The following is a 72,089-nucleotide window of genomic DNA, read 5'->3' on the forward strand; positions in this document are numbered from 1 at the left end:
TGGACTTATGTTGTTATTGCAGGATGAACATTTTGGACTGACATTTTAATATCAACATTTGTTTATGTTATCAAAAATTGCTTTATTGTATAAATTTAATATACAATATTACTTGTACATTGTCTAATATTGTTTTACAGAGAAATTGAAAAATATTGTTAATGTATGCACACATTGTATAGAAAGACTAAAGATATGACGATGTGAATCGTGACATTAGGAATTAAATTTCTTATTTCACCTAACAGGACAATGAAGGATTAACACTACACTATACAGGTTATTTTACACCAAAAATTTATTATGAATCATCTTCAGGAGTGTCCACAGAAGGCCACTCAGTCAATTCCAGATAAAAGGCTTTGTGCTCATCAGGAATATATTCAATTTTTTGACATTGATTGCAACTTTGTTTTATATGCAATTTCTGCAGGTAACTTTGGTTCTGCCCGTAATGAATGTCGCAATGAAAAGCGGTGTTTTACGAGACCATCAATATGATAGTAACAGTCAACTTTACCTGGAAACATTTCACTGTGATGGAAGCTCATAAATGAGGACACTGTGAATTTCACTTTACTGCTTTTGTCCACATTCGTCCCATAACTGTCGTCAGACAAACAGGATCGCTTATAAACTTTGGGCCACCATTTTTTGTAACCCAAAATCTCTTCCGTGGTAAAAAGCTTTACATTAATGTTTTTTTTTTTTTTTGGATGATGTCACCATATATTGAACATATTCATACAAAGAATATATTCTGTCTTTTCTTCTTATCACCCGCTTTATGGTAGCAAATGTACGATCACATGGTAAAAATGAATGGCCACGCACATGGAAATGCTAGAATACATCTTTGAATCTGCCAGAACTTACAAGGCAGTTCATTACCCTAACCACTGTGTTGTTCGTATTTTGCGCAGGGCACACATCTGAAAACAGGTGTAATTCAGTAACACTATCAGGTATCTCTGTGTTGATGTAATCAACCAAAAACGAGCATACTTCGTTAGGTCCTTTGTGGGCAGTACCTTCGTGGTACAGATATACCTTGGATTTGTTGCTCTTTAGGTCTGTAATACAGAATGCATTAACGTTAATTTGCTTTAAATAAAAAGCTTCCTGTACTGGGAGCTTAGGCAACAGCAGATTTTGCATATAATCGAAACAAAATGCTACCACATGCTCATTTTCTGCACACTTCTCCTTAACAGCATCCATCTTTAAATAGAATTTTTTGCTTCTTCTGTTATATCATGAGTTCCAATACAGCCACACGCTTTGCAGTATAGTTCAATGATGGACTCTGAGTCTTCACTAAAAGTGACTCACAAGAGCAGCAAGTATCGATTTGCGGCCGCCCAAAGCTTAAGTTAAAACGCTCGTTGAAAACTCTTAAATAAATTCCATATGACACTCTGGTATGAGGATATAACTTCATGAACAGTTCGTACATACTTTTTACAGATTATTCAGAATTTGAGTAATACATTTCTTTGCTTGAATAATGTGAGATTTTCGTAGGGAATGTTTTAATATACTCCTCAATTATCGATAGGACTTTTTGTGGTGCTGCATTGGTTGAAGCAGTACATCCTCTACTGTCACATGGGCGAACATTATTTTTCACACAGTTACAAATTCATCGCACACGTTCATTTGTAATGCCAAAAAGGCTACAAAATGCCTTTTTGCACACTTCCACCCGCCCAGCATCTCCAGTTACCACGTGATATCGATAATTTAGTGCTCTTGGCTTAGGCTGGCCATCACTTTTCCGGGGTCTTCGGCGTATCACGTCTTCTTTTTCGATCAGCCCTGCAGGGTAACCATCTTGTGTGTTCTTGCTCTCAAAATCGTGAAATTTAGTGAATATATCTATCTTTTCATGTTCAGAGATCCTCTTGAAACATAGTTTCTTACATCTGAAACATCAATACACGAATACCAATGTCAGGAAATGTAAAAGAGTTGCAAAAAAATTATTTACGTAAAATCAATTATTTTTTATTGATAGAGTAAATTATCCATATGATATTTACGTACCATAAAACTTAGAACAGATGGGAACCTCTAAGAAGTAAAAAATACACAGACAAGAGATTAATTCACATAGCCTTTGAACTTACCCACAGTCAGGTCCTATTTTTACAGCATTAATTTGTCTTCCACGTAACAAATTCCCTTCGTTCTGGCAGCTTTTATGACATTTCTTTTATATAGATCCGGTTGCGCATCTCTCTTCTTCGACATTGTGCATAGATAATCCAAAGAAACGTGTTCTATAAACAAAACTAAACGACAATGTATACGCAGCTGCTACAACAACAGGTAACAAGATCACAGGCGTCAGATGTGCTGCCATCTGGTATGCATTCTATTCACTACATGAAACAAGAACCAAGTATGTTTGTTTGGTGCTGCCATCTGTCATTTCTCGCAATAATAACATAAGTCCTGGATTCATGTTGTTACTGCAAAGAACACGAAAAACTGTATGCCTGTAAAAGTATTAATATGTGTAGGACCAGTGTGATTTTTGCATAGATGCTGCATCTAAGTATCCTGAAGGCTTCTCTGTATATATCTAATTTTTGCCAAAAAGTGGACATGTCTTGTTTTTACAATTACTGATTCCTACAAGGAGGCATATGGTTACCAAAAGAAAGATTTTGTTGAAGAGCAAACAATGTATTTAGAAGATATTACCTTATTCATGTGACATCCAGTTCCAAAAATTATATAGTTGTCAATAACTCCACCACCCCCACAACATCCCTCATCATACATTTCCTTGCATATTTTCTTAAAAACACATCATTTCATCTCACTTTACATTGCGTGTCCTACCAACACAGTGTCTCCATTAAGAAAATCATGTCCGTACATTTCGCTATCTACTCGCTAACTGTTAGTCCGTCCAATCACAGAATCTCTTGCCGAGGACGCAGAGCGCTGTCAGCTATATTAACACGCTGCCAACACACAGAACGCTGCCAACATACAAACAGGCTACTTACAAAGTCTGCAACGCTGCTTGTAATATAACACAAGAAAGGCCCTTAATGGCTAAGTGCAAATAATCGTAAGTAACCTTCATAGAACATAGCAAATGCAATTACAACAACTGACTGTTCAATTCTAAGAGTTCATTATACGACGTCCCCTGTCTAAGTCAGCCCTGGACGATGATCTACAACTAAGTCCGCGAGAGCTGCTCTTCTGCCTTCCGAGTAGGCTTCTGTCCTTTGTCGTCCGGGCATTGGTGGATTGCACTCGCCGGCAATTGGCCGAGGCGGAGTCGATATCTTCATCTTCAACGCCGCCAGTGGTGCTGCTGGAACTCGGGTGGCGAGTCCCTACGGCACTGACACCAGCTCGCATTTTTGCGCCTGTCGTGCTCTTGCCCTGGCTGCGTCTTGTTCGGCCGACACAGCAACATGATCATAGGTGCCGCGAGTATGGCCCTAAAAAGGAGCTCAAATAACACCCCGGAAGAAAACTATACGGAATGAACCTGCGTTTGGATATTGTAAAGACTCACCGGTGATGAAAAACCAACAGATGACCGCAAAAGCAACATGGTGGAGACGTGATTACGCCTGAAGTAGGAAGTCCAGGTCACCAACCAGCCCAGCTGACGTTGTGTTCTTGAAACTGCCGGCGTTTGGTGTTCCCGAGAGAAGGAGCCAGCAAGAACTATGGAAATATGCCACTAGAGGGTGCAAAATGGAAATGGAAGAAAGAAAATCACGTACCAACCGAATGCTGGGAACCGTCACAAGATAAATTAAAGTGCATAAAGACAGTGAGTAATATAACAAATACGTAGATGTGAACTCCAGAGAGGACGGTAAGAGCCGCTAAGTACACTACAAAGCTCCCTGTGATAAAAGATGAGTAACATAAAAAGATCACAAATTTACCGGTAAAAACGGTTAAAATTGCAACAAAATCCATTGGGGGGCATATTAAATGGAGACAAATAACCGATCCATAGTCGTAAATTAATACTAGACATAGGCAGAAAATCCAAAGAGATTCTGGTTGTATGTAAAGCATGTTAGCAATGCACGATAGCAGTGCACGATAGCAATGGAGATACTATCGAAGACAGTGCTGCCAAAACAGAGTTACTAAACATAGACTTCCGAAATGCTTCACAAAAGACGACGAAGTAAATGTTCCAGAATTCGAATCGAGAACAGCTGCCAACATAAGTAGCGTAGAAGTAAATATCCTCGGAGTAGTGAAGCAACTTAAATCACTTAATAAAAGCAAGTCTTCTGGTCCAGACTGTATACCAATTATGTTCCTTTCGGAGTATGCATTAGCTCCGTACTTAACAATCATATACAACCGTTCGCTCGACGAAAGATCCGTCCCCAAAGACTGGAAAGTTGCACAGGTCACACCAATATTCAAAAAAGGTAGTAAGAGTCATCCACTAAATTACAGGCCCATATCGTTAACGTCGATATGCAGTAGGATTTTAGAACATTTATTGTGTTCGAACATTATGAGTTACCTCGAAGAAAACGGTCTATTGACACACAGTCAACATCGTACCTGTGAGACACAACTAGCTCTTTATTCACATGAAGTGTTGAGTGCTATTGACAAGAAATTTCAGATCGATTCCGTATTTCTGGATTTCCGGAAGGCTTTTGACATTGTACCACACAAGCGGCCCGTAGTGAAACTGTGTGCTTATGGAATATCGTCTCAGTTATGTGATTGGATTTGTGATTTCCTGTCAGAGAGGTCACAGTTCGTAGTAATTGACGGAAAGTCATCGAGTAAAACAGAAGTAATTCCTGGCGTTCCCCAAGGTAGTGTTATAGCCCTTTGCTGTTCCTTATCTACACTCCTGGAAATTGAAATAAGAACACCGTGAATTCATTGTCCCAGGAAGGGGAAACTATATTGACACATTCCTGGGGTCAGATACATCACATGATCACACTGACAGAACCACAGGCACATAGACACAGGCAACAGAGCATGCACAATGTCGGCACTGGTACAGTGTATATCCACCTTTCGCAGCAATGCAGGCTGCTATTCTCCCATGGAGACGATCGTAGAGATGCTGGATGTAGTCCTGTGGAACGGCCTGCCGTGCCATTTCCACCTGGCGCCTCAGTTGGACCAGCGTTCGTGCTGGACGTGAAGACCGCGTGAGACGACGCTTCATCCAGTCCCAAACATGCTCAATGGGGGACAGATCCGGAGATCTTGCTGGCCAGAGTAGTTGACTTACACCTTCTAGAGCACGTTGGGTGGCACGGGATACATGTGGACGTGCATTGTCCTGTTGGAACAGCAAGTTCCCTTGCCGGTCTAGGAATGGTAGAACGATGGGTTCGATGACGGTTTGGATGTATCGTGCACTATTCAGTGTCCCCTCGACGATCACCAGTGGTGTACGGCCAGTGTAGGAGATCGCTCCCCACACCATGATGCCGGGTGTTGGCCCTGTGTGCCTCGGTCGTATGCAGTCCTGATTGAGGCGCTCACCTGCACGGCGCCAAACACGCATACGACCATCATTGGCACCAAGGCAGAAGCGACTCTCATCGCTGAAGACGACACGTCTCCATTCGTCCCTCCATTCACGCCTGTCGCGACACCACTGGAGGCGGGCTGCACGATGTTGGGGCGTGAGCGGAAGACGGCCTAACGGTGTGCGGGACCGTAGCCCAGCTTCATGGAAACGGTTGCGAATGGTCCTCGCCGATACCCCAGGAGCAACAGTGTCCCTAATTTGCTGGGAAGTGGCGGTGCGGTCCCCTACGGCACTGCGTAGGATCCTACGGTCTTGGCGTGCATCCGTGCGTCGCTGCGGTCCGGTCCCAGGTCGACGGGCACGTGCACCTTCCGCCGACCACTGGCGACAACATCGATGTACTGTGGAGACCTCACGCCCCACGTGTTGAGCAATTCGGCGGTACGTCCACCCGGCCTCCCGCATGCCCACTATACGCCCTCGCTCAAAGTCCGTCAACTGCATATACGGTTCACGTCCACGCTGTCGCGGCATGCTACCAGTGTTAAAGACTGCGATGGAGCTCCGTATGCCACGGCAAACTGGCTGACACTGACGGCGGCGGTGCACAAATGCTGCGCAGCTAGCGCCATTCGACGGACAACACCGCGGTTCCTGGTGTGTCCGCTGTGCCGTGCGTGTGATCATTGCTTGTACAGCCCTCTCGCAGTGTCCGGAGCAAGTATGGTGGGTCTGACACACCGGTGTCAATGTGTTCTTTTTTCCATTTCCAGGAGTGTATATAAATGATTTTGGAGACAATCTGAGCAGTCTTCTTCGGTTGTTTGCAGATGACGCTGTCGTTTATCGACTAATAAAGTCATCCGAAGACCAAAACAAACTGCAAAACGATTTAGAAAAGATATCTCAGTGGTGCGAAAAGTGGCAGTTGACCCTAAATAACGAAAAGTGTGAGGTCATCCACATGAGTGCTAGAAGGAACTCGTTAAACTTCGGTTACACGATAAATCAGTCTAATCTAAAAGCCGTAAATTCAACTAAATACCTAGGTATTACAATAATGAACAACATAAATTGGAAGGAACACATAGAAAATGTTGTGGGGAACGCTAACCAAAGACTGCGTTTTATTGGCAGGACACTTAAGAAGATGTAACAGACCTGCTAAGGAGACTGCCTCCTCTATGCTTGTCCGTCCTCTTTTAGAATACAGCTGCGCGTTGTGGGATCCTTATCACTTGTCACTCACCCATAGCAAGACACTCAACTCGGTTCTAGTGCAATTTGCACTACTGACCATTAAAATTGCTACACCACGAAGATGACGTGCTACAGACACGAAATTTAACCGACAGGAAGAAGATGCTGTGATATGCAAATGATTAGCTTTTCAGAGCATTCACACAAATTTGGCGCCGCTGGCGACACCTACAACGTGCTGGTATGAGGAAAGTTTCCAACCGATTTCTCATACACAAACAGCAGTTGACCGGCGTTGCCTGGTTAAACGTTGTTGTGATGCCTCATATAAGGAGGAGAAATGCGTACCATCACGTTTCCGACTTTGATAAAGGTCGGATTGTAGACTATCGCGATTGCGGTTTATCGTATCGCGACATTGCTGCTCGCGTTGGTCGAGATCTAATGACTGTTAGCAGAATATGGAATCGGTGGGTTCAAGAGGATAATACGGAACGCCGTCCTGGATGCCAACGGCCTCGTATCACTTGCAGTTGAGATGACAGGCATCTTATCCGCATGGCTGTAACGGATCGTGCAGCCACGTCTCGATCCCTGGGTCAGCAGATGAGGACGTTTGCAAGACAAGAACCATCTGCACGAACAGTTCGACGACGTTTGCAGCAGCATGGACTATCAGCTCGGAGACCATGGCTGCGGTTACCCTTGACGCTGCATCACAGACAATAGCGCTGCGATGGTGTACTCAACGACGAACCTGGGTGCACGAATGGCAAAACGTCATTTTTTTTTTCAGGTGAATCCAGGTTCTGTTTGCAGCATCATGATGGTCGCATCTGTGTTTGGCGACATCGCGATGAACGCACATTGGAAGCGTGTATTCGTCATCGACATACTGGCGTATCAGCCGGCGTGATGGTATGAGCTACCATTGCTTACACGTCTCGGCCACCTCTTGTACGCATTGACGTCACTTTGAACAGTGGACGTTACATTTCAGATGTGTTACGAGCCGTGGCTCTACCCTTCATTCGATCCCTGCGAAACCCTACATTTCAGCAGGATAATGCACGACCGCATGTTGCAGGTCCTGTACGGGCCTTTCTGGATACAGTTAATGCTCGACTCCTGCCCTGGCCAGCACATTCTCCAAATCTCTCAACTATTGAAAACGTCTGGTCAATGGTGGCCGAGCGACTGGCTCGTCACAATACGCCAGTCACTACTCTTGATGAACTGTGGTATCGTGTTGAAGGTGCATGGGCAGCTGTACCTGTACACGCCATCCAAGCTCTGTTTGACTCAATGCCCAGGCGTATCAAGGCCGTTATTACGGCCAGAAGTGGTTGTTCTGGGTACTGATTTCTCAGGATCTATGCACCCAAATTGCGTCAGTTCTAGTATAATATATTTGTCCAGTGAATACCTATCTATCATCTGCATTTCTTCTTGGTGTAGCAATTTTAATGGCCAGTAGTGTATTTTTCATACATTTATATACCTTTGGATTAGATTAAATCATAGCGAAACCCGTCGTGTATGATCCTGTATCAAAGATATTAACAGCTAATGCGGCTACCAGAAGGTTTTTTGTTTGTTTTGTTGATATTTTTAATTTTTTTGCCACGTATCTCCGCTGTGGATGCCCCAATCGTAATATCATAAGGTTTCCGTTGCCACCGATTGAGGTACGGACCCTAAAAACACTTTGTCTCGACACTATCATGTAACGCAGTTTACGGCTGCAGTGGAAATATATCTTGTCACTCACGCATAGCAAGATACTCAACTCGATTCTAGTGCAACTTAGAACGATGTAACCAACAAATGTTTCTAACTGAAACGATACGAACAAAAGCTATACAGCGAATGCACCCCTCTCATTCTGTAGGAAAAATTTGCTTCACATAACTTCATAGCTAGTGGGCAGGCTCTCGAGCGGAGACTCCTGCCCTATTACATTTTAAGGCCGCGAAGTCAAAGCGGGCAACTACGGCGACACGGACGCAGCGGCGAGTGTATCGATGCTTGCAAACGGCGCGGAACGGCGGTGCGGGCGGCGGTGGGCGCCCTCTGCAGGTGAGGTAGCGTGGCTTTGATCTGGCAGCCATTACGAGAGGCTCTTTGAGCGGCGTGGCGAGAGAAGACTCCGGCAGTGGCCGCAGCGCGGCGCGCGAGTCCGGCCGGCAATTTTCACCCGACACGCAGTCGCAGCCAGAGGACGCTATTAACTTCCCACATTCCTGTAAAAAGGAGCCTCTCTGCCGCGGACAGCTGATTCGCTGAGCAGCTGGGCGGAGGCTCCTCTCGCTCCAGCGTCGTGCTTGCCTCGCTGCGCCCGAGAATGAAACACAAAATTAGATATAGCTTTGTGGGCCTTCCGCGGCGGTCTACAGAGCGCAATGGTATACTCTGACTTGTGTGATTGGTAGTGTGTACCATGAACTCTTTATGTGTGCAAGTTTGTGGAGTATTTTCTGTACTTTACCCGTCGTTATGCATACGTATTGCGTGAAGCTGTGTATACTCCCAGGTATAGTGTGACGGTTTCTCTTTTAATGTCATGGGCTAGCGATAAGTACATAGGCAGGTGGCGGAAGTATGGCGTACGCAACGTATAAAAGGACAGTGCATTGGCGGAGTTGTCGAACACCGCTTTCTTGATAACCCTAGTAAGGCCAACCACTTTGCTTCTTACATCCCGATGTCTTTACCATCCCTGACGATCCCCAGTTTCATTACTCCCTCTTCCCTGATGTCCGCGATCGAGCTGACGCCTCTGCCCCTCTACTCGCTCCTGGCTTCCAGTACTTGGACAACATTACACACACTGAATTCAATGCCCCAATCACTATTCAAGATCTCATCTGTACACTCCGCACAAAACGCAACACCGCTCCCAGTCCCGACAGAGTTACCTATCGCCATCTCCGTGAAGCTCCCGCCTCCTTCCTCTCCACCCTGGCCCGACTTTATAATGTGGTCTTGTCCACTGGCTTCTACCCCGACCTGTGGAAAACCTCCCGGATCCTGATGTTCCTCAAACCCGACAAACCGCTATCCGCTGTCTCCTCCTACCGTCCCAGCAGCCTTACCTCGGTCTTCAGCAAGGTCCTGGAATTCATCCTCACCCAACGCATCCACCAGCACAGCCTTCTTCCCACTACCCAATGTGGCTTTCGGCCGTCCTTCTTTGCCGATGACCTTCTCCTCCGTCTCACTCACCTCCTCTCCGAACAACTCAACTCCCGTCGCTCCACCATCTTCCTCTCCCTCGACCTTGAACGTGCCTATGACCGTGTATGGCATCCCGGTCTCCTCTTCAAACTCCAAACCTTCACCCTTTCTATTAACTATGTCTGTCTGATCACCTCCTTTCTTTCCCACCGTCCTTCCTATGTCACCATACATAACACGTATTCCTACACCTTCTACCCCTTCACCGGTGTGCCCCAAGGTTCTGTCCTCTCCCCTCTTCTCTACCTTCTGTATACGGTGGACATGCCACCTTCACCTTCCATTCAGCTTCTCCAGTATGCTGATGACACTGCCTTCCTTGCCCTCGCCCCCACCCTGAAACACTCCTAGCACCTTTTCCAATCCCATATTGACCGGTTCACCACTTGGTGTAACCAGTGGCTGCTCAAGGTCAATCCTTCCAAAACCCAGGCAATCACTGTAGGCCACCCCCCTCCCTTCCTTCAGCCTCCTTGATTTTTATATCACCATCTATGGCCGTCCCATTCACCTCACCCCAACCCTCAAGCACCTTGGTGTCACCCTTGACTGTCGCCTTTCCTGGAACCCCCATCTCCAGACGATCCAAGCCGAGGCACGTTACCAGCTCCGCCTCCTCAAACTCCATTCTGGATGCATGTGGGGTCTGGACCCCTCCACCATCCTCGACACTTATAAATCCCTCATCCACCCCATCCTTTGCTGTGGTCATCTCGCCTGGATCTCCGCCCCTCCCACCTACTATAAGTCCCTCCAAATCCTTGAACACCATGCGCTCCACCTCACCTGTCGCATTCGTCTCCCCTCCCCCACGTGGATGCTATACGACTTGATTGCCTTCCCGTACCTTCTCCTTTTCTTCAAACGTATATGGATCCTTTACACCTCCCACAAGCCTGATCCCCCACACCTGCTTTTGTCTCTCCCGGCCTCACCCATCCCTGCCCACTGCCACATCAATATTCTTGCATCCCAGCTACTCTCCATCTTCACACCCTCCATACCCTTTCCCAAGGTGGCTTCCTCCAACTCCCCTTCCCTGATGATGTCCTTGTCCCATCCATCTTCCCCTCCTACCAGCTCTGACTCTCCCCTCCCATTCCCCCCTTTTTCCCCCAGGGTTCCCTCTCTCCCTCCTCACCTTCCTTCCCCCCCCCTCATCTCTCCCACGTCTCCCGCATCCACCCCTCTCTCCTACCCCCCTCTCTCCCTTCTTTCTCCCACTGGCTTGAAGCCCCCCTTCCTGTCCTCCTACCTCTCCCTTTGACCTGGAGGCAGGCCCCCGCCTTCGTCAGTGTGAGTTCTTCACCGATGATCGTCTACAGTGTTTCCCGTGCGTCGGTGTCTCTCTGTTTGTGTACAGTGTCTTCATCAGTGTTTTCTCCTACGTTCGTGTCTCCACCTAGACGTCTTCATCTATTTTCAGCTGATGCCACCCTTCATTACAGTGTCTTCCGTCGAACGACTTCTGATCTCTTGTGCAGTGTTCATCTTGTGTTAACCATGTGTTTTATGTTTTCTATGCCTTCCGTGTATTTATTTTGTGCCTGGCCGAAGAGCGGTGTATGTAGGCCGCTGCCGGCCCGCCTCAGCTGAGGCAGGAAATTACAATAAAGGAAAAAAAAGGGGAGTTGTCAATGGCACTCAGGTGACTCATGTGAAAAGGTTTCCGAGGTGATTAAAACCGCACGATGGGAATCAACAGACTTTGAACACGTAATGCTAGTTGGAGCTAAACGCATGGGGCATTCCAGTACAGAAATCGTGTCGAGGATACCAAATTTCAGGCATTACCTCTCACCACTGACAACGCAGGGGCCGACGACCTTCACTTAATGACCAATAGCAGTGTTGTATGTGTATAACAGACAAACTACACTGTGTAAAATGACTGCAGCAATCAATGTGGCACGTACGACGAACGTATTCGTTAGGATAGTGCGGCGAAATTTGGCATTAAAGGGCTGTGGCAGCAAGCAACCGATGCCTTTGCTAACAGCAGTGCCTCTCAAGGGCTCGTGACCACATAGGTGGATCCTAGACGACTGGAAAACCGTGGCTGGTCAGTTGAGCCCCGATTTCAGTTGGTAAGAGCTCATGTTTGCGTTCGAGTGTGGCGCAGACACCACGAAGCCATGGACCCAAGTTGTCAACAAGCCACTGTGCAAGCTGGCAGTGGCTCCATAATGTTGGCTGTGTTTACATGGATCTGACTGGGTCCTCTGGTCCACCTGAACAGAGCACTGACTGGAAATAGTCATATGCGGCTACTTAGCAACCATTTGCAGCCATTTATGAACATCATGATCCCAAACAACTGTGGAATGTTTATGGATGACAATGCACCATGTCACCGGGCGACAATTGTTCGCGGTTGATTTGAACAACATTCTGCACAATTAGGGCGAATGATTTAGCCAGTTAGATCGCCCGACACGAATCACATCGTTAATTTATGGGACTTCATTGAGAGGTCAGTTTGTGCACAAAATCCTGCACAGGCAACACTTTAAGTATTATGAGCAGCTATAGAGGCAACATGGCTCAATATTTCGGTAGGGGACTTCCAACGACTCAACATGTCACGTCGACTCGCTGCATTACTCTGGGCAAAAGGAGACCCGACACGATATCGGGAGGTATCTCATAACTATTATCTCCTCATTGTGTGCTGTGTAATTTAATCACTGAATGTCGCTGTAATGTGCATTTCAGTAATATGTATGCTATCTTGTGTGCTGCGACTGTTAATTTGTTTTTATTGCACCGATGTCGTATGGTGGTCAGGATACCGCTGTTGTGACGACCGGTTGTGACGTAACTGTGGCCGAAACTTCGGTGATAGTTATTTACAATGCGACGCGGTACCGTACTTCGAAGACTTTCATGGTAATAAAACAGAATGTTACACTGGGCTCTAGAATTGGATGAAAGCTTGCCATTCCTTACTGTGGGAGATGACAGAATGCTGTTCTTAGATATCATATCATCATTCAATAAAGTCTGGCACTATGGTCTAATCTAGAAGTTGACGCTACAAGGCTTCCCATCCCCTTTCGTTGCTGCTCCTGCTGCTGATGATGACGGGTTTTAAGGAGACTAAACATTTAAGTTCACCAATCTCCTATTATCTACCCTCCCCTACCCCTCCCCAAAGACGGAATCGGTGTACGCCTTCTGTGACTAGAGTAAGCTCTGTATGCAGATGTGAGAAAGTTTTCTAAATCTTTGCGTAGCGTGGGTTCCAGTCCGGTATTCACCTACTGGGATGTGGGAAACCGCCGAAAATCGTGTCCAGACTCTCCAGTACACCGGCCCGCTTCGTTAATCCGCCGGGCGGATTCGAACTGAGGCCGGCGAGCTTCCCCATCCCAGAAGCGGGGCCATCATGGATTCCGCAAAGGAGATCTTTTTAAACTCAGCTCGGTATGTTCCTCCAAGAGATCCATAGCACTGTAGACGACGTCGCTCAGGCAGATGCTTTATTCCAAGACTTTAGAAAGGCATTTGATGCTTTCCCGCACTGCCGTTTAGTGCAACAATACGAGCTTACCGAGTATTGGGCCAGATTTGTGACTGGATTTATGACTTCCTTGCAGATCTCAAGTTAGTCGCTCTTAACGGAACAAGATCGAGAAACGTAAATATAATTTCCGGAGTAGTCCAAGAAAGTGTGATATGACCGTTACTCTTTAAGATTGTTCGCATATAACCTACAGGAAAGTAGTCCGCCCCGATAGCTGAGTGGTCAGCGTGACGGATTGCCGTGGTATGGGCCCCGGTTCGATGCCCGGCTGGCTCGGTGATTTTCTCCGGTCAGGGACAGGGTGTTGTGTTGTCTTCATCATCATTTTATCCCCATTCGGCGCGCAGGTCGCCCAATGTGGCGTCGAATGTAATAAGAACTGCACCAAGCCGGCGGGACCTGCCCCGTAAGGGGCCTCTGGGCCAATGACGCCAAGCGCTCATTTCCATTTCATTACAGGAAAGTAGCAACGCCAGAGACAGTATCGATTTGCAGAACGACCTGTAGAAGACAGATGAACGGTACAGGCTTGGCAGTTGACCCTGGACGTAAATAAGTGTAACATACTGCGCATTCAGAGGAAATGAAATTCACTACTGCACAACTACACTAATGATGACAAATCGGTGGAAAGAGTATCCACCGTGAAATATCTAGGACTAGATATCCTGAGCGACCTTAAGTGGATGACCACATTAAGCAAATAGTGGGAAAAGGAGATGTAAGACTGAGATTCATAGGAAGAATCTTAAGGAAACGTAACTCATCCGCGAAGGAAGTTGCGTACAAAGCGCTTTTTCGGCCGATTCTTGAGTATTGTTCATCAATATGGGATCCTTACCAGGCAGGGCTGAGAGAAGGGAGAGGGAGAGAGAGAGCGAAGTCAAACGAAGAGCGGCGCATTTCGTCCCGCGTTAGTCGGCGAAACAAACAGCAGTGGCAGACATTACAAGAGAGGCGTTGTGCATCACTAAGAGGTTCACTAGTCCGGAAGAGTCGGACAGCCAATTACTTCCCCCCATACACATCTCGCGAAATAACCACGACGAGAAAGTTCGAGACATTAGAGGTAATACAGAAGCCTACAGCCAGCTATTCTTCCCACGCACGATTTGCGAGTGGAACAGGGAAGCGGGCATAGGTTTGTGTTACTAGAAGTACCCTCCACCACACACCGTTAGGTGGCTTGCAGAGTTCGATGTAAATGATAGATGGCAGATGGTTAACGCACGCGACTATATGGTAGGGCTTTTCGTGGAATTAATAAGATGTATAATTACGAACAGGTTTGCAAAAATAGCAGTAGGACACAAGCTCACAGATACTCTCAGGTCAGAATCTGATGTTACACAAGGAGCAATCCTGTCCGTCATCCAGTACAGCCCATATACAGCGGACATACCAAAACTCACTAGATGGTAGTAAATGTCCCCTTACATGCTAACCAATGGCATAATGGTGCTCTGGGCCGTCAGTATAATAAGGGAAAAGAACTGTACCAGCGTGTATGCCACTATTAGGAGTGTGGATGGATAAATGGAGAATAAAAGAAAAAGAAAACATCGCCATCTCGCATAGAGTGCTTGACTGAAACCTGAAAAATTTAACGTGTCCCTGTCGTGACAAACTATGTAGGCAATACACTCTTGCAAATACTTAGGACTCCCTCTAGATGACACATTATCGTGTAAGCCGCACACTCACGCAATCGTAAGCAAAGCAAGAAAAATAATAAAGCAAAAGTTCCGCGATCTGGCCCCAGTCGGGCAAAACGGGACAGACCGGCCGCCGTGTCGTCCTCTGCCAATTGCCTCTTTGGATGCGCTATGGAGAGCCAAGTGGTGAGCACATCGCACCCCAGGCCGTTGTCCAGTGTCAGTCAACTAGCTCCTAAGTTGGCCTCACGAGGTTGAGTGCACTCAACAGTAGTTCTGCCACAAAGGAAAAGTCTCTCGCTGAACTGGGAATCGAACCGAGATCCTCCGCATGGCAGTCTCCCGTGCTGACCACTCAGCTACGGAGGCGGACAAGAAACAGAATAAACAGTATTAAACGGCTTCGATCGGGACTCGGTAGCACTTGCCCAGAAAGAGTAATTTCCACCTATAACGCTTTCGTTTGGCCAGTGCTAGAATTCGAAGCATTTCTTTCGACAGCCTCCGAATCCAACTACAACAGCATTTGACTGTCGGAACTGGAGATAGCCGTAAGACTGCATTAAACCATAGCTATAGAAACAGCGTACTTAACAACAAACAGCCGGCCGTTGTGGCCAAGCGGTTCAAGACGCTTCAGTCCGGAACCGCCCGACCTCTACGGTTGCAGATTCAAATCCTGCCTCGGGCATGGATGTTTGTGGTGTTCTTAGGTTAAGTCCTATAGTGCTCAGAGCCATTTGAACAATTTTTTTTAACAACAAACGCATGTCTACTAATGGACACAGTCATCGCAGAAACCAGTAAATACGGACTAAGCAAGGCTAGTAAACATGGATCAATAAAAGACTTACTAACTTCACACATGTATGAGTTCGACATCACTAAGTTCAAATGTATACAGGGCAGTCAGAAGTAGTTTGAAAATTTTGTAAGGATGTTCCACGGTAGGTTGTGCTGTGAAATAATAGTTAAGAAAAAAATTCGATACGTGGGTCGTTTTTGACTTAAGTACCATTAAAGTTAGGCAGTGAAGCCATTACGCACACAAATTCAAGCAGAACGCCAGAAACGGTGTCGCCAAACGTGTTCTTCCTTTGGTTTACTAAAACCGAAAAAGAGAGCGATATAAAAATTGGACATGGGTGGGTAGTAAAGATAGAACCCGAGCAATCACGTCCGCTATCGCCTGTGCTATGAGAGCAATTGATATTAATTGTATCTCGCGGGCCGCTTAAATTTGCGCCCATACGGCCTTATTGGCTAACTTCAGTGCTAACTAACTCGGAAACGGCGTAACGTATCCAGTCTTTTTCTTAACATTTATTTCTCAGCAAACCTGCGCTGCAACTCCCTTAAAACCTTTCACCACAAAAAAAGTCACCTAAAACGGAGAAATTGTCGACGAAGTGACTGAGGTCCGAGAATAGTGAGGTGATAATGCACAAAATTTTCTTTCCTACAAACTAAAATAGGTTAGGGCAGACGTAGATCTGGGATTGTGAAGTGCAGTTTCGACAATGATAATCAGTAATATTAGCTATACAGCACATCTTATTGGTGTTCTAGTCTACCAGAGAGGAATTGACTGGGGAGATGTGACATCTGTCGCATTTGGTATACTTGGAAACAGCTTGGACTGATACAAAGTCGTTCATTACAAATATATGTAACCGCTCAAAAATCACTTAAAAATTTGGTGCTAGCAATAACACTAGCTAGCTTTATGCTTATAAGGAGGACTGGTGTGTGCTGGCAGTTGATGGCTAGTACAAGTACGGCAGTTAACAGTCACCGCCTCTGAGCGGCGCAGTAATACCAGGAACAGACACTCTGACGACTTACTGGATTGCGAACCACTATTATTTCGGTTGCGCAAACCTTTGAACGTATAGGGCGCATTCCGAGTAATCGAAATTTAGTGGATTTCTTTTAGTCCCCGTGTGAATAATTTCACACTTTTTTTATTCAGGGTCAATTGCCACTTTTCATACCATACAGATATCTTATCTAAATCATTTTGCATTTCGTTTTGGGCATCTGGTGACTTTACAAGATGGTAAATGACTGCATCATCTGCAAACAATCTAAGACGGCTAATCAGATTGTCTCCTATGTCGTTAATATACATCGGGCACAATAGAGGGCCTGTAACACTTCCTTGGGAAACGCCGGATATTACATCTGTTTTACTCCTGTGACCTTTCTGACTGGAAATCACGAATCCAGTCACACAAATGAAACGATATTCCACAGGCACGCAGTTTGGTTACAAGACGCTTGTGAGGAACGGTGTCGAAAGCCTTCTGGAAATTTAAAAATATGGAATCAATTTGACATCCCCTGTCGATAGCACTCATTACTTCAGGAGTATAAAGAGCTACTTGTGTTTCGCAAGAACGCTACTTTTTGAATCCGTGTTGATTACGTGTCAATACATCGTTTTCTTCGAGATTCAAATGGTTCAAATGGCTCTGAGCACTATGGGACTTAACTTCTGAGGTCATCAGTCCCCTAGAACTTAGAACTACTTAAACCTAACTAACTTAAGGACATCACAAACATCCGAGCCCGAGGCAGGATTGTAACCTGCGACCGTAGCGGTCGCGCAGTTCCAAACTGTAACGCCTAGAATCGCTCGGCCACTCTTTCTTCGAGGTACTTCATAATGTTCCGATACAGCATATGTTTCAAAACCCTACTGCAAAGCGACGTTAGTGATATGGGCCTGTAATTCAACGGATAACTCCTACTTCCCTTTTTGGGTAGTGGTGTGACTTGAGCAATTTTCCAGTCTTTATGAATGGAAGTTTCTGTGAGCGAGTGGTTGTACATAATTGCTAAATATGGAGCTATTTTATCAGCGTATCTGAGAGGAACATGAGTGGTATACAATCTGGAGTAGAAGCCTTGTCTTTATTAAGTGATTTAAGCGGCTTTGCGACAACGAGGATATCTAATTCTATGTTTCTCATCTTGGCAGTTGTTCTTGATTGGAATTCAGGAATATTTACTTCGTCTTCTTCGGTGGAGGAGTTTCGGAAAACCGTGTATAGTAACTTTCTTTAGTGGCACTGTCATGAATGACTTCACCGTGCAATTGTGCAGTGAATGTATTGATTGCGTCTTGCCACTGGTGTGCTTTATGTATGACCAGAATCTCTTTGGGTTTTCTTCGAGATTTCGAGACAGAGTTTCGTTGTGGAAATTATTAAAAGCATCTCGCAATGAAGTACGCACTATATTTCCAACTTCTGCAAAACTTTGCCGGTCTTGGGGATTTTGCGTTCTTTTGAATTTGCCATGCTTTTTTCGTTGCTTCTGCAACAGCGATCTGACCTGTTTTGTGTACCATGGGGGATCAGTACCATCACTTATTAATTTATGTGGTATATATCTCTCAACTGCTGTCGATATTATCTCTCTGAAATCATTGCACAACTTTTCTACTCTTACATGATCAGATCAGAAGGAGTGAAGACAGTCTCTTAAAGCAGCGTTAAGACCATTTTATCAGATTTTATAAATAGATATACTTTTCGTTTTTTTTTTATCACTGTAGGTGTTACTTATGATCGCTAATCCCTGTATTCGTCACGTTCTGTTCAGGATTATTTGTTGCTATGAGGTCAAGTATGCTTTCGCAATCATTTTTGCTTCGAGCCTTAATAATTCTCTCTCAGTGAGGACCTTGTTTTGTGTTGGTTACTATTATCTTGTACGTGGCTATAGTGTTATTCAAAGGGTTACGTGCCGTCCGCCGCTAGTCTGGGGTTCTTTAGCGAAACGAACGCTTTTGCATGGGGTTTAGTGCGCTTCTTTGTGTGGCGGTTACTTTTTTACCCCTTGCACGCGTGGCGCGAGTTTCGCGCAATTTGTGTCTGGCAGTCAAACGTCCTGCTCGTAACCATATTTGGAACCTAGTTTAGATTTTGGTCGCCTTACAAGTTTCATTCATTTGGCCCAATGAAAAATTGATACTTGTTTTTCTTGTTGATGTAATTTTGACTGTCGTACGGTGACCTTCGGTCTATAGTACACGTCTGACCCAATTCCTGTGCTAAATTCTGTATTTCTCTGTTAATTACGTTACCATTTATGTTTCTTTTGGCTGGGACTTGGGTGAAAACTGTCTGGTTGACAGAACATGTGCGGCGTCATTAAGTGGAGCCAAGTCCGTGTTCGACTGAACGACAAGCCGGGTGTAGACAATCCTGCACCACTTAATCTTTCCGAGCCCACTACGCCTTGGCAAGACAGGGTCGTACAGCATGACGATGTACACTCCTGGAAATTGAAATAAGAACATCGTGAATTCATTGTTCCAGGAAGGGGAAACTTTATTGACACATTCCTGGGGTCAGATACATCACATGATCACACTGACAGAACCACAGGCACATAGACACAGGCAACAGAGCATGCACAATGTCGGCACTAGTACAGTGTATATCCACCTTTCGCAGCAATGCAGGCTGCTATTCTCCCATGGAGACGATCGTAGAGATGCTGGATGTAGTCCCGTGGAACGGCTTGCCATGCCATTTCCACCTGGCGCCTCAGTTGGACCAGCGTTCGTCCTGGACGTGCAGACCGCGTGAGACGACTCTTCATCCAGTCCCAAACATGCTCAATGGGGGACACATCCGGAGATCTTGCTGGCCAGGGTAGTTGACTTACACCTTCTAGAGCACGTTGGGTGGCACGGGATACATGCGGACGTGCATTGTCCTGTTGGAACAGCAAGTTCCCTTGCCGGTCTAGGAATGGTAGAACGATGGGTTCGATGACGGTTTGGATGTACCGTGCACTATTCAGTGTCCCCTCGACGATCACCAGTGGTGTACGGCCAGTGTAGGAGATCGCTCCCCACACCATGATGCCGGGTGTTGGCCCTGTGTGCCTCGGTCGTATGCAGTCCTGATTGTGGCGCTCACCTGCACGGCGCCAAACACGCATACGACCATCATTGGCACCAAGGCAGAAGCGACTCTCATCGCTGAAGACGACACGTCTCCATTCGTCCCTCCATTCACGCCTGTCGCGACACCACTGGAGGCGGGCTGCACGATGTTGGGGCGTGAGCGGAAGACGGCCTAACAGTGCGCGGGACAGTAGCCCAGCTTCATGGAGACGGTTGCGAATGGTCCTCGCCGATACCCCAGGAGCAACAGTGTCCCTAATTTGCTGGGAAGTGGCGGCGCGGTCCCCTACGGCACTGCGTAGGATCCTACGGTCTTGGCGTGCATCCGTGCGTCGCTGCGGTCCGGTCCCAGGTCGATGGGCACGTGCACCTTCCGCCGACCACTGGCGACAACATCGATGTACTGTGGAGACCTCACGCCCACGTGTTGAGCAATTCGGCGGTACGTCCACCCGGCCTCCCGCATGCCCACTATACGCCCTCGCTCAAAGTCCGTCAACTGCACATACGGTTCACGTTCACGCTGTCGCGGCATGCTACCAGTGTTAAAGACTGCGATGGAGCTCCGTATGCCACGGCAAACTGGCTGACACTGACGGCGGCGGTGCACAAATGCTGCGCAGCTAGCGCCATTCGACGGCCAACACCGCGGTTCCTGGTGTGTCCGCTGTGCCGTGCGTGTGATCATTGCTTGTACAGCCCTCTCGCAGTGTCCGGAGCAAGTATGGTGGGTCTGACACACCGGTGTCAATGTGTTCTTTTTTCCATTTCCAGGAGTGTATTTACACCGCTGGCCATTAAAATTGCTACACCACGAAGATAGCGTGCTACAGACGCGAAATTTAACCGACAGGAAGAAGATGCTGTGATATGCAAATGATTAGCTTTTCAGAGCATTCACACAAGGTTGGCGCCGGTGGCGACAGCTACAACGTGCTGATATGAGGAAAGTTTCCAACCGATTTCTCATACACAAACAGCAGTTTACCGGCGTTGCCTGGTGAAACGTTGTTGTGATGCCCCGTGCAAGGAGGAGAAATGCGTACCATCGCGTTTCCGACTTTGCTAAAGGTCGGATTGTAGCCTATCGCGATTGCGGTTTATCGTATCGCGACACTGCTGTTCGCGTTGGTCGAGATTCAATGACTGTTAGCAGAATATGGAATCGGTGGGTTCAGGGGGGTAATACGGAACGCCGTGCTAGATCCCAACGGCCTCGTGTCACTAGCAGTCGAGATGACAGGCATCTTATCCGCATGGCTGTAACGTATCGTGCAGCCACATCTCAATCCCTGAGTCAACAGATGGGGACGTTTGCAAGACAACAACCATCTGCACGAACAGTTCGACGACGTTTGCAGCAGCCTGGACTATCAGCTAGGAGACCGTGGCTGCGGTTACCCTTGATGCTGCATCACAGACAGGAGCGCCTGCGATGGTGTACTCAAAGACGAACCTGGCTGCACGAATGGCAAAACGTCATTTTTTCGGATGAATCCAGGTTCTGTTTACGGCATAATGATGGTTGCATCCGTGCTTGGCTACATCGCGTGTATTCGTCATTGCCATACTGGCGTATCAGCCGGCGTGATGGTATGGGTGCCAGGCATCTTATGGTGCTTGGAGAATGTTAGCGGAATATGGAATCGGTGGGTTCATGGGGGTAATAGGGAACGCCGTGCTGGATCCCAACGGCTGGTGCTTATTTGTGGGATATAGTTCTATTTTGAACTGTAAATCTTAAAGTTTCTTTCAGGAAAGAATTTATAGCTCTTTTTTGTACTGCTGTAGTTTCTATTATTGTATTTAATCTGTTTTCTAATAATCATGTCTCGGTCACCTCTTGTTCGCATTGACGGCATTTGAACAGTGGACGTTACATTTCAGATGTGATACGACCCGTGGCTCTACCCTTCATTCGATCCCTGTGAAAACCTACATTTCAGCAGGATAATGCACGACCCCATGTTGCAGGTCTTGTACGGGCCTTTCTGGATACAGAAAATGTTAGACTGCTGCCCTGACCAGCACATTCTCCAGATCTCTCACCAATTGAAAACGTCTGGTCAATGATGGCCGAGCAACTGGCTCGTCACAATACGCCAGTCACTACTCTTGATGAACTGTGGTGTCGTGTTGAAGCTGCATGGGCAGCTGTACCTGTACACGCCATCCAAGCTCTGTTTGACTCATTGCCCAGGCCTATCAAGGACGTTACTACGGCCAGAGGTGGTTGTTCTGGGTACTGATTCCTCAGTCTCTATGCATCCAAATTGCGTGAAAGTGTAATCACATGTCAGTTCCAGTATAATATATTTGTTCAATGAATACCCGTTCATCATCTGCATTTCTTCTTGGTGTAGCAATTTTAATAGCCAGTAGTGTATTTGTGTCTTAATCATTGCGAATCTACTGCAGCTCTCCATTTAATCATTTTTATTTCTAGCTCATTTAAGTTGTTGAAGAGTTCACTGATTAAAGTTCCAATTGAGTAATTAATAAATTTATTTACTTAAATTCGTTTATGCAAGTGTGGCTTGGCCAATTGAATGTTTACTAATCTTACTTATTGTATATACTGTTGGTTTTTGAACTGACCAAACACTAGGAGATGTAAGATCTGTTAATTTCATGAAGATACTCACTGAGTATTTGTACCATCTAGGACGCAATTTTTAATATCAGTTTTGTCTGTTTATTGCTCTTGCGTGTCTTGTGCACGTCCTACCGGCTGCTTAGTAATTTCCTTATATGGTGCTTATTTGTGGGATATACTTCTATTTTGAACTGTAAATCTTAAAGTTTCTTTCAGGAAAGAATTTATAGCTCTTTTTTGTACTGCTGTAGTTTCTATTATTGTATTTAATCTGTTTTCTAATAATCAATCTGGTACAGTTTTATGGTTGTAAATTATTCAGTTCCTTAGTAATCAGTAGCACTGGAGGTGATTTTTCCAGTAGGTGTTTAATACATTTAACCTAGTGTGTTCTGCTAAAATGAAGAGAAAGTTCACAACATGAATGATGTTTAATCTCCCTTTGGCCCTGCCCTTCCTACCACAGGCAGCCTGACACGGATACTACTTGCTATCTACATCGAGATCATTAGGGGACATAGCAGTGGCTCGTACTGACGATGGTGTAAATAGATAGTGACCTTGTTGAAGTAACCACACCAGCATTCGTCAGAAATTATTTAGAAATTCTGTGCAAATGTCCGATGACTATATCTGACAGCTCGCTGCATATCTTCTCTAAAGCCGTCGGCACACGGACCGTGCATCCGAACGTTGAGCGTTGAGCGTGCCCAGTTTCTGACGTCATAGCGTGGAATAGCACGTTCGGGAGTCTTTCCGAACGTGCAGAGCAATATCTGGCATGTCAGATATTCTGAGCGTGCGTCTGAGCGTTGACCAATGAGGTGGCACATCGCCACCTACGTCACACGCACGCCGTCTCTCTTCAGTACAGAGTTGTGAGGTGCCATATTGGCATTCATTTCAAGCCTATATGTATATATGCCGTTTCTGAGCACCAGAAAATTGAGAATCACTGGAAAACCCGTTGTCAACTGTGCGATCCGTTCCAATAAAATAATGAGAAACATCATATTCATGGCGAACGAATTATTGTAACTTGTGTATTATGAGAGTAGGCTATTTGAGGGCAGCGACACGCTGAAGATCCACCCAAAACGCATTGTTCTTGGTACAATTTGTTAAAATTAAATTTCTATTAGTAATTATCTACGATTAAGGTTTCAGCATGCAATAAGATACTACCAGTAGAACGAAAGATTTGTCGTTCGTTTAGCGTAATGAGTACAAACACTGACTTCTAGTGAGTTAAGTGTTGGGGCGGTAGTTTGCGTCTAGACACTTCCAGATTTTTTTTTCCTAACATTCACGTTTTTATTAGGTTCTGATACTTTATTATTAGTTTAATATAAGTATAGACTATAATATTTGATGTTATGTAAATATAAGTTCACCTTTTTTTTGAGGGGTGACTGTTCGATTGACTTGATCTACTAGACAGCTTGCGCTACTTGTATAGAGATATTTTGCTCCTTTTTCTTTTACGCTTCGTAATTCACATGTTGCAAGGATTCTGCAAGTGAGTAGGAACAGTGATCAAGTAAGACTGACCTTGGCGTTTTACTAAAATGTGGGAATCATGAAATAACAAGCATTATTTATTATTCTTATGCGGAGAAGTATTCCAAATTTGTACCGCACTGTTTGTAATGGAAGTTTTATAAGCCTGTGTCCTTATTGATTGGACATAGTACCTTCCTTTTCGTGCCGGCCGAAGTGGCCGTGCGGTTAAAGGCGCTGCAGTCTGGAACCGCAAGACCGCTACGGTCGCAGGTTCGAATCCTGCCTCGGGCATGGATGTTTGTGATGTCCTTAGGTTAGTTAGGTTTAACTAGTTCTACGTTCTAGGGGACTAATGACCTCAGCAGTTGAGTCCCATAGTGCTCAGAGCCATTTGAACCATTTCTTCCTTTTCGTGGACAATGGAGGAAATGTGCGTCTTAATAGAGCTAACGTGGGAATTGAGTACACAGTGTGATTTACGAGCTAGAAACATCCCTCAAGTGCCGCTGGAGTGCATTGCGATCGCGTATACCACGTTAGCGCCCGCGTACCGTATGCACAAGTCGCATCGTTCCTGAGCGTTCAGCAGCACGTTGAACTTGGCACGCTCAGCGTTAACGTTCGACAGCACGGTCCGTGTGCCGAACGGCTTAACGATTTGGAAACAGTTCGTGAAAACATGCTGTAGTACGAGGGGCGTTTCAAAAGTCCTTGCAAAGTCCGAGAGATGGCACCACCGGCGCGTATCGAGGTCATGTTTAGTTAGTAGCATCTTTAGAAAGAACGCACACCATGTTTCAGCGATATTGGTCTATTTCTTTGCGTTTGCCATTCGTGAGAAACAAGAAAGTCGAGTGATTGTCAAAAAATGGACGAAAAAGAATTTCGTGTGGTGATTAAACGTTACTTTATGAAAGGCAAAACACCTCAGGAGACTAAAGAGAAGCTTGATAAACATTACGATGACTCTGCACCTTCGATTAGAACAGTTTATAAATGGTTTCCAAATTTTCGGAGAGGCCATATGGGCACAAATGATGCTGAACGTTCTAGACGCCCTGTGAAGGTTATGACTCCAGAAATCATTGATAAAATCCATGATACGGTGGACAGAAGAGTTAAGGTATGTGGAATTGCTAGTGCTGTGGGCATTTTGAATGAACGGGTACATAATACTTTGCATAAGCATTTGGACATGATAAAGCTATCCACAAGATGGGTTTCGCGATTGCTCACGTTTGACCAAAAACGGAATCGTGTGAAGTGTTCCAAGGATGGTTTGCAGCTGTTTAGGAAGAATCTGCAGGACTTTAAGCGTCGTTTCCTCACTGTGGATGAAACATTGATACATTACTGTACTCCTGAGACCAAATAGCAATCTAAACATTGGTTTACCATGGGAGAATCTGCATCAAAAAAGGCGAAGACCATTCCTTCGGCCAGAAAGGTTATGACAACTGTCTTTTGGGCTTCGCAAGGTATAATCCTCATCGACTATCTGGAAAAGGGTAAAACTATTACAGGTGCAAATTATTCATCGTTATTGGACCTTTCGAAAACGGAGCTGCAAGAAAAACGCCGGCGATTGGTCCGCAAAAAAAAAAGTCCTTTGCCATCACGACAGTGCACCAGCACACACCTCAGCAGTTGTGGTCGCAAAACTATTGGAAAGAGAATTCTCGTTTCACATGCCCCCTATTTTCCAGACTTGTCTCCCTCAGACTACTATTTGTTCCTCAAACTGAAGAAATGGCTGGCGGGACAGAGATTTTATTCAAACGGGGAGGTGATTGCAGCAACTAATAGCTATTTTGCAGACTTGGACAATTCCGATTATTCCGAAGAGATCAACAAATTAGAACAGCATTGGACGAAATGTATAAGTCTAAAAGGAGACTATGTCGAAAAATGAAAAAGGTTTACCCCAAACACGTAAGTAGTTTTTATTTGTGCACGGACTTTTCAAACGACCCTCGTACTTTGTGCACTTTGGGATGGACAGCCCTCATGTTGGTACCATAGGTTCCTCCTAGTCTGCATTGGAACGTCTTCTAACATCCGTGGAAGATGGTCTTCTAGGAGCCTGCGATATTTATATGCGTTCAGTGTCCCGTATATGAAACACGGGCCTATGAGCTGATGATTCATTATCCCACACCATACTCTTACACTCCATGGACGCTGACGAAGAAAACTGGGATTTCAGCAGACCAATTAGTGCATGTTTCGGTTGTTTACCTGTTCATAATTGGTAAATGTGGCTTGCTCACTAGACAAGATACATGATACATCTGGGGTCACCTGTCTTAATGCCCATGTACAGAAGTCAACAAGATTCTCATAATCGTTTCCATGCAGCTCTTGATGGGGAGATATGTGATAGGAATGGAACCTATGCCGATGGAGAATACATGAGACAATTGTCTGACTCATGCCGTCGCTCGTGCGATTGCGTGGGAGCTAACGAGCGGATCAACTGCAACAGCATTAATTTCCTACTCTTATGTCGTCAGTTGTTTCCTTGTGTTACGTTGTCCAGGTGTTACACTACCACTTTCACGCAACTGGTTGAAAAAGTTGGTAAATAATTGCTGAGATAGTTGACGTCTGTTGAGATACCTTGCCACACACACCGTACAAGAACGAACTGCATTCTTCCTACACTCTCCACACGTCATTAACACGCCGACTTTTTCTGCATTGGTAAACCTCATCGTCCACTCACGACCTACTGCTCGGATTGTCAAACACTAACTGACTGGCAAGTCGCAGTGCGCTCAAGCATCACACAAGCACATTGTAAACAAACATAACGTCGTACCTAGCAACTACGCAGGTTGAATGGGACAAACAGTTGTCGGAGCGGAAACTTTTCAAAGTACGATATCTCGTAAACGAGTCGCACTAAAATCTTGCAACAAACAGCACTGACATTCTAATTTATCCTACTTTTAGTTTGTTAATATCAATAGGCATTGTTCCATTTAAAAATGTGTATTTTTGCACAGAAACACACTTTCTAAGGATTATTAAAATCTGTTTATTGGCTAACGAAAAATTCTGTGGAAACCGCAAATCAGTAACACTTTCCATTTCCGCAATATTTGCGGTGTTAAGCTTTAGGTAATTCGTCCTGTATGTATACATATGCCTCTAACGAACACACACGCACACACACACACACACACACAGATACAGGGAATGGAGCAGGTGATTAGCTGTGCTTAAGACCTAGCAGCTAGTTCAACTAGAGGGAGCTGAAGAGCCGGATCCTTGGCGGTGTAGTTTACCTGTAGCGCCGGAGGCTTTGGGAGGGAGTATCCAAATACATATCGACTCTCCTGCGTGCTTCACTGTCCTAGGTGGGCTTAATACTTTAGAGTAGCGGAACGTGAGGGGCTTACCGCTAGTACAGAGCTTAGTTGCAAGCCGGGGATTCGCAGCTGTTTGTTTTCCGTAAAACGTGTTCTCTCCCAACATCACGGGGCTCATGTTCTCATCGCTTTACAACGGTCCACTTATTCTTTCAGGCGTATACAGTCTTCTCCTACGTAGTGAGCAGTCTGCCTCCTTTGCCAAGCTGCTCGAAGTTGCCTGATGGAGTTCTACATCTACGTGATTACTCTGCTATCCACAATAAAGTGCCTGGCAGAGGGTTCAATGAACCACCTTCAACCTGTCTCTCTACCGTTCCACGCTCTAACGGCGCAAGAGAAAACGAGCACTTAAACTTTTCTGTGCGAGCCCTCATTTCTCTTATTTTATCGTGATGATCATTTCTCCCTATGTAGGTGGGTGTCAATAGAATGTTTTCGCAATCAGAAGAGAAAAATGGTGATTGAAATTTCATGAGAAGATCCTGTCGCAACGAAAAACGCCTTTGTTTTAATGATTGCCACTTCAGTTCACGTATCATGTCTGTGACACTATCTCCCCTATTTCACGATAATACAAAACGAGCTGCCCTTCTTCGTACTTTTTCGATGTCATCCGTCAGTTCCACCTGATGCGGATCCCACACCGCACAGCAGTACTCCGGAATAGGGAGGACAAGCGTGGTGTAAGCAGTCTCTTTAGTAGACCTGTTGCACCTTCTAAGTGTTCTGCCAGTGAATCGCAGCCTTTGGTTTGCTCTACCCACAATATTATCTATATGATCGTTCCAATTTAGGTTATTTGTAATTGTAATCCCTAAGTATTTAGCTGAATTTACAGCCTTCAGATTTGTGTGACTGATCGCGTAATCGAAATTTAGCTGATTTCTTTTAGTACTCATGTGAATAACTTTATACTTTTCTTTATTCAGGGTCAACTGCCACTTTTCGCAACATACAGACATCTCATCTAAATCATTTTGTAAGTCGTTTTGATCATCTGATGACTTAACAACACAGTAAATGCAAACAATCTACTGCTACTCAGGTTGTCTCCTATGTCGTTAATATAGATCAGGAACAATAGAGGGCCTATAACACTTCCTTGGGGAACGCCGGATATTACTTCTGTTTTACTCGATTACTTTCCGTCTGTTACTACGAACTGTGGCCTTTCTGACAGGAAATCACGAATCCAGTCACACAACTGAGGCGATACTCCGTAGGAAAGCAGTTTGGTTAGAAGACGCTTGTGAGGAACGGTGTCGAAAGCCTTCTGGAAATCTAAAATTATGGAATCAATTTGACATCCCATGTCGATAGCACTTATTACTTCATGAGTATAGAGAGCTAGTTGTGTTTCACAAGAACGACATTTTCTGAAACCATGCTGACTATATGTCAATAAATCGTTTTCTTCGAGGTACTTCATAATGTTCGAATACAGTATATGTTCCAAAACCCTACTGCAAATCGACGTTAGTGATATGGGCCTGTAATTCAACAAATTACTCCTACTTCCCTTTTTAGGTATTGGTGTGACTCGAGCAATTTTCCAGCCTTTAGGTACGGATCTTTCTGTGAGCGCGTGGTTGTATATGATTGCTAAATATGGAGCTATTTTATCAGCATACTCTGAGAGAAACCTGACTAGTATAAAATCTGGACCGGAGGCCTTACCTTTATTAAGTGATTTAAGCTGCTTCGTTACACCGAGGATATCTACTTCTATGCTTCTCATCTTGGCAGTTGTTCTTGATTGGAATTCAGGAGTATTTACTTAGTCTTCTTTGATGAAGTAGTTTAGGAAAACTCTGCTTTAGTGGCACTGTCATCTGTGACTTCACCGTTGTTATCTCGCAGTGAAGGTATTGATTGCGTCTTGCCACTGGTGCGCTTTATGTATGACCACAGAATCTCTTTGGGTTTTCTGCCAGGTTTCGAGACAGAGTTTCGTTGTGGAAATTATTAAAAGCTTCTCGCATTGAAGTAGGCTACGCGCTATATTTCGAACTTCTGTAAAACTTTGCCAATCTTGAGGATTTTGCGTTCTTTTAAATTTGGCATGCTTTTTTCATTGCTTCTGCAACAACGATCTGACCCGTTTTGTGTACCATCGGGGATCACTTATTAACTTATGTGGTATATACCTCTCAATTGCTGTCGATACTATCTCTTTGAAAACATTCCGCAACTTTTCTACACTTACATGATCAGATTGGAAGAAGTAAAGACTGTCTCTTAAGAAGGCGTTAAGAGCATTTTTATCAGCTTTTTTAAATAGATATACTTTGCGTTTCTTTTTGATGGTTGTAGGTGTTGCGGTATTCAACCTAGCAGCAAGTGCCTTGTGGTCGCTAATCCCTGTATTCGTCACAATACTCACTATTTGTCCAGGATTATTTGTTGCTAAAAGGTCAGGTATGCTTTCGCAACCATTTACGCTTCGAGTGGGCTCATGAACTAATTGTTCAAAATAATTTTCTGAGAAAGGATTCAGTACAATTTCGGATGACGTTTTATGCCTACCGCCGGCTTTAAATGTATAATTTTTTAATTTTTCCAGCATATCGAGGGCAGATTGAAGTCACCACCGACTATAATTGTAAGAGTAGGGTACTTATTTGAAATGAGACTTAAGTTTTCTTTGAAATGTTCAGCAACTGTATCTTCTGAGTAGAGGGGGGGGGGGGGGGGGGTCGGTAAAACGATCTAATTAATAGTTTAGTCCGATTGTCAGGTATAACCTCTACCCATTCTATTTCACACGAACTATCTACTTCAATTTCGCTACAAGGCAAACTACCTCTGACAGCAATAAATACTCCATCACCAACTGTATTTAATCTATGCATTCTGAACAGTACTCAAACCGAGTACTGTTATCGTGACTACCTTCCGCAAAAAACAAGTTTCAAAAATCTTTTAAAAAATCCACCAGATTGTAGAAGACAGTAAACAAGCGCAGAATATGTCAGACCACTGCTGAATAAGAACTTCCGTAGAACTAACCCCGAAACTTCTCATTACCGTGGTGTCTCCAATAGCACTTGGCATTGTTGTTCCAAGGAAACATCAAGGAAGTTACAAAACAATTCCGATGCGCATTCCAGATTTTTTAAGCTGATATGTTCTGAATTGCTGAAAGTACTCGGCCACCTAAGAGGAACTGCAGCCGAAGTTTACGTCTCGTTTGATATCATGTACTGGCTTTTAATATACAACTTCGTCTGTAAACAGGCAGCTTTATTTCCTATTCCATTCGCGTATGGAACGAGGTAAAATAACTATTTTCCTCTGTACACGTCCTAATCTCCTTTATATTAGTCAAGTGCTTCCAACGCGAGCAAGATAATTATCAGGATCCCTACTCGACAAGGTACTATCATTGTGGCTTAGTTCTACTGCAATACTGGTTCTCTAAATTTAATTAATAACACAGATAGTATTCTAAATGTCAGAGTCTGTTTCATGAAACACTATACATGGTTGATACTGCTTTTCGGAAATGAAAATTGGGCGTTAAAAGCGTTCACGATGAAAAATATAAAGGTAATTGAAATGGGGACCTACTACCGTCTCCCAAAATTCTATAGAGAGCACGAGTGACAAATCAAGAAATTACATGATTGTTAAAATAAAATCTTGACTTAAATCACGGTCAAAAGAACAAAAATGCCTATTTGGGCCATCTAACGAGGAATTCAAAGTGCCAATCACTGTAGCTGAGCACCGAAGGGAAAACAGTAAGCAAATGGAGAAAGGTCGCAAGAAGATGATGTGACTGTAAAACATACATCAGTTGAAAGGTCAACATCTGATACACACGGCAATGAACAGAGTAAAGATGGGTTACGTGGTCGCAAATGTCCAGCAATGGATACACATTCGAAGAAGAAGAAGAAGAATAATTTACCCTCCATGTTTTTATGAATAGAACGTTGCCTTTCTTCCAAAGATTCCTATTAAAAACGCGTGAGTAATTCCGTTACATATTCGTATGGGCGTAACACAGAGTGAACTTCAACGATAACAAATTCTCCATTATACATAAAATATTGTTGTCACGTGAATCAGATGATGCTGGATAATGAAGGTCCCACAATTAAGACAAAAATATCTTATGCTCATTCATTGACGTACTACAGTAAGCTATAACAACAATAATTATGACATGTTTTAATGCAAATCTTAGTTACATCTAAAGTGTGGTGAGATAAATAGAAGTATTCGCACTACGTGTATCCTAAATACAAAATACGAAAGCAGCTACCATTTGGACCAGATTATTACTAATACATTTATTTTCCACATTCAGAGCATCCACTCATGAAATTTTGTTCTATGTAATGGGTACCTTGTGAAAAAGACAAAAGCCCGAATCTTGTCAGGTAATAAATATATTGCAGCTTTTGTGCAAACAATGAAAAAATCTTTTCTTTAATATCTGAGAGCTGCAAAACGCGACGTACTGGAAACCTTTGTATAAAGAGCTCTTACGATCCCGCCAGCTGTATGCCGAGAAGAAAGCTTTTTGTGACGATATTCTTGGATTGACACTTCACAGATGCATTACCGCGTCACATTTGTATGTAATCTCAACCTTTCAACGATATCCCCTGTCGTCATCTTGAGGAGTTACCCCTATTTGAGCAAATTACATTGATGAACCGAAACATGATGACCACTGCCCATCGCAGAATAAAAACGAAGCAAAGGCGAATGGGGGGAATCATTCTAACGACGATAACATAATCAACTTTGACGATGACAAATTGTTACGGACCGAAGTCTGGGAACGAGCATCTCGGGAACGGTGGAAATGGTCGGGTGTTAGCGTGCTGCAGTCGTGAACATCCATGGAAAGTGGTTGAAGGTCGATACAGCTTGAAATAGGCGACAAGGGTTGGTCGTCCGCGCCTCGTCACAGATTGTGGAATTCGAACTCTTTCCCGCTCTGTAAAGCAGGATAGACGGCGAACGGTAGCACGAGGCCCGCGAGAAAGACAGGCGGTGGCGCGTACGTCACAACACGTGACACTGCAAGTCTAGCGAGAGCCAGCAGGCCCCTTCGACGAGGAGCAAGCACCTATTACAGACGAGTTTAATAATTCTTGATTGCTTGTTTAAATGCATGAAGTTCTCGATAGCACACGAAAAATTTAAGACTTTTACTGGGTACCTCTTCAGTTACATATTGATTTCCCGTGGGTTCTCCACATAGCTGAGCGTTCGCTAAGTGTGGCGGACAAGCCAACTCGGGGCCAACAAGTTGTACGGGCCCTGCAACGAAATTGTGACGTAAATCTAGTCGGCCTGTCCACCATACTTCGCAAACGCTCGGCTCCGTGCGGGTCCCACAGGAAATCAATATTTAATTGAAAGTCTTAACTCTGTCGTGTGCTATTGAGAACTCGCCTGCATTTAAACGCGCAGTCAAGAATTATTGAACCTGTCTGAAATAGTTACTGTCTCCCCGTCCGAGACGGCTGCTGGCACTAGTAAAACCTGCAGTGTCCCGTCCTGTGACGTACGCGCCACTACCTGTCTTTCTCGTGGATCCCGAGCCACCTAGCGTGAAGTCACAAGTTCGTTGCAGGGCTCGTATATCTCGTTGGCTCCGCTGTGGCAGATACACCATGTGATCAAAAGTATCCGGACACCTGGCTGAAAATTACTTACAAGTTCGTGGTGCCCTGCATTGGTAATGCTGGAATACCATATGGTGTTGGCCCACTCTCGCAGGCATACGTTCAGTCAGATGCTGGAAGGTTTCTTGGGGAATGACAGCCTTTCCCTTACGCAGTGCTGCACTGAGTAGAGGTATCGATGTCGGTCAGTGAGGCCCGGCACGAAGTCGACGCTCCAAAACATCCCAAAGGTGTTCTATAGGATTCAGGTGAGGATTCTGTGCAGGCCAGCCCATTACAGGGATGTTATTGTCGTGTAACCACTCCGCCACAGGCCGTGCATTATGAACAAGTGCTCAATCGTATTGAAAGATGCAATCGCCATCCTTGAATTGCTCGTCAACAGTGGGAATCAAGAAGGTGCTTAAAACGTCATTGTAGGCCTGAGCTGTGATACTGCCACGCAAAAAAACAAGGTGTGCAAGCCCCCTCCATGAAAAACACAACCACGCCATAATACCACCGCCTCCGAATTTTACTTTTGGCACTACACACGCTGGCAGATGGCGTTCACCGGGCATTCGTCATATCCACACCCTGCCATCGGATCGCCACATTGTGTACGCCGATTCGTCACTCCACACAACGTTTGTCCACTGTTCAATCATCCAATGTTTATGCTCCTTACACCAAGCGAGTCGTCATTTGGCATTTACCGGCATGATGTGTGGCTTATGAGCAGCCGTTCGACCATGAAATCCAAGTTTTTTCACCTCCCGCCTGACTGTTTGGATGTTGTTGCGGAAGTGATGGACAGTGATAGTTCGAGGCAGAAGTAATAAGTGAGCTGGATGGAGAGCTTTTTGAGATGTTATGCATGTTGGTCTAGTTCGTGGAGGGCAAGAGTTTCAGTGTGTGTTATGGGTTCCAGGAAGCTGGGACTGAATAGCAGGAGAATTTTACGAATGGAGAGAAAGTATCACCAGGGGGTTTGGACCTGATTGATATGCTTTTGCAGAATTATGTTGGTGAGAGCTAAGGATTGGCGGAATCTGAACAGAGAGAGGTCATTATGGAAGGAAGGATGGCAGCCAAAGGTGAATAATTTGGTGGTAAGGCCATTTGGGGCTCAGAAACAGTATGTGGGACTGGATTCTGGCTATGGATCATGAAACTTTTCTGTATTAACGCAGATGGAAGGAGAAAGAATGCATGGTGTTGGAAAAAATGCAAAAAAATACATAAATAATGTAGAAGTAGCATACATGTTTGTGTGGCACAGGAATGGTGCACCAAATAACACACAAAAAAACATGAGGGTGATGTAGGGAGAGTGACTAATATGAAGGTATTGGATTAATGATATTGGTGAGTGTAATGTGGGACATGATGCTGCACCAATAATCAGCATGGTCTTGTAGCCATCTGTTGTTCACGGCTGAGACGATTGATGCAGTGTGGCTCACATGCAGCGCAGTTCGTAAGCTGACAAGAGAAACACAGGAAAGAAGAGAAAGAATGATGGGCACAGAATAGTAACACATTAGAAAATAGCAACAAAGGAAAACAGCACTTATTTGGGATGGAAGAAAAGCCGTCAGGCAAAATCAAACAATGGAAAATCCAGGATGGACTGTAACAATCTAATGAAAAGGATTTCCTTTCGGCCAACTAGGCCTTTTTGTCAAAATTATAAAATACCACACACACACACACACACACACACACACACACAAGCGCGCGCGCGCTCAAATGTTACACACACACACATGACAACACTCTCTGGCAGCTGGTGCCAGACTGCGAGCAGCAGAGCATTATGGGACAGGCAGCCAGGTGGGGGTGAGGAGGAGGCTGGGGTGAGGAGGAGGAGGAGGAGGGGGGGATAGCAGGATAGTGGTGGGGAATGATGAAGTGCTGCTGGGAGTGTGCAGGGAGCAGTTGGAAAGTGCAGCAGCTAGGTGCAGTCAGGAGGTTAGATGGAGGGCAGGGAAAAGTGGGGGGGGGGGGGGGGGGGGGGGGGGGAGTGCAGAAAAGGAGGGAAGTTAAAAGACTGGGTGCATTGATGGAATAGAGGGCTGTGTAGTGCTGAAATGGGAACAGGACAGGGCCCAGGTGGCGAAGGACAATGACTAATGAATGTTGAGACATGAAGGGTTACGGAAATGTAGGACATATTGTAGGCAGAGTTCCCACTTGCAGAATTCAAAAAATCTGATGTTGTTGGGAAGGATACAGATGGCACAGGCTATGAAACAGTCATTGAAATGTTGGACAGCCGGCTCAGCAAAGGCTCCACAACTGTTTTGAACTGAAAGGATTACCTGGCAGAAGGACTCTGCCAGCTATCAGATTAATCCACCTACAAACCCTGCCTCAGTGACTCCATTCCAGAAATCCAGCAGGATCTCCAGTCTCTACTCAAATCTTTAGGCCCAGCCTAGAACCTCTCAACAGAGTCCATCTCTCTTCTCAGCCCTACCATTCCTCACACTCCTACCTTCTATGTGCTTCCAGAAGTCCATTAATCCAATCATTCAGGATGCTCCATTGTGGCCAGTTACTGTGCCCTCACAGAGAGAATCTCTGCTCTCATAGACCAACACCTTCAGCCTATCACCTGCAACCTACCTAACACATAAAAGATACCAACCATTTCCTAAACTGACTCTCCACAGCTCCTGACCCTTTACCATATGGTGCCCTGCCCATGATTATTGATGCCACCTCCCTTTACACTAACATCCCTAACGCCCACGGCTTTACTAATATTGAACACTACGTCTTCCAATTCCTGATGGACTCCAAACCATGACAGACTATATAAATGGCTCTGAGCACTATGAGACTTAACATCTGAGGTCATCAGTCCCCTAGAACTTAGAACTACTTAAACCTAACTAACCTAAGGACATCACACACAACCATGCCCAAGGCAGAATTCAAACCTGCGACCACAGCAGTCACGTGGTTCTGGACTGAAGCACCTAGAACCACTCGGCCACAGTGGCTGGCTACCAACTGTATATTCACCCACAATTATTCTCCTTTAAAGGCATTATCCACAAACAAATCTGGGAGTACAGCTATGGGCAACCTCATGGCACCATCCTATGCCAACCTATTTGTGGGCCATATAGAGGGATCCTCCCAAAGCCCCGCCATCTGGCCACAGAGGAGAATTCCTCTTTTGATTCAGTAACACCCTGGACTGGAGCAACTGAATTGCATTCTCCATCATGGTTTTCATTACTTTTGTCATGGCCTAAAATGAGAAATGTTCTGCCCACTATCCTACCTACTCCTCTGACAGTAGTATTCTGCCACCCACTGAACCTACACAATATCCTCATCCATCCCTACACAACCCCTGCTCCCAACCCACTTGCCTCATGGCTCATATACCTGTAATAAACATAGATGCAAGACCTGTCCCATACATCCCCCCACACCCACCTACTCCAGTCAAGTCACAAACATCACCTATCCCTTCAAAGGCAGGGCTACCTGTGAAGCCAGTCATGTGATCTATGAGCTAAGCTGCAACCACAGTGCTGCATTCTATGTGTGCTTGACAACCAACAAGCTGTCTGTCTGCAGCTTTTCTGAATTAAGTGGGTGGGAACTCTCCCTGCAGTATACCCTACATTTATGTAACCATCCTGAACTCAACCTTCATTAGTCATTGTGTCTTACATAAACAGTTTATTTTGCAACTTATAAATATATTTTCAGCAAATTGGCTAGCTATTTTTTAAAACACATTATTTAGAATTCATACAGATGTTAAGAATACTTTTTGTTCTTTCTTTCAACTGTTATTAACTAAAACATAGTAAGTATTGTTATGGCCATTGCATCTGTAGTGATTAGCAGTCCCTCTCAAAATATATTGAGGGTCTCACTGAGGCCTTTACAAATTGTAATTACCCTCGCCCACCCTATGGTGGAGAAACATGGACAATGACAGAAAGGGACTGGAGCAGACTGCAAGCAGGGGAAATGAAATTTCTCAGAGCAGTTAAGGGAAAAACAAGAATGGACAGAGTAAGGAATGTAGAGATTAGAAAGGACCTCAAACAAAAAAGGATGAGAGAAGAAATTGAAAGAAAGAGATTAAGATGGTATGGGCATGTTAAGAGGATGCATGGGCAGAGACTCCCTAAAATTATGGAAGAACTAAAGATGGATGGGAAAAGACCTAGAGGGCACCCAAGAACACGGTGGGAAATGGGAGTGAGAATATCTGTTGAAAGGAGAGGTGTGACCTGGCAGCAAGTGGAGGAAGAAAAGTGGTGGGAAGACCGAGCCAAATGGAGAGGACTCGTCAGCACCCAGACCCGGCAGTAGCTGGAGCAGGATTCGGATATAGATAGAATTACCCTCGCAAACTTGTACAAAAACAGATCTCCCATGCCTTATCCTTGCTGTCACCCAACAGAGGAGCATTCCTCTCATGATTTAGTACCACCCAGGACTGGAGCAACTGAATTATATTCTCCGCCAGAGTTTCGACTACCTCTTGAGAAATGTCCTGCCCACTATCCTTCCTACTCCTCCCACTGTGGTATTTCCCTGCCCTTCGAAGATTCTACCGCCCATTGAACCTACCCAATATCCTTGTCCATCCCTACACAGCACTTGCTCCCAACCTCTTGCCTCATGCCTCACATCCCTGTAGTAGACCTAGATGCAAGACCTGTTCCATACATCCTTCCACCACCACCTGCTCCAGTCCTGTCACAAACATTACGTATCCCATTAATGGCAGGGCTACCTATGAAACCAGTCATGTGATCTACAAGCTAAGCTGCAACCACTGTGCTGAATTCTATGTGGGCTTGACAACCAACAAGCTGCCTGTCAACAGCTTTTCTGAATTATGTGGGTGGGAATTCTCCCTGCAGTATAACCTACATTTCCATAACCCTCCTGGTCTCAACCTTCATTAATCATTGTCCTTATCCATCTAGCCTCTTTGCTGTTCCCATTCCAACACTACACAACCCTCTATTTCACCAGTGCACCTAGTCTTTTTACTTCCCTCCTTTTGCTGTAAACCCCTCCCCCACTCTGTCTAACCTCTAGGCTGCATCTAGCTGCCCCACACACCACATTGTCCCTGCACACTCCTAGCAGCACTTTATCATCCCCCATCCCTACCCTGCTATCCCTTCCACTCCTTGCGCCAGCCTCCTCCTTACCCCACCTGGTTGCCTCTTCCATAATGCCCTGCTGCTCATAGTCTGGCTCCAGCTGACAGAGAGTGTGGTTGTGTGTGAGTTGCATTTGCATGAGTGTGTGTGTTTGTGTATGTTGTCTAGTTTTGACAAAGGCCTTGTTGGCTGAAAGCTAATTGTGTGACAGTTATGTCTTTCTGCAATTCAGCATCTCCACTATATGATGAGTAGCAATTATACTTTTCGTTAAATGTGGGTGTAACAGTTTGTAGGGATATGACATGAAACGATCACATAGATTCAGTAGTGGGTAAAGCAGGTGGCAAACTTCAGTATATTGGTAGAATACTGTGGAATTAAGGTTAATCTACAAAAGAGATTGCTTTTAAAATCACTTATGTGACCAGTTTTAGAATACTGCTGAAGTATGTGGGACCCATACCAGATAGGACTACCAGGAGATGTTGGAGGTATAGAGAGAAGAGCATCATGAATGGTCACTGGTTTGTTTGATCCATGCGAGAGTGTCACAGAGATACTGAATAAACTGAACCAGCAGACTTTTGAAGATAGATGAAAATTATCCCCAAAAAATCTACTAACAAAGTTTCAAGAACCACTTTTAAATGAAGACTCTAGGAATATACTACAATCCTCTATGTATTGCTCATGTAGGGATCATGAGGATAAGATTACAATAATTATAGCATGCACAGAGGTATTCAGTCATTCTTCCACACTCCATACATTTATAGAATGGGAAGAAACCCTAAAATATGGTACAATAGCAGGTACTCTCTGCCATGCTCTTCATGAATATAGATATAGATTTAGGGGTATATGGTACTTTTGGTTAATAACAAGAGTGAATTTAAGATGAACTCAATAATTTATGACCCATACAGGCTATGGATCCCTCCCATGGGAACAGAAAGGAGTTTCATATTCTGGTACAAAAGTCTGTAACAGGTTGCTGGTGGACATCAGACTGAAAATTTAAATCCCCATGTATATAATGATGTAACTTAACCAAACGAAAGCATTGGTATGTTGATAGACACACAAACAAACACAAACATACAAACAAAATTCAAGCTTTTGCAACCAAAGGTTGCTTCGTCAGGAAAGAGGGAAGGAGAGGGAAAGACGAAAGGATGTGGGTTTTAAGGGAGAGGGTAAGGAGTTATTCCAATCCCGGGAGCGGAAAGACTTACCTTAGGGGGGGGGGGGGGGGGGGGGGGGGGGGGGAAGGGACAGGTATACACTTGCACACACACATATCCATCCGCACATATACAGACACAAGCAGGCATATGTAAAGGCAAAGAGTTTGGGCAGAGATGTTAGTCGAGGTGGAAGTACAGAGGCAAAGATGTTGTTGAATGACAGGTGAGGTATGAGAGGCGGCAACTTGAAATTAGCGGAGGTTGAGGCCTGGTGGGTAACGGGAAGAGAGGATATATTGAAGGGCAAGTTCCCATCTCCGGAGTTCTGATAGGTTGGTGTTAGTGGGAAGTATCCAGATAACCCGGACGGTGTAACACTGTGCCAAGATGTGCTGGCCGTGCACCAAGGCATGTATAGTTACAGGGTGCTCCTCATTACCAACAAACACTGTCTGCCTGTATCCATTCATGCGAATGGACAGTTTGTTGCTGGTCATTCCCACATAAAAAGCTTCACAGTGTAGGCAGGTCAGTTGGTAAATCACGTGCATGCTTTCACATGTGGCTCTGCCTTTGATCATGTACACCTTCCAGGTTACAGGACTAGAGTAGGTGGTGGTGGGAGGGTGCATGGGACAGATTTTACACCGGGGGCGGTTACAAGGGTAGGAGCCAGCGGGTAGGGAAGGTGGTTTGGGGATTTCATAGCGATGAACCAAGAGGTTACGAAGGTTAGGTGGACGGCGGAAAGACACTCTTGGTGGAGTGGGGAGGATTTCATGAAGGATGGATCTCATTTCAGGGCAGGATTTGAGGAAGTCGTATCCCTGATGGAGAGCCACATTCAGGGTCTGATCCAGTCCCGGAAAGTATCCTGTCACAAGTGGGGCACTTTTGGGGTTCTTCTGTGGGAGGTTCTGGGTTTGAGGGGATGAGGAAGTGGCTCTGGTTATTTTCTTCTGTACCAGGTCGGGAGAGTACTTGTGGGATGCGAAAGCTGTTTTCAGGTTGTTGGTGTGATGGTTCAGGGATTCAGGACTGGAGCAGATTCGTTTGCCACGAAGACCTAGACTGTAGGGAAGGGACCGTTTGATATGGAATGGGTGGCAGCTGTCATTATGGAGGTACTGTTGCTTGTTGGTGGGTTTGATGTGGACAGATGTGTGAAGCTGACCATTGGACAGATGGAGGTAAATGTCAAGGAAAGTGGCATGGGATTTGGAGTAGGACCAGGTGAATCTGATGGAACCAAAGGAGTTGAGGTTGGAGAGGAAATTCTGGAATTCTTCACTGTGAGTCAAGATGATGAAGATGTCATCAATAAATCTGTACCAAACTTTGGTTTGGCAGGCCTGGGTAACCAAGAAGGCTTCCTCTAAGGGACCCATAAATAGGTTGGCATACGAGGGGGCCATCCTGGTACCCATGGCTGTTCCCTTTAATTATTGGTATGTCTGGCCTTCGAAAGTGAAGAAGTTGTGAGTCAGGATGAAGCTGGCTAAGGTAATGAGGAAAGAGGTTTTAGGTAGGGTGGCAGGTGATCGGCGTGAAAGGAAGTGCTCCATTGCAGCGAGGCCCTGGACGTGTGGAATATTTGTGTATAAGGAAGTGGCATCAATGGTTACAAGGATGGTTTCCGGGGGTAACAGATTGGGTAAGGATTCCAGGCATTTCAGAAAGTGTTTGGTGTCTTTGATGAAGGGTGGGAGACTGCATGTAATGGGTTGAAGGTGTTGATCTACATAGGCAGAGATACGTTCTGTGGGGGCTTGGTAACCAGCTACAATGGGGCGGCCGGGATGATTGGGTTTGGGAATTTTAGGAAATGGGTAGAAGGTAGGGGTGCGGGGTGTCGGTGGGGTCAGGAGGTTGATGGAGTCAGGTGAAAGGTTTCGTAGGGGGCCTAAGGTTCTGAGGATTCCTTGAAGCTCCGCCTGGACATCAGGAATAGGATTACCTTGGCAAACTTTGTATGTAGTGTTGTCTGAAAGCTGACGCAGTCCCTCAGCCACATACTCCCGACGATCAAGTACTATGGTAGTGGAATCCTTGTCTGCCGGAAGAATGACGATGGATCGGTCAGCCTTCAGATCATGGATAGCCTGGGCTTCAGCTGTACTTTCGCTTTATTTCCATTTCCATTTTCCCACATCACTGATTATTTTTAGCCACTTCCCACGTGTTTTAACATGGGTGGATTGCACATGTCTTGCATGTGGGTCTTCCACAGTGAGATGATCCTTGTGGGAAGGGGTTGAGACTAGGAGTACCATGGGGATGACTAAGATGTTGTGCAAGTTGGTTGGGCATCAGAACACCACATTAGGAGGGCTGGGAAATGTTGGGTGGGATGTCCATCCTTTCAGGGCATAGTGACAGATAATCAATACCCTAAGAAGGATGTGCTTCAGTTATTCTAATCTGGGGCAGTACTGGGTGATGAAGGGGGGGGGGGGGGGGGGGGGAAGGGAAGAGCTCCATTGTAACTGGTTGTCAGGGGTGGTGGGAGGATAGGGGATGTGCGGAATTATGGCATGTAAATCTGCTTGTGGCTTAGGACTGAGGGATAGTGCCTCTCTGAGAAGACCTTTGTGAGACCTTCAGCATACCGGGCAAGAGATTTCTTGCCACTGAAAATATGCTATCACCTAGTGACCAGGCTGTAGGGGAAGGATTTGTGTGTGTGTGTGTGTGTGTGTGTGTGTGTGTGTGTGTGTGTGTGTGTGTGTATGTGTGTGTGTGTGTGTATGTGTGTTGAATGGATGGCAGCCCTCAAAATGCAGGTATTGTTATTGGTTGATGGGTTTAAAGTGGATGGAGGTGTGGATGGACCCATCACAGTAGAGGTCAATGACCAGTAATAAAGCAAGATTGCAACTGATTCACAACCAACACCCAAGGGACAAGTAATATATACGTTGCACATTAATCCAAAGATAATACTTCTCATAATCTAATACTTATGACAAAGCATTTATATAATTTTAGGCAGTCCATATCAGCTGTCTAAGTACTGAGAGCATCAGGATCTAAGTAACAGTACCGTCACAGGCTTATCCTATCTCATTATAGGCTGGGCCACCTATGAAGGCAGACGAGTCATATAACATTTATGCTGCAATCATTGCGCAGCTTTTATTTTGGTATGACTACCAACCAGCTGTACATCAGGATCAATTGCTACCACCATACTATGGTGAAAAGCAAAGTAGACCACCCTCTGGCACAACATGCAGCTGAACATAATATGCTCGATTTCAGTAGCTACATCAGAACGTGGGCCATTTGGATACTCCTCTCCATCACCTGCTTTTCTGAACTGCGCAGATGGAAGTTGTCTTTACAACATATTCTCCACTCCCAAAGTCTTTCCAGTCCCAACTCATGGTAACCTACCGTCCCCACTCCCTTCACCCAACAGTTTCCACACCCTCTGCTGTATAACCTCCTTCCAATTCATGTCCCCTCACCCACATTGTGGACCACTTTCTGCCAATGCACTTATTGACCTTTTCCTCTTCATTGCTTCTCTTCTTTTCGGATCCCAGTTTCCCCCATCTTCCCTCTCCCACAGTCTCCTGACACTGCACTTAGCAGTCTGGTCCTGCCATTATCTAGTCCTTGCACATTTCTCAAGGGAGCACTCACTTTTCTTCCTGCACCAGTGCCCTGCTATTGCACCACTTTCCCTGCACCACTCAGAATTACTGCTTCTGTTCAACACAGCTGCATTCTTAGTAGAGCTACTGCAGATAGTGGTCATGCATATGTGACGTGTGCTTTTTTGTGTGAATGAGTATGTGTTTCCTTTGTATTTCCTTTCTGAAGAAGGCTTCGGCCAAAAGCTCAATGTGTAACAATATTTTTGTTGTGTCTGTCTGCGGCTCAACACATTATCTTTATGGTGACCAGCAGTCTATGCTCGTCATAATATTGTGTCCCTTTTTATTTATATTTATGTTGGACAAATGCTTGTTTATGTGAATTCTTGTTAAGGCTCATTACCTAACTGTGTAAAATAAAACAGTCAAATCAAATATTGCTGACTCAGTAGATTGATATTATTGAATAATGGAATGTGAGTACAAACCAGTGACCCCTGGAATGCAGAAGAGTGCAACACCTCAGAAACATGGAAATCAAAACTGTGATGTCACATCAGCATGGGTTCAGATGAGGATGCAGTTATTACAGATGCAAGATAATGTGCAAAAGCAAAGCCCAAGTCAGAAAATTGTGAAAGAACATAGAGGTATACACATGAGTGGTGAGATGGGTTGAAAGTGTAACAAACAGTTTACTTGATTACGCTAACACAGTTTCTGACGCACGGATGAAAGTTTAGAGTCCTCAGACTTTTCCAGAAAAATCTTGGTTGTGGTTCATGATATTGGACTTGGCATTTAAACAAAACATCATCAGTAACAGCATGAAGTCTGATGTCCCCAGTCAACAGTCTAGAAGCCCAGGCAGTAGCAATGATCTCAAATATATTAAAGCCACCTCCAAAGCAACAGCATCCCCATTTCAGGGAAACACCAGTAAGCTAAATGTGCAATCATCAGACCAAGGTGTGCCATAGATATTACAGAGTGAGTGTATCACTGACAGAATGTCACTGGTGTTTTGTCACCACCTGACGAGCATCATTACAGAAGAGGCACATTTGGTTGAGGGAGCTACCATTACTACATCTACATCTACATGGATACTCCACAAATTACACTTAAGTGCCTGGCAGAAGGTTCATTGAACCACCTTCATAATACTTTTCTGTTATTCCAATCTTGAACAGTGCACGAAAAAAACAAACACCAGAATCTTTCTGTACAAGCTCTGATTTCCCTTATTTTATTATGATGATTGTTTATCCCTAAGTAGGTTAGCATCAACAAAATATTTTTGCCTTCAGAAGAGAAAATTTGTGATTGAAATTTAATGAGAAGATTGTGCTGCAATGAAAAATGCCTTTATTTTAATGATGTACACCCTGAATCCTGTACTACGTCAGTGACACTCTCTCTCCTATTTCTAGATAGTACAAAAAGTGCTACTCTTCTTTGTTTCTTCCATTATCCTATCTGGTAAGGATTCCAGACCATGCAGCAGTACTCCAAAAGAGGACAGACAAGCTTAGTGTAGGCTCTCTTTAGTAAATCTGTTATATTTTCTAAGTTTTTGCCAAAAAAATACAGTCTTTGGTTTGGCTTGCCTTCAACATGTTCTATGTGTTCTTTCCAGTATAAGTTGTTCATGATTGTAATTTCAAGATATTTAGTTGAATTTACAGCCTTTAGATTTCACTGATTTATCATGTAACTGAAGTTTAGCAGATTCCTTTTAACATTCAAATGGATGACCTCACACTTCTCATTATTTAGGGCCAATTGCTACTTTTTGCACCATACAGATATCATTTCTAAATCATTCTGCAATTTGTTTTGATCTTCTTATGACTTTACTAGAGAATAAATGACAGCATTGTCTGCAAACAACCTCAGACGGCTGGTCATATTGTCTCCTAAATCATTTATATAGATAAGGAACAGCAGAGAGCATATAAAACTACCTTAAGGAATGTCAGATACCACTTCTGTTTTACTCAGTGAGTTTCCGCCAGTTACTATCAACTGTGACATCTCTGATAGGAAATCATGAATCTAGTCATATAACTGAGATGATATTTCATAAGCACGCAATTTGGCTACAAGCTTGTTATGTCATACAGTGTCAAAAGTCTTCTGGAAATCTAAAAATACTGAATCAATTTGAAATCCCTTGTCAAGAGCACTCAACACTTTGTGAGTGTAAAGAGCTAGTTGTGTTTCACAAGAATGATGTTTTCTAAGTCTGTGGTGACTGTGTGTTAATAGACTATTCTCTTCAAGGTAATTCAAATATTTAAACACAATATATGCTTCAAAATCCCGCTGCATATTGACATCAATGATATGGGCCTCTAACTAGTAAAAACAGCCATAGTGGCATGAGAGAGAAGTGATATCAACTCTGTACTTGGAGTAGCGGGCAATGTGCATGTGATGCAGAAGCTAACAGATGGACAGATAGTGCAAGGGGCCAACACAACCCAGTGTGCTTGTATCACCGGCGTTTTAGTGATGTGACTGTGCCACCAGATGTACATCCCCATGTACATAAACAAATGGCTTCAGTGGCCTGTAGTAGCTGTGGCAGGTTGCATAATTCTGCAAGAGCACCAAGTTACAGGTAAATCCACAGTGTCTATTACTGGCCCAGTAATTAACGACAGCTCAATCATACATGCAGAGAACAACCATGTTTACTCACATTATCACACTAGTTCCATGTAAGTTAAAATTATCAAATAAGCAACAACCAGTCGCAAGATCATGTTTTCTTTATTTGCAACTGGTTGCTGCTTATTTGGTAATTTTATGGATTACAGTTGCCGCACAACTTGGGAACCATATGGAGCCTCCCATTCATATGTAAGTTACACAAAGCAAGTCATTGCTGCCTGATTGACTTAGGTTTGGTTGGCCAGGATGAGAATGCATCAGCAGCCACATCTCTACACCTCACGGCAGCTAGCATCAACAATGTAAGGTAGTTGCAAAGTGGAAGTGGACCTGGATTTCAGCAGGAAATTCAAGTGAGCAAATTTTGTTGGTTAGCAAAGGCCAGAGATTAGTTTCAGTATGGCACAGATTACAATGGATGGTGAAGGCATTACAGGTACTACAGGCTGTGTTTTACAAATACCATCTCCTCATCATGTAACTTGAGTGTACAAGAGGTAGACAAGAAGCTGATGGCCAAATAGGTAAAGTGTGGCATACCACAGTGCACCATATTGAAACAACACCTGGTGAGCCAGTCACTTAATAACTGAAAAGATTAGCACCAAATGTTTAGCTACAGCAAAAGCAGAGTTTGTAGAGATGTTGCAAGCTAGCATTATAAGCAGATCAGCCAACCTATAGGCATCACCATTGCATTTGGTTGGTGCAAAACTGAAGAAATGTGTAGCACTAATTTAATTATTATATAATTGTCAGTGTGTACTGTAGGAAAAAACATAAAGGTGTTGGTGTTGGTATTTATGTCAAAAATAATGTCCAGTGTGGAAAAATTGACTGGACAGATAAATATGCACGTGATATGGTTTCTGAAATAGCCACAATAAGAATAAAGCTCATAAATAGTAGTTTAATAGTAGCTAGTCTGTACAGATCTCCTAAAAGTAACATGGAAGAATTTTTTGTCATTTGAAAGAACTTGTTGATAAACTCTCATCTCAGACAAAACAGACTGTAATAGTAGGTGATGTGAACATTGACTCATTAACTAATGGTATAAATTATCTTGTATATATTGACACGTTACAATCCCATAATTACACCCATGTGAATTCAACACCAACAATAATAACATGTGACTCTTGGACATGTATTGACCACATTATTACAAACTTAAGCAAGAAAGACCTTGTAGTTAGAACCATTGAGAACCACAATTCCAATCTTAGTTCCTTAGTCCTGTATCTCATTTGGACCCATTTACCTATAAAAGAAAGCCACACTATCACACATTAAAGGAAACCCTGACACATGTAAACTGGAATCAGGTAGGACTATATGAAAAGCTGGTAGTTCCAAGAATCTTAAATTGCCCCTAACATGATAAAATTAAAGGAAGACATGAAGGAGTTATACATTATTTTGCAATCAAAATACAAAGCCTGTAGAAAAACCTACAGGGAATATCTTAAGACATTAAAAGCACAGATGCATACAGAACAGATGAGGCAATCCAGCAATTTTAGCAAAATAGTGTGGAGTGTAGTAAACAAGGAAAGCAGGGGAAGTGACAATGCAGTGTTCAATAACTCAGTAATAAGAGGCAATGAAAAATTGCCGTGTGATACAAAGGAAGTATGGGAGGGATTCAGACAAATTCAGTAAGATGAGTAGGGAGGACTTGATTGACCCACCACAGGTGCTAAATACCAGTAATGTCAATAATTCAGTCTTCCTGAAGCATGTTACGGATTTGGAAATCCTGAAAACTGTTTCCAACTTAAAATCAAATACATCCAGTGAGTGGGATGACATCCCAGCCAAATTTCTGAGAGAATGCAGTAATGAATTAATAAAGTCACTGCATCATTTAATAAAAATCTCTTTTTCTCAGGGGTCATACCTTGACTTGTTAAAAGTACTGAAATAAGACCAGTGCATAAAAAGGGAATAATCACTGATGTGCAAAATTATAGCCCTATTTAATTGAAATCAATACTTAGTAAGTTGTTGGAAAGTCTACTTCCTGATCAACTTGAAACATTTTTCTGCAAGTACAATTTACAGAAATGATTTCGGGAAGGGCAGGTCTACAATAACAGCTGTAGCTACAGTTTTACAAGTGGTGCTGAATAAACTTGATGATGGTAACAAAGTTATTGACACCTTTTTAGACTTATCCAAGGCCTTTGACTCTGTAAATCATTCCATTCTTCTATATAATGTAGGAATTTATAGAGTCAGAGGAGTGGCATTAAATTTGTTAAGATCCTACCTTGCTGACAGGAGGCAATGTGTTAAGCTGCATCATAAAACTGTGGGACATTCACAAACAGTAAAATTACCTTATAAAATTCTTAACTGTGGAGTCTCTCAGGGAAGGATTATTGGACCATTTTTGTTTATCGTGTACATCAATGATTCCTCAAAATTCACACCTAGTAAATTATGCTGATGATAACTCCTTCATAAGCTAGGGCTCTACAAAACAGTTAGCAGTGCAAAATAATACAGAGAAAATTAGCCTCATCACAGAATATCTCACTAAAAATAAATTGGCACTAAATAAGGGCAACACAATTCTGATGGAGTTTTTTCTAAAATATAAATCAAGACAAGTGGATACTGAGCCAAAATTATCAATTGAAATAATTGATAAACATAAATTCCTGGGTATTATAGTAGATACTTATCTTACATGGAGGGAGTACATCAGCTACATGTGTAAAAAAATCTCCTGTATCATACACTCCCACCTACAATACGGTAATAGAGGAACCACTTCTGCTGCCCTGAAAATTTCAAGGAATTGGTCTGACAGTAAGGAGCAGTTTATTATCTGACAAAGAATAAGATACATTAGGGCAGGTTTATTTCAGGAGGTATGCCATCAAAACCAAATAAAAATAAATGATTTATCAGAGAGAATCACTAGCACTGCCAAATTATTCATTGCTGTTGTCTATAGGAAAGAATTACCATAGAACAGTTGTAAGGAGATGTAGACAGACTCGACCAAATCTAGACATTTTGTTATGAATGACACCTATTTCTTAAATGTAGACCAGATAAATGCAAGATAATGGCTGTAACAAAGAGAAGGAAGCCAATAGCATCCAATTATAAGAATATTTTGAGTATATGGAGCATTAAACATGGCTTAAATGCTGAGAAGCAATATGAAATAGGAAGAAAATATAAAATTCATGTTAAGGAAGAGAATAGAAGAGAGATTTGTTACTAGGGTTTCGAGTAAGAGGAGTGGATATGTGAAGGAAATCACATACAAGACGTTGTTCCCATTGCTGTGGTCTTTAGACTGAAGACTGATTTTATGCAACTCTCCACACTACTCTATCCTGTGCAAGATTCTCCATCTCTACATCCAAACAATGGAAAATCCAGGATGGAATGTGACAATACCAGAGAAGGAAAGTTGCTACTCACCATATAGCAGAGATGCTGAGTCGCAATAGGCACAACAAAAAGATTCACAGTTATAGCTTTCAGCCATTAAGGCCTTTGTCAGCAGTAGACACACATACACAAACGCGCACACACGCACACTCATGCAAATGCAACTTGCATACACATCTGCAGTCAGCAGTGGCAGTGTGGTTTCAGTTCTCTGAAACTGTAGATGTGTGTGCAAGTTGTGTTTGAGTGAGTGTGTGCGCTTGCAGTCTGCAGTCCTATAGTGGTATTCCATCACCCACCCAACCTCCACTCCATTCCCAATCTGCCCTTCGCCACAAGTATCATAGCTGTGTGGAAGACCCAGATGCAAGACCTGCCATATCCACCCACCCCTGCACTTCCTGTTTTGATCCTGTCACAGTTTCATCCTGTATCAGAGCCCATGCCACCTGTGAAAGCAGCCATGTCATATACCACATCTGCTGCAATCATTGCACAGCTTTTTATGTTAATATGACTTCCAACCAGCTGTCAACCAGAATGAATAGCCACTGCTAAACTGTGGCCAGGAAAGTAGACTACCATGTGGCACTATATACAGCTGAACTAACTTGCTTGATTTCAATGACTGCTTAACTACACGGGCCATCTGCATTGTTTCCTCTACACCAACTTTTCTGAACTGCACAGATACAAGCTATCCTTGCAACACATTCTATGTACCTACAGTTATTCAGGGCTTAACCTATGATAACCACTTGTCCCTACACCCCTTCACCCAACAGTTTCCACCCCCTCTGTTCTGTCACCTCTTCCCTGTTCTTGGCTCCCACTTTCTTTGTGTCTTTGTGTGCCAATGCACCCACCCATCTTTCCCCGCTCCTCTCCTTTTTTGCTCCATTCGTCTCCCCTCTCCTTCCCTCCCCTCCCCCATTCTCCCCAACCCTACACATCCCTCTCCACCCTTCCCCTCCCCTCCCTTCCCCGCCACTCCCCACCCCCCTCCACTTCCCTGTCTCACAGCCTCCGGACACTGCATCTGTCGGCAGTTTAGTCCCTGCACACTCTGCAAACAGTGCTGCTCTTCTCTCCTCCTACCCATACACTGCTATCCCTTTCCCCTCCGTGCTCCCTCTAGGTCACTGCTTCCATTCCGTGTGACTCTTGCATACCAGTACAAGCTGCCTGATATGGCAGTCATGTGTGCATAAGGTGTGCTTGCTTGTTGAATGAATGTGCATGTGTGTGTTTTTATCTTTCTTTTCCTGATGAATGCTGTGGCCAAAAGATAATTTGTAACTACTTTTTAACTGTGCCTGTATGTAAATTCACATGTCATCTTTATGATAAGTAGCAACGTGCTTTTTCTTTACATTGTTTATATTCCAGCCTAGAGTTTCCCTTTCCTACAAATACAAGTGTGTTGCATCCTACACAATCTCATATTTAAAATTGCCCACACAATTTTGATTAATTACATAAAGTTGCGAGGGGTAGCCACGCGGTCTGAGGCATCTTGCTACAGTGTGCACAGCTCTCCCTGTCGTAGGTTCGAGTCCTCCCTCGGACATGGGTATATGTGTTGTCCTTAGTGTAAGTTAGGTTAAGTAAGATTAATTAGTGTGTAAGCCTAAGGACCACTGACCTCAGTAGTTTGGTCCCATAGTCCATACCACAAATTTCCAAATTTTTCCACATTACATAAATGTGGATTGAGTTACCACTGCCAGCCAACCCTCCCCACCCCCCACCCCCCCCACCACCCTGCCTCCCCACCACCACCACCCACATGGGGTGAGGGGGAATCAAATCACAATAAAGAAAAAAATTATGTAAATGAATGACTTGCTACACAAACCAACATATATATCATTGATCTCATTATGACTTCACACCAATTTTGATGAGTTTTCACCTTTTTCTATTTTCAACTCCCTCAGATTTCACCTTCATTCCCACTTTTGCATCCATTTCATCCTTCTCATGATCTTTCACACTTACTTGAGTGGATTTTTGCAAATTTTTTTGGACGTAATTCTACGTTATTTATGTAATTTTTCGCATTTTTCCACGACTGTGGATTCTTGCTCCTTCCATCTGCATCAATACAGAAACATTTTCTTATGCCTAGCCAGAGCCCAGTCCTACATACCGTCCCTGCATTGTTGCTTGGCTCATGGAATTTCCCCAACTGGCCTTACCATCTAATTACCCATCTCTGGTTGCCACCTCTCCTTCCACAATGACCACCATCTGTTCAGATTCCAATAATCCTTAGTTCTCACCAACACAGTCCTGCATAATGATATCAACCAATACCAAACCGCCTTGCTGTATCTTCACTCCATCTACAAAATTCTCCTGTTATGCATTTCCAAATTCTGGAACCCATAACACACACTGAAACTCTTGCCCTCCAGCAACTGGAGCAAAATGCACAACACTACCTCAAAAAGCTTTCCACCCTGCTCACTTCCTACTCCTGCCTTGGAGTACCACTGTCCACCACCTCTACAAAAATCTCCAAACCTCCCCCATGTCCACTCATAGCTGAAAACCCTGTTCGCAGACCTACTACACTTCCCTCCCACCACGATACAGAATCCAGAAACGACAAACACCTAAAACAAAGTCATGAACCTTTTCTCCAAAACCTTTTTGTTGTTGTAGTGGTCCTCAGTCCACGGACTGGTTTGATGCAGCTCTCCATGTTACTCTATCCTTTGCTGTCTCTGGCAGAATTACAATGTCATCAGCAAACCTCAAAGTTTTTATTTCTTCACCACAGACTTAAATTTCTACTCCAAATTTTTCTTTTGTTTCCTTTCCTGCTTGATCAATATACAGATTGAATAGAAGCCTTAGCCCCACAGAAATATCATTCCTTTCCAAAGGTCTCATTTTTGCCCCACTCCCAAATTCACTCATGTAGGACTTGTTAAGGACCTCTCCTCCTCACAGTCCCTACAGTAGAAACACTTTTTCGCCAGCAACCCTACCAATCAGACTCAACCAAAGATCAATATTGAATCCTGTCTAACTCAGTTCAATCCTCCATCCAACTGTGATCCAATACCACTGCCTTCAAATCACTCCCTGTTAACATTCCAGAATTTCTTAACCTTGGGACTTGCCTCACCATAATTTCCCAAATCCTGCAAAATGCCATTTAACCTTACATCCACAGAAAGACACACAGTCCACCATCTAAAAACTGATCCTGACCTCATCATCCTACCTGCAGATAAAGGCTCCACCACTGTCATTTTGAACCACTGGGCTTATCTGGCAGAAGTACTCCACCAGCTGTCAGATACATCCGCTTACAAACCTTGCCACAATGACCCCATTCCAGAAATACAGCAGGATCTCCTGTCACTTCTCAAATCCCCAGGCCCAACCCAGAACTGCTCCCCAGGGTCTATCTCTCTACTCACCCATAACATTCCCCGCACTCCTCCCTTCTATATCCTTCCTAAAGTCCATAAACCCAACCACCCAGGATGCCCCATTGTGGCCAGTTACTGTGCTCCAACTAAGAAAAACTCTGCTCTCATAGACCAACACCTTCAAACTATTACCTGGAACCTATCCTACTATAAAAAAGGTACTAAACATTTCCTCCACCGATCTCCCCAGTTGCTGTCCCTTTACCACACAGTGCCCTGCTTGTCACTGTTAATGCCACCTTCCTTTACACTAACACCCTTAATACCTATGGCCTTACCTCTACTGACCACGACCTTTCCCTGACAGATTGCAAACCAACAACCTCCTTCCTAGTCACCATGACCAACTATATCCTCACCTACAATTACTTCTCCTTTGGAGGCATTACCTACAAACTAGTCCAGGGTATGGCTATGGGCTCCCACATGGCACCATTGTATGCCAATCTATTCATGGACCATCTAGAGAAATCCTTTCTAAACTCCCAGAATCCTAAACCCCTCACCTGGTTCAGATTCATTATGAGATCCAGAATGAGATTTTCACTCTGCAGCAGAGTGTGCGCTGATTGAAACTTCCTGGCAGATTAAAACTGTGTGCCCAATCGAGACTCGAACTCGGGACCTTTGCCTTTCACGGGCAAGTGCTCTCCCATCTGAGCTACTGAAGCACAACTCATGCCCGGCCTCACAGCCTTACTTCTGCCAGTATCTTGGACATTCTGATAATTTGCTGGCATGAAGTAATATGCCAAAAGTTTACACAAACATGAGCTTACATACATATTTTCTGAGAAGTTATGGACACGCAAATTACATACTCAGTTACACATTTGTATTTTAGTGCTATATTCCTCTAACACATATACACAACAGTACCTGGTTGGATATTCGTTCTGCATTTAATTTGCTTAGTTGCAGATGATATAGATGCAACATTTTTGCACATACTTGCATTAATGTTTTACTCTTTACAAAATTCTTTGCTGCAATTTGTTTCATGTTTCTTTCCACGCATGTGGAGCAGAAATTCACTTGCACTGTAGAAACAATGATCAAGTAGGAATGATTTTAATTTTTTATTATTTTTAATTTTAATATTTATTTTTATTAAATACAGTCAAGGACTTACTGTTTTTTTATTTCTGATGGCAGGCTATTGTACATTTTAATGCCTTTGTTGCAGGGAGAGTTTTTAAGGGCACAGGTGTGCATTTCTTTAACATGGAGTTCCATTTTCTGTCTAGTACCATAGTCGTGGACATTTACATTTTTATTAAATTTTGTAATATTACTTTTTACAAATTTGCATAGTTCTAGTATATACAGGCTTCCAAGGGGTAGGATGAGCAACTTTTGGAAGAGAGGTCTCCAGCTATCAGTCGGCTTTGCTTTGTTCATTATTCTTATAGCTCTCCTTTGGGTGAGGAGGATGTTTGGGCTATGTGTAGAGTCTCCCCAGAACATAATACCATACTGAATTACACTGTGGAAATGTGCATAGTAGGCTGTGTGAACAGTTTCTGAGTTTGTGCAGTATGCAAGGATTTGTAGGGCATAACATACTTGGTTTAGCTTACTATTAGTTTTATTAATGTGTGTTTGCCATTTTTGATTGTGCTGAATCCATAGGCCTAGTAATCTTGTTTCTGTATTTGGGGATATTTGGGAACCATGTAATTTCATATCAGGCATAATTTTATTTGATCTTAGGTGGAAGTTTAGGTAAGTGGTTTTCTTTGTGTTAACTACGAGCGTGTTTTTCTCAAACCAATCACCAAGTTCATCCGTATTTCCTTTTATGGCCTCTTGGAGTTCATGTTCATTTTTGCTTGTTATGAGGTTACTGGTATCATCTGCGAAGAGTGCACTGGTGAGGGTATTGATGTTTGACAGTAGGTCGTTTATGTACACAAGAAAGAGCACTGGTCCAAGTATTGAGCCTTGGGGCACACCTTGTGTAATATTGAAATAGTCAGAGTAGTGTGTTACGATATGTCCTTGGTTGTTGTGTTTTATTGACACTTTTGGTTTTCTATTTGTCAGGTATGAGCTGAACCAGTTTAGTTGGGTGCCTCTGATGCCATATGACTCCAGTTTGTTGAGAAAAAATCTTGTGGTCTATGACATCAGATGCCTTGGACAGATCTAGGAAGATCCCAACTGATTTTTGTTTTTTGTCTCGAGCATCTAGGGTGGACTGTAAATACTCATATATGACAGTTTTTGTGGATTTGTTTTCTCTGAAACAGTGCTGGGCATCACATAGTATCTGGTTCTTATCAAGAAAATTTATTAGTCTTTGGTGAACTAGTCTCTCAAAAATGTTAACCAAACACAGGTAACAGTGATATGGGTCTGTAATTTTCTGCGTTGAGTTTTTCACCTTTCTTAAAGACTGGGATGACTTTAGCCACTTTCATGCATTTTGGAAATGTACCCACCATCAACAATGAGTTGTACACATTTGAGAGTGGGAGAGCTATTTTGTTTATGCAGTTTTGATGATAAAATCTGGGATGTGATCAATTCCAGATGAAAATTTATTCTTGAGTTACTTTGCACTTAGTACAATTCCTTCAGGAGTAGTTTCCCAGAAGAATATAGATTCTACAGGAGTTGTAATTTTGTTTTGTCTGTTGGGTGTGGGTTTGTTGAAGCTTTGTAACAGATTTTTAATATTATTTCCATAGTAATTGTTGAAGATATTTGCAATTTCTTGTGGATTAGTAACTCTGGTGTTGTTGTTGTTTGATGTGGTGCATTTGAGTTTAAGAGGAAAGGCAATATTGAAGTGATACAGAAAAGTGTTTAGAAATGATTCCATTTTGTTGTCTGTATCGTCTGCTTCATATACTTTGTTCCATGTTTCTGCCGCTAAGGAATCATTGAAGATTTTCATGTTTTCATTGCTGTAGTTTCTTACTTTAGTTGTGTATTTGTTGTTGCCGTCTAAGGAGAGAACATTTGTAAGGTATAGGACTTGGCCACAGTAATCACTATAGCCTGTGTTCACAGGTTCGACTCTGTGGTAGGGACAGTTTACAAATATCTGGTCAAGTGTGGTTTTGGTGTTAATTTTGCACCTTGTGGGGAATGTTACTGTGTGATTCAGACTGAATGAGTTAGTGAGATTCAGGAGGGATCCATTCATACGCCATGTAGACTGGAAATCAACATTGATATCACCACATAAAATTAGTACCTTTTTGTTTTGGTGAAGTCTGTTTAGGAGTATTTCAATGTTTTGTAGGAAGACATATACATTGCCCATTGGTGAACAATAGATACATGTTATGATTATATTTGCTTCTAGAATTTCGATTACAGCTGCCTCAAAGTCGTTTTCTTTATTTAAGTGGTCAAACTGGTCAAAACTTCTATAGTTTACAGAATTTTTTATAAATATGGCAGCACCTCCACCTTTCTGGATTTTCCCGCAGTAGTGGGAAGCTAATGTGTAACCAGGTATGCCAACTGAACTAATTTGGTCTGGTTTCAGCCAATGTTCTGTAATGCAAATGACATTTACATATTGTAGGTCTGTTGTGATTTCTGCAAGCTTGTTTGTTATTGACCGCACATTTTGGTGGTATATGGAGAAGTTGTATGTATGTGGACACTGATGGCTCTTTTTTGTCACCTCTGTGGAGGTAGGGGGCTTGGCCATAAAAAATGTTCTAGATTTAACATCCTACCCTCATTGGCGTAACCTGTATGGTTTACACTGGTTTTGTCTATGGGTGCAAGGTTTTTTACAGTTATGTTTTGTTCCTTAAATCTAAGTGGTATTATAGGACCACTTTGCCCTTTCTTTTGCTCTACAGATTGTGATATTTGATTTGCAATTTCTCTTCTGCCAACCATTACATTATTAAAAAAAAAAAATAGAGCCACTAACACATAACTTAATTACTATTCAAATCAAAATTACTGGTTTGGAAGTTGTGCCAAATCTTCACCCCATTTCATTTTTTCATTTCATTTTATTATCTTGCTGTTTACATGTTGTAAGAATAATCACAACAAAGTTATCATACAAGTACTACAAACATAATAATGGAATATCATTTTCAAGGCATTTTTAAAAGTACCAGTTCAGACATGTAAATTAAAATTTTTGGCAATAAATTTACGCACAATCAAAGTACTCATCTACATCATAAAAAATTTTGCTTAAAAGATAATTTTTAAGCTCAGTTTCAAATTTTACTTCATCTATTATTTCCTTCATGTACACTGTCAGAGCATTGTAAGTTTTATTCCGAAAAACTTACATGCTTTTGGGTTTGTGTTGTCCTTACCCCTTCTACATACAAATTCTTATGACTTCTAGTATTATAATTGTGGCAGTCCTCATTTGAATGTAGATTTTTCATATGTGCTCTTGTACACTGAATGCTTTTAAATATATAGTGATGGTATTGTGAGTACTTGTAGTTGTTTGAAAAGGGGCCTACAGTGAGTTCTTGGAGAATTATGTATTATGATTCATAGACCTCTTTTCTGAAATTTGAAGATATCTATTAAGCTTGATTTAGTTTTACCCCAGAACACTATGCCGTAAGGCTCGATGGAGTGAAAGTAATTAAAATACACTAGTCAAGTACACTCTGTGCTGCATATTCTAGATAATATCCTCAATGCAAAACATGCCGAATTGAGCCTATGGGATAAATACTTGAGATGGTATGTGATCTGAGGCTTTCCCAGCAAATGTGCCATATCCAAGGTTCTTGGGTGTCCAGCCGGATCTGATCGTCAAAGTTCCATGATATTTTGGCGAATAACCGTTCCACCATCATCAGGTGGTGTTGATGGAATGATCGTCTGCACTGTGACTATGGTATTTATGTCTGCAGAGTCCCGAGTCATAGCCCGATGCGCACGGCTGGTGGAGCACTGCGTGGTGGGAGGGGTGGGGGTAGCTTCAGCCATGCCCGGTGGTAGGCGCAGTTCATCTCCATCCACTGTGGCAGAAGGATCTCATGTCCGCTCGCGCCGTTGCTCTTTGATGGTGTTTAAGTAATCGGCCAGGAAGTTTCATATCAGCACACACTCCACTGCAGAGTGAAATTCTCATTCTGGAAACATCCCCCAGGCTGTGGCTAAGCCATGTCTCTGCAATATCCTTTCTTTCAGGAGTGCTAGTTCTGCAAGGTCTGCAGGAGAGCTTCTGTTAAGTTTGGAAAGTAGGAGACGAGGTACTGGCAGAAATAAAGCTGTGAGGACAGGGTGTGACTTGTGCTTGGGTAGCTCAGTTGGTAGAGCACTTGCCCATGAAAGGCAAAGGTCCCGAGTTCGAGTCTCAGTCCGGCACACAGTTTTAATCTGCCAGGAAGTTTCATATCAGTGCACACTCTGCTACAGAGTGAAATTCTCATTCTGGAGTCACCATTTTGTTTGAGATCTGTTAGCTTCATGAGGAAGAATGAGAGGCTGAGTATCATCTGCCACCTCTTGCTCAAAAACTGCCACCTATAGCTGAGTCAATGCTGTCTTTGGTGATGGTGATCTGAGCACCTGATAAATGTTGGGCTAGTAAAATTGCTACTAGAAGACATTCCTTACAGTGGTTGAATGCCAATTGCATGTCTGTTTTTCATACCAGTTTTCATTTTTCTTGCATATGTGGACCTGCAAGGGCAGTGACAGCATGTTTCCATACCAGTTTTCATTTTCCTTGCATATGTGGACCTGCAAGGGCAGTGACAGCATGTAGCAAGTGCCATCAGTAGAAATTTTGGATACCAAACAATCAGCAAGGACCATGACAAGTTCATGGTGGTAGCAACAGGAGAATAAGTTCTGTTTGGTCCAGTGAAGAATGAGAGAGATTTGACAAGAGGGATTTACGTGTGTATGATAAATCCTTTCCCATGAAAATTTCCTTCTTTCATACCTCCTTCGAGTTACCACAGATGATGTGTCATTGATTTCATTTGTGCTAGGATTGCAGTACATGCAAGGTGCCCAGTTGCTTCCACCATCCTGAGTGGAATGTGTAGTGAATCGACTGTTTCCAGTCAATCAGTATGCCATAGCATCAGTAAGTTGCAACAAAGCCAGCTGCAAGCAGGCAAGTGTGTTATGCATTGCAAAGCAAAATACAACTGACAGGCATTTCATAGCAGAGCCAGCTGGGTGTGGTATAGCAACAGCTGATGCTGCAATATGGTGGTGGAAGGACGGAGGCCTTTCCTCACTTGCCATTGCAGAAGTGTTTAGAGTATGTGCCTTAAGCCCTAAACAAACTTAGTCTAGAGTGTACAAGCACTTAGCCATTTTTGTACCAAAATACTCTCATCTTAGCATCACAGCCTACACAATGATCTTGTAACATCCATAGTGGCATTCAGAAATGCGATATGGGGCCCACTACTTGACCATAGGACAAGGCAGCTTGTGCTGAGTCACAAGAGAGCTACCACCAGAGCAGAGAGCTGCCTGCTCACTGGAGGGAAGTCATGGCTGCCCCCACACAGCCGCACTATCATCACAGTCACAGCAGAAGACATTGCTGACAGTGGCATTCTAGAAATGCCACTTTTAGCCCTTCTCTTTGCACTGTCATAATTTCTGGAGATCTGTGGTTTGTCATGAGAGGCAACTGGATGCCTCCGTCTAACTGTTACCGATGTACTACAGTCAACAGCCAGAATAAAGAAGTTGGTTAAGCAAATCTACTATCATCCTGACATGTCATTTCACTCTCCATGGGTGACAATCAAGGAGTCACCTAACACTAGTGCCAGATCACTGACATAGCCTTCTTAGAGCATCATCTAAACCTACAGCCCACAGTATGTTAAGTCCTAAAATTTTGACTGTATTTTGGTCATGGACAGTCGTGCATTTTGTAAAGCAGATTTCATTGTGAATAGAGGACCAGTGGGGTGTCTAGTTTTAGAGGTAACAGAAGCCATGATTGGTTAGTGACTGTTAGATGTGCACAGTGTAACCTTGAGGGGTACTCAGTGCCATGTACAGAGTTCTGGTAAAATGTTATACATATAATTGTTGGAGGCATATGGATAGGCAATGCCAGGAATTGAGATGGCTCATGATTATATGTAAGAATTCAGTTAATGTATACTGTTTTCTTGTCTTCTGAGTGTTAGTTCTCAAAATGAGTGTTGTCAAGGACAAAGCTTCAACAGGACTACAGACACAAGATGTGTCAGAGCTGGAATCAGTACACATATTGTTAGAAAAAGTAGCACAGTTAATAGCAGATAAAACAGAGCTGTGTGTGTTGATTGAATTGCAATCATTACAGTGAGTTGTAGATTTGTCTGTCACAAGTTTAATTGCTCCTTTTTCTGGTAAGGCAACCAAGGATACACAGGCCTTTGTGAGAGATCTTTGAACTCTGGCTGAAATGGCAGGTTGGTCTGTTAAGGAATTATTGAGTGTTGCAACATTGAGAATAACGGGGAAAGCTAAAACTTAAGGGGACCACAACATTTCAAAGATTTAAAGAAGGATTAATTCAGAGATACACAAAACAAAATAACACCAGACACTATATAGGTAACAATTAGGGGTAATAACTAAGAGGAATACAGAACTAGTGGAACAATCTGCAGACAGGATAAGGAAAATTAATGGATGTGGCTATGCATTAGGACACAATGTTGCAGTCTATGAAATTATTTTCAAGTGGCTGAGCAGAGGGTGCTTGATGCTTTTTTTAAGAGGATTGCATGCAGAAGATGTATACAGACAGGGAATCTGATGTATTTGTTCACAGCAGTGCAATTAGCTGTAGTAGAGTGTGAGGAGATCAATTTGTCAACTGGAATGCAGGGTAAACAGATAGTGATTCCAGCAAGTATAAAATGTTTCAGGTGTGGATGAATGGGGCATGTAAGGGGACAGTGTTGCCATCCTTAGGATGATGTGAATAAAGTAAGAGGAAGTAAGAGTTTTCGATGTAGAGGCAAGGGGAAGAATAAGGGGTTAAATGCCAACGGGAACCCCAGGTCCATCTATAGTCATTACCAGTAAGATTGGATGCTATAAAATCATACACAGAGGTCTATTGTGTGATAACAGGAACAGTAGAAAAAAGGGTTACAGGAGATTATTGGACACAGAGCAGCGTGTGTCAGTTTCCAGTAGTGATATGTTGAAATGTATTCAATAAGACCCATCATGGTACATATTGTGTGGAGTGGGGGATAAAGATATCACACTGTTAGGAGCAGTGGACATAGACTTTTGCTGGATATAGTTCAATTTAAACCATGTGTAGAGATTGTGCCACATATGAGTGAGAGCTACGACATGATTCTAGGATTAAATTTCTTATATTAGCATTGTGCAATAATCGATCTTTGGTAACGTAGGGCGGAACTTGATGGAAAAATGTTTCAGTTAGGTGAGGCCATTGCCAGTGTAGCAATGTCATTAGGGGAGTCTGTAATGAAAGATGAACCAATTGAACTGCAAATGATCACACTACCGCTTGATCTGCCTGACTGTGTACCTAAGGGTACTAGGAACTCAGAGTTAGTGTTGAGTCTAGCTTGCCAGTAGGAATTTAGTGTATGATGGAACCATTAGAAGAGAATGAAATATTAGATCAGGTGGGATCCATAGTTAAAAGAGGTATTATATGTGTACAAGAAATAAATGATGAAAATAAGGTACTTGTTTCTACAGATAATATTATCATAGAGTGTATAGAGTTAACAAAGGGGTTGTTAATTGCTAATATGGATTACTGAAGGAAGAAGAATAGGACATGAGGGGTGTCAGCCATGGACAGTTGCCAGATGCCACTGAAACTGCATTATGAGGAAAAGTAAAGTACCAAGAGGGAAGCAATACGGAATGGGTGGAAAAATTACTTTTGAAATTTAAGGACTTATTTTTTCCAAAAGGGCCATTACTAGCTACACATATTACACATCACCATGTACCAATTGGAAATGAGTCACCAGTCTACCACAAACCTTATAGAATATTTAGTTACTTGCAGCCAATTTTGGAGGAATTTGTTGATCAACAGTTGAAAGATGGAATAACTGAAGAGAGTAATAGTGCATGGGGGGCGGGGGGCAGGAAAAGTCATGATGACAAAAAATAAACAGATGGAACACAAAAATATAAGTTTTCTTATGATTATAGACATCTAAATGAGAACAACATAACACACCCCTACCCTTTGCCAAACATCACAGAAACCTTGGACCATTTAGGGCAATGCAAATATTTTTCAACAATGGATTCGAAGAGTGGTTATCACCAGGTAGACGTTGCACAGCAGGATCGACACAAAGCAGTGTTTTTGGCATCCTGGGGACACTACCAGCTCAGAGGAATGCCATTTGGTTCAAATGGCTCTGAGCACTATGGGACTTAACATCTATGATCATCAGTCCCCTAGAACTTAGAACTACTTAAACCTAACTAACCTAAGGACATCACACAACACCCAGTCATCACAAGGCAGAGAAAATCCCTGACTCCCGCCGGGAATCGAACCCGGGAACCCGGGTGCGAATGCCATTTGAACTAAAAGATGCACCTGAAACTTTTCAGAGATTGTTGGACAGAGTACACAGCTTAGTGTATCTCAATGACATAATCCTTCAAGGGTGTGATATGGAACAGCATATGCAGTAATTCAGGAAAGTATTCCTCAGGTTAAAGGCAGAAAAGGTAATACTGAGTACACAAAAGTGTAATTTTGCGATAGAAGAGGTAGCATAACTAGGTCATATCATAGGTAAAGATTTTGTTAAGACAGACCCAAGATTGATAAGAACTATACATGAATTTCCTGTACCAAAATCTGTAAAGGAGTTGCAAACATTCTTAGTAGTCACAAACTATTAGCACTGGTTCATAAAAAGATTTTTGAACATTGCCAGACCATTGGCACAATTGTTAAAAAAGGGTACTAAATTTCTGTGGTCAGAAGAATGCCAGCATGCTTTTGAGGAGCTAAAAGAAGCTTTGACACTGAGTCAATGTTGGTATTTCTGGTTTATGGATTTTGATAGAGAATTTGTTTTATCATGTGATGCATTAAACCATACTCTTGGCAGTGTGTTGCCATGAGAGGTAGAAGGCATAGAACATTCATTAGCTTATGCATCAAGACAACTAATTTCTGGAGAAAGAAATTATTCCACAATGGGGAAAGAAATGTTAAGATTTATTTATGGAATCACATATTTCAAATGTCATCTGTATGGTAAAGAGTTTAGAGTAATAACAGATCATGCGGCAGTAAAATGGCTGTTGTGGTTATGGGTTTTAGTGTTGCAGGACTGCCGAATCCAATGATGCACACTATACCACATGTAATAAACACTATTTTATTACTCAGAAGCACACATATACAGTAGATACATTCGTGATTCTCTGTCCACATGTGTACACTTTCACGTGCGGCCACAGACTGCTGCAAAGAGCTTGGCGAAACAAAGATATTACACGCGACTTGGTTGATAGTCACCACAGGGTTAAAGGATCCTTCCAGTAGGTTGACACCATGGACAGCAAGACTAAGGGAATTTGATTTAAAAGTCATGCACAAACCTGGGAAGAAGCACAAAAATGCTGATGGCTTAAGTAGAAACGTAGCAGTATTCCACATTGGGTGCAATGAGCAAAAGGAATGGCAAACTGCACAGAGAGCAGATGAAAAATATAACCAGTATTTTAAACAGTGACAGTTTTGTGTGCAGGATGTGTTCCTATGCAGAGAAATAAAGTTGAGGTTATGGGTAATGGTACCAATGAAGATAAGAAATACAGTGCTGCAAGAAGCTCACGATCACATATTAGCAGGTCATGGAGATTGCAGATCTACCAACAGAAGAGTAGCAGAAAGGTATTGGTGGAGGAATAGGGAGACAGACATAAGCCATATGTGGCGAATTACATACAGTGTCCACAGAGAACATATTTGTGTCTAACAAGAGTACAAGAGTGCCATTGCAGAGGTTACCTGAAGCATTAGCTCCATTCAAATTTCTGGGGATTGAGGTTTTAGGTCCATTCAGTAAAACACATGCAAGGAATAATTATGTACTAACAATCAGAGATTATTTCTCAAGACATGTTGAAATGGTCATGATGCCAAACCAGCAGGCAGCAACAGTGGCACAAGCACTACTGAATAACTGGATAGTGAAGTTTGGAGTGCCTGAAAGAACATCATGTCAGCTCTGTTCAAGGAATTTTGTGAGTTACTGAATATGAAGAAGTTAAGTATGAGTCCTTTCCATCCGCAAGCCAATGGAAGAACTGAAAGAGTGTATAGGACAATTGGTTAGATGCTTGCATACTATGTTGAGTCACATCATGCCAACTGGAACGACTATTTAAGTAGGTTGTCTCTGTCTACAGGTCAAAACAGCATAAGAATACAGGATTATTACCATATGAAGTAGTGTATGGTCATAAAATGCCATCACCATTTGACATATTGAAAATTAAGAAAGGGGTGACTAGAGAGTCTATTAAGGAATTTGTCAGAGTAACTAGGGAAATCTGGCATAGATTACATAGGGCAAATACGTAAGTATTGGAGAAACAGGAAGAAGCACTTGGCCATATGACAAGAATGCCATAGTATAAGGTTGAACAGTGGGTGATGCTATCAACTTCGTAGATGCTGAAGGGAAAGACAAAGAAGTTTTTTGCAAACTATCAGGGATGATACCAAGTGGTAGAGGCTACATATCCATTAAATGTCAAGATCCAATTGCTGACAAGAATGACAATTGTGCATGTACGGCATTTGAAAACTTTTTAAGTGAGTCTGGAAATTATTCCAGGTATAGGAGATGCAGACCAGAAAGGGAGGATGAGGAGAAAGGAGAAATGTATCAAAAAAACAAGAGGTTGTGAGTGAATGAGGGAAATGGTAAGGAGGAATCCTTATGGATTAAGGCATAAGAGATAATTTTTTTTTTTTTTTTTTTTTTTTTTTTTTTTTTTTTTTTTTGAGGTTAAGTGTACATTTAGTGTAATTAGTATAAGCAGCTGTGGAGCACCAATGAATTTAAGGGGGAGGAAAGTAATAGGTACTCTTGCCCATAGGAGAGGTGCAGAGAAAGCAAGATGATGCAGTTCATAGCAGGACAAATGGCCTTTATTGGGGTGGAAGTGTTATAGAACCAACACCTGGAAGGGAGAGTGCGGTTCACTAAGCAGGTAGATGTAGTGATTGCCAGTCATCACTGGGTCATATGGGTGATATTCAGCTCAAGGGAGATGCCAGGGTGATATTCAGCTCAAGGGAGTTGAGAAGATTGGAAGCATCATTCAATAGATTCGGTTAGGGAGTGGAAAAGCATGGGATACTCAAAGAAAGTGCCAGGCTATGTGTGAGAATACATGGAGCATGAGAAATTAAGAAGTGAGATGACCCTGGCTCTGAAGGTTATTTGACATACACAAAGGAAGAGGGGTTGGATTGATGCTGGAGGTGAGCTTATGAAAATAATATTGACTACCACAACAACTGACTCGAGAAGTAATGCAGTATGCCAGAGGTGCAGAAGATGCAGTTAATCAGAATATCAGGGAACTACAAACTGAAATAGAAGTCTTAAATAGGGAAGTAGTAATGGCAGAATGGTTGCAGTCTGCAGAAGTTATTGTTTGGGAAGTATGATGGGAAGTAACAGAACTACAGGAGGCTATTCAGCAGGCTTTAAGAGATCAGTGGAGGTAAACTTGTTGGCACCAGAGCAGTATTTAGAGGGTCTAAAGAAACTGCAGAAGGAACTACCACCAGAGCTGGGGTTGGTATTAGAACCTGAGCACAAAAACTTACCTTTTTATTTCAAGAGAACCACAGTATCAGTGAGAACTAACAGAAGAAAAGTTTCCATTTCTATACCAGGAACAGCAAAATAATCACATTACAAGTGCTGCATAGTTCAAGCATATCCTGTCAAGTGGGGGATATTGAAGAGATTTGTAAGAGTAAAAACACAGCAACTATTATTAATTGCAAAAGACAAGACAAGATATGTAGAAATGGGGGAAGTAAAGTTACAAAAATGCTACCAAGGGGACATCGCAGTCTGTCTGAATATGGTAATAAGAGAAAGGTAGAATCCCTGTGCTGTGAAATTGCTAATGGGACAAAAGGAGGTAAGAAAATGCAATAAAGAAGTAATTGAGCTGGAATTGCAACTTTGGCAGGTCAAGGTGCAGTGGTTGTACTCTACATTTGATAAGATGGCAGTAGTGGCTAGTTGTTTTGATCAGGGGAAGCTTATGTCAGCAAAGAGGATAGAATTAAATGGGAGTAACTTGTTATTAAATAGAACAGCATGTGAAACAATGGGACCTACTTTCCAGCTGCCCTCCATGATTTCAGGGATAACTCACCTGAATATTTCACAGCCTTGTTTGTAATGGCCAGAGTAGCCCATGGAACTTCTACCTGCCACAAATCTCACCAGCTTAAATCAAACTCTAGAGCCCAAATTAATGCAGTCTATACAAACACTTCTGAGCCAGCATGGGGGATGAGTCTCACTGCAAACCTTATTGCATACAGCAAGTAAATTTTTGTTGGAAAAATCAGTACCAGAATGAGATAACACTGGCTATTGTCATACCAACCACCACAGTGGCACTTGTTCTGCTGAATGTAGTCCTTGTTTTGGTACATAGCCAATGAAGCAAAAGTCTGAGTTTGGACCTAGCCATCATTCAGATTCAGATTCCAGTGGATTGGATACCCTGAGCATAAGAGCAGCAGAAGGAAGATGAATGCACAAGTGGGTAGTGTTAAGGATAACTGATTCCTTTTAGCTTATAAGTTTGGAATAGAGAGTTAGAGGTTATCATGCAAGAAGCCTAGTACTGAAGTAAGTTCCATTGTGTTTGAGTTAAGGAGAAGGGCAAGAGACCCTGTAGAAATGTGTAAGATTAAGCAATAGGGTTAAGGAATCAATAGTTAGAACAATTCTTAAGAAGCAAAGCAGGGCGAGGAGGGCCGGTCACCAGGAACTCTGGTGTGAAGGATTATCTAGTTTGGTCAACCCAAGGTACCAGGTCTTGATAAAAAAGAGGGGAGTGTAATGTAGTATATTAACCAAATTCAGTCAAAAAAAGTACATCAGAGTGGAAGTGAGTTGCAACAGAACCAGTAACAAGCAGGCAAGAATCATTGTGAAACAAAACACAGCTGACAGGTATTGCAAAGCAGAGGCAGCTGGGTGTGGTGTAGCAACAGCTGATGCTGCAGTATGCTAGCAGAAGGATGGAAGCCTTTCCTCACTTGCCACCATGGAAGTCTTTAGAGTATGTTCCTCAAGCCCTAAATGAACATACTCTTGAGTGTATATGTACTCAGCCATTCATGTACTAAAATATTCTTGTCTCAGTGTCACAGCCGATGCCATAAGCCTGTGACACTCATAGTGATGGCCTGGAATGCAGTATGGGGTCTGCTATTCGACCACAGAACAGGACAGCCTGCCCTGAGTCAAGAGAGCCATCACTGGAACAGAGAGCTGCCTGTTCACTGAAGGGAGCTCACAGCCACTCCCATGGTACTGTCAGCTCTGCCAGTAACACAGTTGCTTCCAGACATCACTGACAGTGTCATTCAAGTGACATCCCACTCAACCCTACTCTTTTCACTGTCAGCAATGCCAGGCATCTATTGCTTTCCATGAGAGGCAACTGGAAGCCTCCACCAAGCTGTTCCTGATGTACTATAGCTGAGGGCTGGAATAAAGAAGTTAATTAAACAAATCTACTGTCATCTTCATGTCTCATTTCACTCTCCATGGGTGATAATCATAGAGTCATCAAACCAAGTTCTGAGTAATGTTCACCAACCTGCAATCTTCTGTAGTTGTTGTCCCCTGTGCAGAAAACAGTGCCTAGGTCATGAATCTATTATCTTGAGGCTGTTGTAAGCTGTTAGCAAGGAAATGGCATTGTGTAAATAATAAAAGTTTGAACTGGAATGTTTAAAGAGGATGCCACTCACTTTTTATCAACACAACATGAGAAACTGCACAATTATGGTGAACTGTATGAATCATAAGCACACTCATCTTTAGAAAAAAACAGAACATGTTGAACAACTAGAGATAGGACGTTCATATTCACAGGACATGTGTATTAGTTTGTTCTGCAGAAATGGTTAGCATTTCAGTCACCTCGTTTCTGTATGTGGCCTGTTGCCTAGTAGGTACAGCATCCACCATCAGCCCTGATAACTTGTTCCATGCATGATGGCATCAATGTGTATAAGGTGTGAATGGTATCCTGTGGTATAGCAATCCACTCTGCGCTCACCGTGTTCCAAAGTTAATCTGTCGTGGTTAGCATTGGATCATAGCACTGCCCTCATCATTTTACCATATTCCACATATGGGGCCAGAGCAAAAGGTGGCATCTTGTGACACCAAGAAGGCATGTGGTCGTGCAGCAACATGTGGTCATGCATTTTCTTGCTGAAAAATGGTGTCTGGGGTGTTGTGCAAAAAGGGTATGGCTACAGATTGCAAGGTATCATTCACGTAGGTCATGTTTGTCACTGTGCCCTGGACACACATCGGCTGTGATTTGTGGTTGTACTCAATAGCACCCCGCACCGTAAGGTCTTGAGTTGGTGCTGTATGTCTAGTGTCAATGGAGTCACTGTGATGCCGCTCACCCTGCCTGTGGTGAACCAAAATTTGGCCATCATTTTCAAACAAACAGAACCCGGATTTATCTGAAAACACTATCTGATGCATTTCCTGTTCCCAGTGACATCATTCCACACACCATTGTCCTCTAGATTTTGGATGATGCATACATAACTCATGCCACAATAAGTGGCAACAGACTATCACCCTGATAGTGTCTGATGTGTTTCACTGTTCCACTGTTGTGCCAGAACCGAGTAGAATGCTGATCTGCCCTATAAATGTCAGTCATTTAAAGTGCTGATCCTTTAGGGGAGGGGGGGGGGGGAGGAGTACAGCCTTCCATGAACCGTTCAGCATACACCTGTTGCACTAGCTAAACACCTCGCCCCACATGAGCAGCAATTTCTAAGATGGATGTATGACATTCTCTGGTGCCAGTTATGTACCCTCCTTCAAACTCACTGATTTTATGGTACAGTTCATGCATTCATCTGTGAGGCATCCTGCACATCTGTTCAAGTCACACTGATCCATTACTTTCGGTTTATGGTGACAAGAGCCACAGGCATAATTTACTGTGTTCCACACTGATATCAATATTGACCTTGAACCCATACACTGACATGGTTCAAATGTTAATCATTTCTGCAGAAAATACTAATGTACACGTCCTGTGAATATGAATGTCCTATCTCGAGTCATTCAAGGTGTTCAGTTCATTTTTTTAATATTATTATTTTTTTAACTTGAGTGTAATTACCATTTTTCACACTTTCTCAGAAGACAAATAAAATAATGAACTATGTGTTTGCATATTTACTATCAAACTAGTTCTCAATTAATGTCCAAAAATTGCTAATTAATTTCTTAACTAGTACTGACCATGTCAGAAAACATGTCTGTGCTCCATGACTACCGATCATGAAAGTCTTTTTGTTGTGCCTGTCTGTGACTCAGCATCTCTGCTATATCGTGAGCAGCAACATTCCTCCTCATAATATTGTTACATTCCATCACATATTTTCCATTATTTGATTATTGTCCTCATTAGTCTTTTATGAAGATATGAGAGGAGCGAAGATTACAATAAACTTTCTAGTTTACTTAGTTTATCATGTAGAGTTGGCTCCAGATCTCCTTGTCTAGGTATCTGATTCTTGATGCTGAAAATGTCACATTTTAGATCCTCATGGTTGAATTGATCTAAATAAATTTGAAGATCATTGCTGCAGAATTTTTGTTTTACGTAAATATGTTTTCTCACATTTTAGTATCTCACACAGTCTTTTGGTTTTTTCTCATTAACAAAGCCAAAATTACATTATTTGCAAAAAATATAAAAATATGTCTGATCACATCAGAGGTATGCCTATGGCTCTCTCACTGTGTGGAAATAATCATATTCCAAAGAGTTACAAATGAATTTCTATTAATTTTGATTATTATGTCATAAATGAATCCAGAAATAAATATAGTAACCAGTGCAGTATTGTGTAATTAATAGCAGAAATTTTAAGTGTGCCAATAGTTCATAATTTCAAATGTTTCAAAACAAAATTTAACTGTACATTCAGAACTAGTACTTATCAGTTATAATATCAAAACTAAAACATTTTATAAATTAATTCATTTTCATAAATTTTAGCTTGAAATATAACTTACTATGTATAAAATTGTATGAAAGTTTTCAGAAAAGCATCCAAGATAATATTCACTTGTCCAAAATTTGAAAAATAATCCTGTTTTCGACAACTACTGTTGTTTCCAGAATGAGATTTTCACTCTGCAGCAGAGTATGCTCTGATATGGAACTTCCTGGCATATTAAAACTGTGTGCCCGACCGAGACTCAAACTCGGGACCTTTGCCTTTCGCGGGCAAGTGGTCTAACATCTGAGCTACCGAAGCACGACTCACGCCCGGTACTCACAGCTTCACTTCTGCCAGTATCTTGTCTCCTACCTTCCAAACTTTACAGAAGTTTCATATCAGCACACACTCCGCTGCAGAGTGAAAATCTCATTCTGGAAACATCCCCCAGGCTGTGGCTAAGCCATGTCACCGCTATATCCTTTCTTTCAGGAGTGCTAGTTCTGCAAGGTTCGCAGGAGAGCTTCTGTAAAGTTTGGAAGGTAGGAGACGAGATAATGGCAGAAGTGAAGCTGTGAGTACCGGGCGTGAGTCGTGCTTCGGTAGCTCAGATGGTAGAGCACTTGCCCGCGAAAGGCAAAGGTCCTGAGTTCGAGTCTCGGTCGGGCACACAGTTTTAACCTGCCAGGAAGTTTCAACTACTGTTGTTGTTGTTGTTGTGATCTTCAGTCCTGAGACTGGTTTGATGCAGCTCTCCATGCTACTCTATCCTGTGCAAGCTTCTTCATCTCCCAGTACCTACTGCAACCTACATCCTTCTGAATCTGCTCAGTGTATTTATCTCTTGGTCTCTCTCTACAATTTTTACCCTCCACGCTGCCCTCCAATACTAAATTGGTGATCCCTTGATGCCTCAGAACATGTCCTACCAACTGATCCCTTCTTCTAGTCAAGTTGTGCCACAAACTCCTCTTCTCCCCAATTCTATTCAATACCTCCTCATTAGTTATGTGATCTACCCATCTAATCTTCAGCACTCTTCTGTAGCACCACATTTCGAAAGCTTCTATTCTCTTCTTGTCCAAACTATTTATCGTCCATGTTTCACTTCCATACATGGCTGCACTCCATACAAATACTTTGAGAAACGACTTACTGACACTTAAATCTGTACTCGCTGTTAACAAATTTCTCTTCTTCGGAAATGCTTTCTTTGCCATTGCCAGTCTACATTTTATATCCTCTCTACTTTGACCATCATCAGTTACCTTTCATAACACAACAAGTGTCTCATCCGTAATAAATTTCCTGCCAAATCATACAAAGCATGTCTTGATATACGGTGGCACCTGCATGTGTTATCCATTGTCACAACTTGTCAATGTTTCCTGTAAGCAGAGGAACAAACACTCTGTTTTTGATTTAACCCTATAAGAAGTTAACTGGGATTAAATCAGGTGATCATGATAGCCAGGATATTGTTCCACCATCTCCAGTCCAAGTCAGCATGTTACTATGGAGATACACAACAGCTTCACAGTGATAATGTGGTGGCGTGCCACCTTGTTGGAAAATAAATTCTGCACCCAAGTCTTGTTGTAACTTAGGTAACTAAAGTTGCTTTACATAATGTTCAACTGTGTCCAGGTATGATATGCCAGTTACAATTGACTCGCCAAAAATGAAAGGATTCTAAATCTTGTTTCAACTTACAGAGCGAGAAACATTTATCCTAGGCAAGTCCCGCACATGTTTGATTATCAACACAGTTTCTGCTCGTTCCATATCCAATAATTATGCTGATTCAGTTTACCATAGCTATGGAAGATGGCTTCATCACTGAATACAGTTTTATTAAGAAAATCACCTTAAGTTTCCATTTTGTTAAATAAACACAGAACTCAGCCTGTTTTTCTTTGTCATTTTCTCTTAAAGCTTGCAACAGTTCCAGTTTGTAGGGTTTTAATGACAGGAATTTCCATAATACCTTCCACACTGTAACCCTAAGCTGACTCTCATTGATTTACCCGGACTACTGATGTAAGACTGCCAAACTTGTCCAATTGCTGCATCAGAGACAGCTGCCCGACACTGACCTGGTGCCCTATATGATACACTTCCAGTTTCAGTGACATGATTGTAACAATTAATAATAGTTTGTTTTTGAGGTGGTAGCTTGTGATGTTTGGTCCTGAATTTTCTCTCAACTATAGTAGTGGAT

This window comes from Schistocerca serialis, chromosome 5, assembly GCF_023864345.2.
Source record: "Schistocerca serialis cubense isolate TAMUIC-IGC-003099 chromosome 5, iqSchSeri2.2, whole genome shotgun sequence".
Lineage (NCBI taxonomy): Eukaryota > Metazoa > Arthropoda > Insecta > Orthoptera > Acrididae > Schistocerca > Schistocerca serialis.